This window comes from Macaca fascicularis, chromosome 11, assembly GCF_037993035.2.
Source record: "Macaca fascicularis isolate 582-1 chromosome 11, T2T-MFA8v1.1".
In the NCBI taxonomy this organism is placed as follows: domain Eukaryota; kingdom Metazoa; phylum Chordata; class Mammalia; order Primates; family Cercopithecidae; genus Macaca; species Macaca fascicularis.
In genome coordinates this window covers 72901535-72962482 of record NC_088385.1, presented here as the reverse complement: position 1 = coordinate 72962482, position 60948 = coordinate 72901535, and the positions used below count along the sequence as shown (strand labels likewise).

The following is a 60948-nucleotide window of genomic DNA, read 5'->3' as shown; positions in this document are numbered from 1 at the left end:
TTTGCAGAGGTTGGTCGCTTGAGGACCAGCCTACATTACTGCTCTTTCTCTGGTTGGCCCCTACTTGCCTTTCAGGATTAAATATTACTTCATTCAGAAAGCCTAGTTTATAGAAAGTGCCCAATAAATATATATTATTATTTTAAAAAATGGTAAAAACACATCCTCGGTGTGATTATTGAAAGAGTGGATGAATGAGATGGGTATTTGTTGAGTGGATGGGTGACTGGGACATGGGTTCTATCACTAGCAACTCTCCAGGTGAGAGGACTTAAAAAGTTTGTTGAGAACAATCTGAGAAAAGTTTCACTTCAGATGACGCCGGGAATGTAAACCATTTTCTCTTCCATCCTAACTCGGAGCCATCCCCGCTTTCTCCGCCCAGCTGGAATTTTTGAGGCGAGAAAATCGACTCGCTCGGGATTCGCCCGCCGACGCCGCTCGACTTGTTGGGGCTGGGCTCTTCTTCGCGGAAGAGGATAGGAGGCGGTTGCGGTTGCTCGGCCAGGGCGGGTAGGGGTGCTGTTGCCGTCATGGCTGACCCCGACTCCCGGTACCCTTGCTCCTCGATCGAGGACGACTTCAACTATGGCAGCAGCGTGGCCTCCGCCAGCGTGCACATCCGAATGGGTACGTTGTCCCCTCTCCAGTGCCTCCCAGCCGCTTGTCCGCAATGCTCGGTCTTTAGAAGCCGACTTCCGGCTTTAGAGGGACAGCGGCCGTCTCCCGGGACTCAGGAGAAAGAGGGCTGAGCTCCCTGCCCTCTTTCTCCGGGAACCGGAGGACTGGCGCCCTCCTCCGGGAGTCGGGAGAGGCGCTCCCTCCCCTCCTAGCGGGTGTAGGAGGGCCCAGGCCCAGAAGACTTGCAGCTCCCCTCTGTGCGCCTCGGATCCCCAGCGGGCGCCGCGGTGTAGGAGGGGACGGATGGAAACCGCCGCAGCCTTAATTTGGCATCTTGAAGTGAAAAGAAACGTGATGGAAATGAGTCAGTTGATCACTGTGACGTAACACGAGTGGAATCAGCGGCCTAATGCTTTTGTTCTGTGGGGTGCCGCGTTACATGTTTATATTTACCGTCCTATGCTAGGCTGTAGGCTCCCTGACGGCACTATTTCCTGTCCGCAGGGCCCAGAATGCAACAGGTCTTTCTGAGTATTATTGAGGAAGTTGCTGAACACAGAAGCTTCCTAAGTCAGTATCAATGTTTTAAGTTATTACGTAGTAGCCAATGGGCAGAAATTTTTGAATTTAAAATCCTTAGCTTCATCTACGTGGAAGCCATTGTCTGCTCTAGTTTGGCCATTTGATCACCGAAACTGCCCCAGACTTTCAGCCTGTCTAGGCAGCTGGAACTTGTTCTGGAAAAGGAAAGATGAAGATAGTTCTGATGTGCTAAGAATCTTGGTGCCTAGAACTTGTTCTGGAAAAGGAAGGATGAAGATAGTTCTGATGCACCAAGAATCTTGGTGCCTAGCATTTATATTTTTGGAATTGAATTTTGAAATTATTTTGGCAAGTGAATTCAGCTTTTTTAAAAAAAATTGTGGTAAAATACAGGTAACATAAAATTTACCATCTTAACTATTTTTAAGTGTACAGTTCAGTAGTGTTAAGTTATTCACATGGTTGTGCACTGTTAAAAGAAAAGCTTTAGACACATTAAATCTAACGGAGTTTAAGCACAGAATGATTTGTGAATTGGGCAGGTCCCGGAACCAGAATAGGTTCAGAGTGACCAGTGCTGCCCCTTGGTGGGAGAAAATTTATGGAGAGAGAAAGTAAAGTGATGTACAGAAAATGGAAGTGAGGTACAGAAACAGTTGATTGGTTACAGCCTGGCTTTTGCCCTATTTGAACATGGTTTGAACACTTGGCCGTCTTTGGTTGGCTGAAACTCAGTGATTGGTTCAAGCGTAGGTTACAGCTTGTTTACACATTCAGTTAGGTTATAGTTCACTATATACCGAGAACCCCTAGGCCGAACTTAAAGGGATAACTTTAGACTAAACTTATACACCATCGAATATCCAGAACTTTTTAATCTTGCAAAACTGAAACTCTGTACCTATTAACTCTCCATTGCTTCCTTCCCCTAGTCCCTGGAACCACCATTTCACTTTCTCCCTTTGTAAATTTGGCTTCTCTGATACGATCAGTATTTGTTTTTTTGTGATTGGCTTATTTCAATTATCATAATGTCTTCAAATACATCCATGTTGTGGCATATGTTAGAATTTCCTTTTTTTTTTTTTGAGACAGGGTCTCACTTTGCCACCCAGGCTGGAGTGCAGTGGCGAGATCACTGCTCACTGCAGCCTCTACCTTCTGGGCTCAGGTGATCCTCCCACTTCAGTCTCCCAAGTAGTTGGCATTACTAACGCAGGTCACCATGCCTGGCTAATTGTTTTGTATTTTTGGTAGAGGCGGGTTTCTCCATGTTGGCCAGGCCAATCTTGAACTCCTGGACTCAAGCGATCCTCCCACCTCAGCCTCACAAAGTGCTGGGATTACAGGCATGAGCCACTGCACCTGGCTGCACAATTTTCTTTTTAAGACAATAATATTACTTTGTATGTATATACCAAAGTTTGTTTATTCATCCATTGATGGATATTTGTGTTGCTTCTACCTCTTGACTGTTTTGAATAGTGTTGTCGTGAATATAGGTGTGCACATACCTCTTCAAGACTCTGCTTTAATTCTTTTGAATATATACCCAGAAGTGGAATCGCTGGATTGTGTGGTAGTTCTATTTTTAATTATTTAAGGAACTGCCATACTGTTTTTGATGGGGGCTACATCATTTTACATTCTCAGCAACAGTGCACAAGGGTTCACCTTTTTCTACATCTTTGCCAACACATTCTGTTCTTTTCTTTCTTTTTTAAAATGAAAGTAGCCATCAGATGAGTGTGAGGTGATATGTCCCTTTGGTTTTGATTTGCATTTCTCTAATGATTTAATGATGTTGCACATTTTAAAAATATGCTTGTGGGGCATTTATGCATTTTCCTTAGAGAAATGTTATTCAAGTCCTTTGCCCAATAAATTTTTTTAAAGCAATTTTAGGTTCATAGCAAAATTTAGCAGAAGGAACAGAGTTCTTATGTACCCTTTCTGCTTTTCCCCAAGCCTCCTGCACTAATAACATTCTGTACCAGAGTGGTACGTTTGAAATTTAAGACTTCTGTTTATCAAAGAACACAACAGAGTGAAAAGGCCTATAAAATGGGTGAAAATATTTGCAAATCATATATCCTATAAGGGGCCAATATCCAGAATACATAAGGAAATCCTACCATTCAATAACAAAAAACAACCTGATTTTAAAGTGAAGAAAGTGAAGAGAATAAGATAGACTACATACTGGGAGAAAATATTTGCAAAAGAAATATCTAATAAAGGACTGTTACCCAAAATATACAAAATAACTCTTAAAACTCAACAATAAGAAGACAAATAGCCTGATTAAAATACAGGCAAAAGACTTGAACACATACCCTACTAAAGAAGATTCACAAGGTTGGGTGCAGTGGCTCACACCTGTAATCCTAACACCTTGGGAGGCCAAGATGGGAGAATCACCTGAGCGTGGGAGGTTGAGGCTGCAGCAAGCTGTGATTGTGCCACTGCACTCCAGCCTAGGCAACAGAGTGAGACCGTGTCTCCAAAAAAAAAAAAAAAAAAAAGGATCATATATACCAGGATTTATTCTTGGAGCTGTGTTGTATTCCATTGGTCTATATGTCTCTGTCTTTATGCTATTACCACACTGTTTTGATTACTGTGGCTTATGTAATAATAAGTTTTGAAATCAGGAATGTGAGATCTCCAGCTTTGTTGTTCTTTTTAAATATTGTTTTGGCAATTTGGGACATTCCATATAAATTTTAGAATGGACTTTCTATTTCTGTGAAAGATGCCATTGGGATTTTGATAAGGATTGCATTAAATCTACCCAAAGTAGGTTACTTCAGGGTAGGACAGGGATAGAATATGGCAGCCACTGCAGCAAATTAAATGACTAGAGGTGGTATCAGGTGTGTGAATAGAAGGCATTCATTAGAGAGGCCTTGGTGACTCAAGGGACTGCCATTAAGGAAACATTTGAACCATTAACATAACATTTAATACATAAAAATATTTTTTGGACAACTCCTTTCTAATGTATGTAAAGACAGTGAGGTAAATAAAAGTTTTGGAAGTCACAGTTACTGTTCTTAAGGCATTAGTTAGGTTGGCCACTAGCCAAACTAATCTATGCTAGCAGCTTAATTAAATTCTAAAGTACCAAGTTTGGAGGGTGTTTGGGGAAGGAATCAAGAGTGTGTTGTTGAAGACAAAATAAAATAAAGAGATAAATTAAACACTTTGTTTGGGAATAACAAAATTGCCACTTGGGGTATACATACAGATCGGGGTGGTCTGAGGAACAAAGAGAAGGTTGGGGATTTTATTAGAAAGAACAATATTACGTATTGCTTTGCAAGAACCTTCATTGGCACTAGAGAAGCATTTGGGAACTGGCAAACTATTTTGATAGTCACAGCAGGTTGTTTCCGCAGCTGCTAGGTAAAACTGTGCTATTCACCCTGAATGAGTTTTCCCTCAGCTCCTCAGCTCTGATTTAGTTGGGTATGACATATAATCACTTTTACAGTGTGAACTGGAATAATCTAGGAGAGCTATAAGAGGAAGTGAAATCCCAGTGGAGGACTGAGTTTGCATACAGTAGTCCCTCTTTATGTGTGGCAGATACATTCCATATTGTGTTAATACAATAGCTATTAATAAGATAGAACAAATATAACAATATACTATAATAAAAGTTATATGAAGTGGTGTCTCTCTCTCTCTCAAGATATCTTATTGTAGGTGATATTTCCAGACTGTAGTTGACCATGGGTAACTGAAACCTTGATAAGCAAAACTGCAGATTAGAGAGATCTACTGTTTGTGAAGGGAATTCACGGGGTGGAGATGGGGGAGACAGAATTTGTGATGAGGCATGGAAAGGTGAGAATGACATGCCATACGGTATAGTGAGAAGAATGGCCTTTTTTTTAGTGATGTTGGGGAATAGTACAGTGTGGTAGAAAGAGCCCTGGATTTAAGGGTCTGAAAATTAAACACAGTCCTGGTTGACAGCAATGTAGAGAGGCAGGTTACTTTGCCTTTCTGATTCTTAGATTCCTTATCTGTAAAAGAGGCATAATTGCTGCTCTTCCAACTATACCAAGTGGTTTTAAGGGTCAGGCAATTATTTCATTTTAAATACTCCTCCAGTGTTGGCCTCCCAAAGTGCTGTGATTACAGGCATGAGCTAATGCACTTGGCCTATAGACTGTTTTAAGGAAAGAATTAATTTTATTCTTGATTTGCTTCTACATCCCTCACGTCAGTATAACAGAGCTGATTGCAATACCAGATACTCAGCATTTGTTCACCATAAATATTTAAATTATGCAGGAGCATTTTATTTAGGAGTTCTTATCACTAGGTTGGTAACTTAAGCTGACTACACCGGTACTAAATAAGTGGTTCTCATTTGTCTTTGGTGCGTTACTACTTAAAAGGTTAAAAATGCTCTGCCAAAATAAATAAATAAATAAATAAAGCGGCTCGGTGCAGTGGCTCACGCCTATAATTCTAGCACTTTGGGAGGCTAAGGCTAGCAGATTGCCTGAGCTCAGGAGTTCGAGACTAGCCTACGCAACACGGTGAAACCCTGTCTCTACTAAAATACAAAAAATTGTGTGGTGGCGTGTGCCTGTCATCCCAGCTACTCAGAAGGCTGAGACAGGAGAATCACTTGAACCTGGGAGGCGGAGGTTGCAGTGAGCCCAGATCACACCACTGCACTCCACCCTGGGCGACAGAGCGAGTCCCTGACTCAAAAAAACAAAAAACAAACAAACAAAAACTAGCTGCTTGTAATGTGTATATTTTCTTTTTTTTTTAAATTTATTTATTATTATTATACTTTAAGTTGTAGGGTACATGTGCATAACGTGCAGGTTTGTTACATATGTATACTTGTGCCATGTTGCTGTGCTGCACCCATAATAATGTGTATATTTTCTGAAAGATACTTTTTGAATAATATACATCTAAAATGTCAAGGTTCACTGGTGGAAAACAACAAATTATGAGGCTACAAAAAAATTTTATGAGAAGACCCCTCTGGGAAGTGAGGAGGCCTCTGCCTGGCCGCCGACCTCTCTGGGAAGTGCGGCGCCCATCTGCCTGGCTGCTGTCCTGTCTGGGAAGTGAAGAGTTCCTCTGCCTGGCCGCCCAACTGACTGGGATGTGAGGAGCGCCTCTGCCCGGTCGCCGGCCTGTCTGGGAAGTGAGCGCCTTTGCCCAGCCCCGGCATCATCTGGGAAGTGATGAGCGCCTCTGCCCGGCCGCCGCCTTGTCTGGGAAGTGAGGAGTCCCTCCCTCCGGCGGCGGCCCTGTCTGGGAAGTGAGGAGTTCCTCTGCCTGGCCGCCCAGCTGACTGGGATGTGAGGAGCGCCTCTGCCTAGCTGCTGCCCCCTCTGCCCGGCCACCGCCCTGTCTGGGAAGCGAGGAGCGCCTCTACCCGACTGCCACCGGTCTGGGAAGTGATGAGCGCCTCTGCCCGGCCACCGCCCTGTCTGGGAAGCGAGGAGCGCCTCTACCCGGCTGCCACCGGTATGGGAAGTGATGAGCGCCTCTGCCCGGCCACCGCCCTGTCTGGGAAGCGAGGAGCGCCTCTACCCGGCTGCCACCTGTATGGGAAGTGATGAGCCCCTCTGCCCGGCCACTGCCCCGTCTGGGAAGTGATGAGTGCCTCTGCCCGGCTGCCACCGGTCTGGGAAGTGATGAGCGCCTCTACCCGGCTGCCACCGGTATGGGAAGTGATGAGCGCCTCTGCCCCAGCCACCGCCCCGTCTGGAAAGTGATGAGTGCCTCTGCCCGGCCACCGCCTTGTCTGGGAAGTGATGAGCGCCTCTGCCCGGCCACTGCCCGTCTGGGAAGTGAGGTGCTGCCTCTGCTTGGCTGCCGCCCCGTCTGGCAAGTGATGAGCGCCTCTGCCCGGCCACCGCCCGTCTGGGAAGTGAGGAGTTCCTCTGCCTGGCCACCCAATTGACTGGGATGTGAGGTGGGCCTCTGCCCGGCTGTCACCCTGTCTGGGAAGTGATGAGCACCTCTGCCCGGCTGCTGTGCAACCCAAGTGTGAGGTGACAGCCTTGTGTGTGATCTTTTTGCCTCCCCAAGTTTGCATTTTCGACATTAAAGTTTACTTTTTAATTAAAAAAAAAATGATGTGAGAATGAATTTCTGAGTATAGTCTCGAGCACTTTTACAGTGCTGATTAAACTAGTATATATAGTGTATTGTAATATATATATGATATAGTCTGTTAAGCTAGTTTATTCTGCAGTAGTCTTTCATAGTTTCATAGTATGTATATACCATAATTTATGTAACCATCCCCACTTGATGGTTGTTACCCTTTTTTTTATTCCTTCAAATAGTGCCTCAGGGAACATCCTTCTATATCTTTGTAAATTTCTCCATTATGACTTTACTATAAATTTTTGGAAGTGAAATGAGGCAAAAGAGTATGTGCATTTTAAATTTGATTGATCAGTTCTCTAGAGAGATTGTACCTTCAGCAAACAATATATGGGGATACCTTCTGCACCCTCACCCACACTGAATATCATCAGACTTTTTCATCTCTGGCAATCTCGTAGATCAAGGATGGTGAACATTGTCTACAAAGGGCCAAATAAGAAATATATTCAGCTTTCTGGGCCATAAGATCTCTGTTCCAGCTCAACTCTGCCATTGTGCAAAAGCAGTTGTAGAGGATACATAAGTGAGTGAGTGCGATTGTGTCCCAGTAAAACTTCAGTTACAAACCCAGGTAATGGGCTGGCTTTGGCCCATGGGCCGTACTTTGCTGACTCTTCTGGTAGGTAAAAATGTAATCATGTGTTAATTTCCATTTCTTTTAGCTATGTGAGTGAAGGTGAGCATTTTCCTTTGTTTACAAAACTTGACTAGGCTTTGTCTTAGATGTTAGGGATCTAGTGGTGACCAGACAGACAGTGTCTCAGACCTCCAGAGTTGTCATTTGGATGAGGCAGTAGGAAAGACAGACCCTAAAGAGGTAAGCAAATAACCCCCTAGCGCTGAAGAAAAGAAACAGGTGTGAGTAGAAACTAGCGTTTAGGGTGGCAGCTATTTTAGTTAAGGAATGGCCAGAGGAAGAACTCTTAAGGGAGATGGCAGGTGGATTATATGAGAAGGAGCTAGCCAGGCAGATTAGCTATCTATTGCTTTGTAACAAATTGCCCCCAAATTTAGTAGCTTAACATAGCAAGTATTTATTACACAATTTCTGAGTGTCAAGAATTTGGGAGGGTCTTACCCAGGTAGTTCTGACTAAGGGTCTCTCATGAGGCTCCAGTCAAGATGATTGGCCAGGACTGCAGTCACATGAAGGCTTGACTGGGCTAGAGGATCTGCTTTTGGGAAATTTCATTCCCATAGCTATTGACTGGAGGCGTCAGTTCCTTGCCACATGAACCTCTCCTACAGGGCTGCTTGAGTGTCCTCATGACATGGCAGCTGACTTCCTCCGGAGCAAGCAATCCAGGGGAGAGCAAGGAGGAAGCCTCAGTGACTTTTATGACCTAGTCATGGAATCATACAAATCATTACATCTTCCTTATTCTATTAATCAGAAGCAAGTCACTAAGTCCAGTCCATTCTCAAGGGGAGGGGATTTAGGTTCCACCTTTTGAAGCTAGTGCCAAATAATCTGTAGCCATATTTTAAACTACCACAGTCTTCCCTCTGGTCACAAATTACTTATCTGTCTTCCATATGCAAATTAAGATCCTGCATAATACCCCAGTATAGCATCATCTCAAAGTCCAGAATCTCATCATCTAAATTAACCCCAGGTGTTGATGAAGCTCACTAGGTGTAGCTCCCTAGGTGTAGTTCCTTAAGTACAGCTCCCCTCAAATATTTTTAAACTAAAAAGACAAATGATCTGTACTGCCATACTCAACATCCAGTGGTGGATAATATGAGGTGGTATTTTTGCCAATGTAATTCTTCAGAAAACTTTGTAGGTGTCTTGTGATTCTTAACTGGGTTTCATTCCATTCAATAATAAAAGCCACACCCAAAAATGTCTTAGCATGAACTTTGGCTGAGACTGCTCAGTGAAAACTTCCTTAAGTTTCTCAAAAGCCCTATTGTCCTATTGTTTGAAGGTGTTTTTTTTTTTGTTTTGTTTTGTTTTTTTTTGTTTTTTGTTTTTTTGAGACAGTCTTGCTGTGTCACCAGGCTGCAGTGCAGTGGTGTGATCTCGGCTCACTGCAACCTCCGACTCCTTCCGTCTCCCTGGTTCAAGCGATTCTCCTGCCTTAGCCTCCTGAGTAGCTGGGATTACAGGCACATGCCACCACGCCCAGCTAATTTTTGTATTTTTAGTAGAGACAGGGTTCCACCATGTTGACCAGGATGGTCTTGTACTCCTGACCTTGTGATCCACCTGCCTTGGCCTCCCAAAGTGCTGGGATTACAGGTGTGAGCCACCGCGCCTGGCCTGAATGTTTTTTTTTGTTGTTGTTGTTGTTGTTTTTTTTTTTTTTTGAGGCACAGTTTTGGATATTTGTGAGGTCTTAACTAAGGATTTTACAATTATGCTCTTTATGTATTTTTTTGATGTCCCTGAGTCAGAAGGCTTTCATCTTTTTTTTGAGACGGAGTCTTGCTCTGTTGCCCAGGCTGGAGTGCAGAGTGCAGTGGTGCAATCTCTTTGGCTCACTGCAAGCTCCGCCTCCCAGGTTGATGCCATTTTCCTGCCTCAGCCTCCTGAGTAGCTGGGACTACAGGCGCCCGCCACCATGCTCAGCTAATTTTTGTATTTTTAGTAGAGATGGGGTTTCACTGTGTTAGCCAGGATGGTCTTGATCTCCTGACCTCATGTTGCGCCCGCCTCGGCCTCCCAAAGTGCTGGGATTAGAGGCGTGAGCCACGGCGCCTGGCCCATCTTTTTGTTTTAACAGTTCTTCCTTTAGCTGTGTATCTCTTCTCTTACATTTTAGTATAAGCAACAAGAAGCCAGCAGGTACCTTCAACACTCTAGAAGTCTCCTTAGTTTGATCACCCACTTGATTAAGCACATTTTCTACTTTTGATGTTAACATAGCTAACACTGTTGCTCAACTTTTCCTGAATATATAATAAGCATTCTCTTTCCTCCAGTTTGCACAAAATTTTACCCACTTTCCTTTAAGCCGTCACCTGCAGCAGCCTCAAACGCATTAACTTTCTACAAACAGTTTCTTCAAGGCTCTTTTAGCCTTCATCTCACCGATCTGCCAGCTTCCATCTATTACCTGATTCCAAAGGCTGTCTCCCATATTTTAGGTGTTTGGTATGGCAGCACCCCACTTCCAAGTACCAAGATATATATTAATTCTGTTTGTGTCACAAATTACCCTAAACCTTAGTGCTTTAAAATAATAAACATCATCTTAGTTTCTGAGAGTTAATAATCTGGGTGGTTTTAGTTTAGAGTTTGTCCTAGGTTGTGGTCAAGATACTGGCTAGTGCTGGTCGTCTGGAGGCTTGACTGGGGATGAAGGATGTGCTTCCAGACAGGCTACTCACAGGGCTATTTATAGGAGTCCCTGGTTTCTCACTGGCTGTTGGCAGGAGACCTTACTTTCCTCTCACATGTGTTTTTCCATAGGGCTCCATGAGTTTGCTCACAACATAGCTGGCCTTCCCTGAGTATGGATTCTTAATGGGGTGCTATTGACCCCATTAGGTGAGAGTTGGTTCTTTAGAGGGATCTGAAGATCTAAAAAAACTTAAGATTTTATAATGGCATATATCCTTCCAAAGGGTGATGGTACAACAGATATATAATAAATTTGTGGCATTAAAATTTTATTGAGGGGGCTATTAGGAAAAAATACCTGGAAGGCTACTTACGTGGGGAATAATGAAAACAAGGTTGAGAAACACTGTCCCAGAGGTAATGATCTAAGAAACAGCAGGAGGAAGCCGTAATGCCTTTTATGACTCGGTCTTAGAAGTAGCACCCTGCCACTTTCGCATCATTCTTTTTGTTAGGACTCACTTGAAGGGAGTGTCAGAGAACTGTGACTTATCTTAAACCACCACTTCATGTAAAGAAGGATAAGGGCATTCTGAGTAGAGGAAACAGCAAGTGCAAAGGCCCCAAAGCAGGAAGGTAACTAATGTGGGTAAAGCTTGGTGAGGAAGAGGGAGAGTGCTGAGATGAGATTGGAAAGGTTCTACATCATGTAGGATCTTGTAGGTCCTATAAAATCTTTTGTATTTTATTTTAAGTGAAACGATTATTTAAGTATTTAAGCAGAGTCACATGATATGGTTTACTTTACAAAGATATCAGTTTGACAGAGTATGTGGAGAAACAGGGGGACAAGAGTGAAAGCATGGGGACCAATTAGAAGGTTCCTCCAGTGGTCCAGTTGAGAGATTAGGCACACTTTGACTAGGGAGGTAACAGAGGAGACCAAAAGAGGCAGATACATTGCACTTTCAAAGGTAGAACTGCGGTAGTTGATGATAGATTGGGAACAGGGAGGGGGTAATCAAAGATGACTTCTATGTTTTTGGCTTTGAGGATGTTGGTGCTGGTTGTTGATGAGAAGACTGGGTGAACAGCAAATATGGATAAATGAAGAGCTCCAATTTTGGCCATGTTAAGTTTGAGATGTCAAATAGCAGGGAAGAAATGAGGACTCAACAAAAATTGGAAAATTTGAGTAATATTCTTTTCATGTTGAATCTTTTATATTTTCCTGAAAGCTGTATATGCATGTCCTTTGCTGCTACTTATATTATTCACAATGGGTGTCAATACTGCTTTTGCCTGGGATTTGGCTTATGATACTAGAGTATAGAAAAAGTTGTGGTCTGCAATATCTGCTTAAGGATAATTTTTTAGTGTGAACTTAAAGGCTTAGCACAAGTTTCTTTAAAATGTTTTGAATTGCAATAGTAATACATATTGCTAGTATCTAAAAAACACAGATTAGTAAAGAACTGAATATGCAAATTATCCTTAGTAATACTGCGCAGGGTATACGAGCACTTGGATGTATATTATTCTAGTCTTTTATTATGTATGCACTTGAGTACATACACAGATATACAAATAAACATTAGATCTTAATGTGCACATTGTTTTGAACTGTAAAACAGTTTTACAAAATGGTAAGAAATAACACTGATTTTCAGTGCTTGAGAATACATATCATATGGATTGGCTTTGAGTTACATGAGGTACCTAATAGGGTATGAGAAGTAAAGAATACATTCCAGGGCCAGTCATGGTGGCTCATGCCTATAATCCCAACACTTTGGGAGGCCAAAGTGGGTGGATCACTTGAGCCCAGGGGTTCAAGACCACCCTGGGAACGTGGTGAAACCCCATCTCTACAAAAAATACAAAAAAATTAGCTGGGCGTAGTGGCATGTGCCTGTAGTACTAGCTACTGGGCAGGCTGAGTTTAGGAGAATTGCTTGAGCCCTGGAGACTGGAGCTGCAGCGAATCATCACACCACTGCTCTTAAGCCTAGGCGACAGAGTGAGACCCTGTCTCTCTCTCTTTCTCTACAGTGAGACCCTGTCTCTCTCTCTCTCTCTACAGAGTGAGACCCTGTCTCTCTCTCTCTCTCTCTCTCACACACACACACACACACACACCCCATCCTGGTGTGGTGGTGTGGGCCTGTATTCCCAGCTACTTGGGAGGCTGAGGCTAGAGGATGGTTTGAGTCCAGGACATGGAGGCTATAGTGTAAAGAATACAATTTTTTTTTTTCTCATAGTCCAGAAAAATCCCTTGCAGGTGTAATGGCTTGACCTTTGGTTTAATAATTAAATTTGAAGAAAGATAGCCCAAATAATATTGTCCATGCCAGTAGAATATTCTTTACCCTGCTTTTATGAAAAAGATAGAAATGACTTCCCAAAGCATTCAGACATGAGGGCCTTTTTAAGAAAGTAAGTCGTAGATCTGTTGTGGAGTTGAGAACTGTTTATCTCTAAGCCAAAATACAATGGACACTCAGTGTTCTTGTGAATCATTGGTTAAATTATATGCCCAGTAAAATTTGTTTTAAGACGTTAGGAAAACTCATTCTAGATTTTGGAAAGAGTGCCAGAGGGAAAAATTAAGATTTAATATTTGGGCATTTTGATGATTAAATACTTAGTATTCATGAAAATTCCCTTATTCTTGTGAAAGATTCATTTTTATTTATTTTTTTTTAACTTGATATTTGGCTGACATGCCATCAAAGGACTTCACCCTTCCTTGGAAAGCCAGGTCTTTAGTAGGAATGTATTTCAAAAGGAACATCCACCATCTAATGCTCATCTACCCAGCATTGCCATGATAGGCAAGAGACAACATCACATTTTCTTTTGTTGGGTAAAAGTCATTCAACATGATTTTTATTGCCTGCCTAATCATAGTTCTCTAAGTAGTGGTACCATTATTCTGTTTCATTTCAGAATAATACTTTTTCTCTTCCCTGACTAGTAAAATTCACCCTTCATTAATTTAGTAAAAATTTATTTAAAAGCAAATAAAATGTAATGACTGTTTATTCAGTGCCATCCACTAGGCTGAGTGGTGGGAGTAAGGAAATGAATTAGGCTTGTTCCCGGTTATTAGGGAGCTTTCGGTCTTTACAGTGTAAGGGGGGTGAAGGACAAGTAGATTTATCAATTATAAAGTGATTAGTGGTATGTTTAGGGTTCCCCAGGAACATGAAGGAGAAACATCTAATTCAGAATGGGGAACTGAGAAAGGCTGGATCTTGAAAGACGATTTGTAGTTAGCCAGAAGTGTGAAGAGAGAAGGTGGGAACTGTTATTAATGTTTTATTTCTGAAGATAGTAGTGAGTTCTTGGAAGTTCATTGTATTATTTGTTTCACTGTGTATCAGAAGACTTTAATAATAAGCATTTAATCATTAAGCCTTAGAGGTGATTTCTGGGTATTGATAACAAAATATTATGAAAGTAAGGATTTTCTATTGTATAGAAACTAGAGGCAGGGGTGCTATAAATGAGAAATAATAATAGATGAGTGAAAGTAAGTTTATATATTACTTGCCTTTTCAGGATAAGTTTCATTTGGGGGAAACATTTTTACTATTTTTGAAATTAAGACATAAAATAACTTAGGTTTATATGCTTTCTATTTCTCCTTTTTAGATTCAAAATATAATCATTCTTTAAAAATGTTCTGCTTTTAGTCTTTTGCTATGTTGTATCCTGCTGTGTACGACTAGGCATTTAATACATTTTTCATTTTGATGAAATCATTTACATTCTGGCCCACTAATTTTTTTAGGCTCATGCTTTTTGTAGGGAGCTTTAGATATCTCATACAATTTTAAAATTATTTTGGAAGCTTTGTATTCTTGTCTAGTTTTAGTTATATATTACATTATTAGGATGAAAATTAGGAAAGAATACATGTAAGAAACAATTTTTTAAAGAGGAAATTTGATTTTACCGTTCTATGATAAATGCTTAAGAAAATAGTAATGTATTTTGTTTTCTCTTTTAGCCTTTCTAAGAAAAGTCTACAGCATTCTTTCTCTGCAAGTTCTCTTAACTACAGTGACTTCAACAGTTTTTTTATACTTTGAGTCTATACGGACATTTGTACATGAGAGGTAATGTAATGAGATGATAATGAATCATTTTCAGACATTGCATATGATCAAAGGCATATTATAAACAAAATCCACTTTTTTTTGTATTAACTTTTGAGGTTAAAATGTAAAAAAGGTTCATTAACTCTTATAAGCCTGATTAGTTTTTTTTTGATGAAGAAAAATATTCCACAACATGGTATTTACCTCTGAACTTTTTAGCTTCAGTTTCTTAGGGTTAAACCCTCATCCCCTGGAATAGTATTAAGAATTTTTTCTGCATGCCATTTTTAAAAATCTTAATTTTAAAAAACTTTATTAGACTATATTCCCTGTGCTCAAAGCCTAAGACAGTATTTGAAAAATAAATGTGCATTCATTTTGCTTTTGGCTCAAGACTAGGATAATTTCACCAAGAAGTTTTCAAAAGAGCTCCGCATGATTCATCCCTAATCTTTAATCAGGGATGAATCATAATTATTTCCATGATACAGTTTATTAAAGGAAAGGGGAACTAATGAATATTTTCATAGAAGTAGAGAATTTCTGTCGTCCCTTCTCCCCACCAAAGGGGGATCTTGAACTATTAGTTTACTATTTGAGGTATAATTCTTAAATTTAAATTACAGCCATATGGCAAATACCCTAAAAAAGTAGTTATTATTTAATTTCTTTATTGTATAATATTAGTGTACTAATTGCAAACATTATTCAAATATTATAGAAGTTTATACGGTAAAAAGGAAAAGTTTCCCTCATTCATTTTGGGCTCTTTTCTTTGTCCTGAGGCTCCTTTCTACCTTGTACTCCTCAAATTTTCCAGATATAAAATAATTTGATAGTTTGGTGTGGATCATTCCAGATTTTTTTTACCTGTACTTTCATAAACATATACAATAGATAAATTTTATTAAATTGGATAATACTGCTCATGCTATTTTTTTTAAGTTGAAACACTTAATATTATGTCTTTCAGTCCTGCCTTAATTTTGCTGTTTGCCCTCGGATCTCTGGGTTTGATTTTTGCATTGACTTTAAACAGACATAAGTATCCCCTTAACCTGTACCTACTTTTTGGATTTGTGAGTACTTTGACTTTCTCTATTCCCTTAACAATTATTCCTGAGTTTTAAATAAATGCATTTATAATACATATATAACAATGGCAGAACAAAATTAATGAGTTTTTTTAGAGTACTTTAGGAAATTACTTGTAATTGTATAGTCTTTTAAAACCTTTAACAGTTTATTAGTTTCAAAAGTTTTTCTATTAATATTACTATGTAGTGGAAAAAATGCTGAATTGGAATCAGATGACCTGGCTTTGCTGCTATCTGATTATGTGACACTTGGCAAGGCATTTAGCCTTTCTGTGCCTAACTTTTTTCATATGTAAAATGAGAATATTAAAGTAGATAAATCCCTGTGATACCTTCTACCGCTAATATTCTGTTATTTTCTTGGAAAAAAATTATGTTGTGGTTTTAATTTAATAAAATTTAAGTTCTTTATTATTAACTCTTCTGTGTTATTATCTTACCACTCTGGTCTTTTAAGGAACCATTTTGCTCAAATGATGTGCTTTAGTAACTTCTTTCAAAATTATAGTTGGGAGAACCCAACTTTAAGTCATGTGTGTTGAGATATTTGTGAAAATTAAAACCCAAACTACCACTTATGAAAATTCAGTTTAGAATATGACCAGAATAAGGGGCTAAGCCTCAAGTTATGTGTTTAAAAAATTATTTTGCCTCTTCTCATCCAGTATGACTAGATTCTAACCTTAAAAATTTACTTCAAAGCATTCCAAACTAATACTAAGAATACTTGGGTGGGCGCAGTGGCTCATGCCTGTAATCCCAGCACTCTGGAAGGCTGAGGTGGGCAGATTGCTGGAGTCCAGGAGTCTGAGACCAGCCTGGACAATGTAGTGAGACCCCATGTCTACAAAAAAATACAAAAATTAGCTGGGCATGATGGTGTACACCTGTAGTCCCAGCTACTCAGGAGGCTGAGGTGGGAGGATCACTTGAACGGGGTGGGGGAGGTGGAGGCTGCAGTGAGCTGAGATCATGTGACTGAACTCCAGCCTGGGTGACAGAGTGAGACCCCATCTCAAACAAACAAAGAATACTTGTAGTCAGATAGGAGTGGGAAAAGCTATTGATTAGATTAAAATGCTTTAAACTAAAACGTTTGTGAATTCTGGTGAGTTTGTGTTAAAATGATAAAGAAAAGCTGATGACTTTGAAAGTTTCAGTAATAGGAAAGATTATTCTTTTAAATCTTAAGCTCTTTTGTTTGCAAGATTGTCAGTCCTAACTCAAGTTATCGCAAGTAACAAGGAGTTTAAGGATGTAAGAACTTGAGAACCCACCAACCCAAATCCTCTTCAAGAAGATTAACTGGAGAACTGGAGGAAGGTTCCAGAAATGATGATATCATAGGCAATTCAGTGACAAGAGTTTGTGTTCTCCTCTCCCTCGTTTTATTACATCTCTTCTCTACCTCAGTTGTCCTTATACATTGTTTTCCCTTTTTCTGTCTTTAATTTTTATATGACCCATCGTTTGCCCCCATAGAGTCATTTAACTTTAGCTCCCACTGCCATTGCTTTAATCTCTGAGTTCAGATTCCTGGGTCAGAAAGAATCTGGTCCAGGCGTGGTGGCTCACGCCTGTGTGATCCCCACACTTTGGGAGGCCGGGGCAGGCGTATTGCTTGAGTCCAGTAGTTCGAGACCAGCCCAGGCAACATAGTGAGACCTTGTCTCTGCAAAAAATAGAAAAATAAGCCAGATGTTATGGCACATGCTTGTAGTCCCACTACTCTGGAGGCTGAGGCAGGAGGATCACTTAAACCAGGAGGTGGAGGTTGCAGCGTGTTGAGATTGTACCACTGCCCTCCAACCTCAGTGACAGAGTGAGATCCTGTCTTAAAAAGAAAGAAGGGGGGCAGGAGGGAGGGAGGAAGAAAGGAAAAGGAAGAAAGGAGAGAGAAAGAATCTGATTGGTACACTTGGTTGTTGGCACAGGTCACATTGTAGGCTGTTAGTCAGTATATGGGTTGCCAGGCCTTGGGTCAGAGCCAACTCCTGGCCTAGTCAGCTATGTCTCAAGAGAGAGGAAGTATAAAAAAAATAAGGCCATGTAGAATTCCTCTTCACATCTACATGTAGCCTCCTCTCAGAAAGACTGATTTCTATGTGGGAAGATGGTATGGGTCAACTTTTGCCCAGCAGGGAGAGGTCCCACTAGAAAAGCATCAACCAAATGCTTATAGGCAAGATAGTCACTGATTATTAAATCTGTTCATCATGCCCATAGCTAAAAATGGTTTAACAAATAAGTGTGTAAAATACATTTCCTCAAATTACTCAGGGACCTTTAACATTAGGGTTTTTTTTGGTCCTGATCCACCAAGGTAAGAAAGGAGGTGAAGCTTATCTTGCCCTAGTAGGAGTGCGTGTGTGTGTATGCATGCACATAGATAGATAGATAGACAGGCAGACAGATAGATAGTCCTTGACTTAGAATCATTCAACTTAAGATTTTTCAGTTTTATGATGGTGTCAAAGCAATATGCAACCACGAGGTTTCAGACTTTAAGCATTTGTGATTCTTTAACCAAAAACACTCTGAGCTACATTTTTGACTTAACGATATTTTCAACTCACAGTGGGGTGTATTGGCATGTAACCCCATTGTAACTTGAGGAGCACGTGTGTATATGTTTTAAAGGGGCGTTATCATGTTTTCCTAGGTCTTATCTTTACTCCTATTTATACCATCCTGTTTCCTTCAGATACTTGAATGTGTATGGGATGATTTCTTTCTTAAAATCTTGTCACAAATAGTAAGAATATAGTATAATCATGTTGCCCCCCCCCCCCCCAAAATTTCTTTTCTTTTCTTTTCTTTTTTTTTTGAGACAAGGTCTCTCTCTGTCACCCAGGCTGGAGTGCAGTGACGCAAACTTGGCTCACTGCAACCTCAGCCTCCTGGGGTTAAGCGATCCTCCCACCTCCCAGCCTCCTAAGTAGCTGGGACTACAGGCACATGTCACCATCCTTGGCTAATTTTTTTTGTACTTTTAGTAGAGACGGGGTTTTGCTGTGTCACCTAGGCTGGTCTCAAACTCCTGGACTCAAGCAATCCACCTGCCTCGGCCTCCCACAGTACTGGGATTACAGGTGTGAGCCAGCACGCCCAGCCCAGAAAAAAATTTCTATCATCTTGATACCATTTTGCTGGCACTACTAAAAGCATTAAAACGTAACAGCAGTTCCATTGCCTCCACGTCTATGTACAATTTCTAATACCATTTTTGCTCGGGTGCTGATGGTTTCTTGATATCAGGTAGGGTGGATGCTTCTACCAGGAGTATGATTATATAGCCACTGCCTTTATTTCTAGCTTTGCCTTTGTAATATGGTCTATCAGATGGTTGATAAGATCTATCTAGAGTAAGGATATAAGACAAAATAAAGATACTGTAATTAAGGGAAAACAGAGGCTAGAGGACAAGGCTTGGAATCCCCAGGTCTTATATTTAGGATATTAGTTCAGCTACTTCTGACATGGCTTAAACAGTGACAAAATAACAATGGCTTAAACAAGATAGTTTATTTCTCTTCATGTAAAAATTTGAATGACAATTTAGTGAAGGTGACAAGGGCCCACGCTTCTGCTACGGTCCAGGCATTCCTAGAGTGGTATAAGACAGATCACATGGTATAAGATAGATCACTCCTATAGCCACAAAGCATCCAGTTATTAATACAAGCAAATGAGAAGAGGAAGGGGAGAGCAAGTCTTTCTTTATTTTTAGAACACAATCCAGAAGTTGTATACCTATCTTAGTCACATTAAATTGGCTAGAGTATCCTTATGTAGTCAGACCTAACTGCAAAGGAGACTGGAAAAATGCAGTTTAATCTGAACTGCCATGTGTCCAGGTAAAAATTCTGTTATTAGGGAAGAAAGAATGAATATTGGGACACACTTTCAAGACTCCCACACCAAAGTACTACCTAAATATTTTATTCTTCCTATGTTTGTGTGAGGTATTGAGGTTTTATAAATGTGCACATAATTTGCAATTGTATTTTTATTTATATTACACAGTAAGAAAAATAGAATGTTCTATATTTACAGTCTTCCTGTTACAAATATGCGATTAGGACTTAAAGAGTCATAGTATCACAATTAGAATGTAAATGTTCTCACTCAATATATTGAGGTCTCATTTTCATTATGGTGGGTTTACTAACTGTCCCATATACTTCACAGGGCTGCTTTGAAGCTAAAATGAGATCATTCATAAGGGAACACATTAAGCTGCTAGAAATTAGAAAATGTACATGAGATAGTATACCTTTTACTGTCATTAATTTAAGTTTCTTTTCATTAGACGCTGTTGGAAGCTCTGACTGTGGCAGTTGTTGGTAAGCTGTAATTGCATTTCTATATGTTATAATAACTTTTCAGTGTAGATAAATCTTTCAGGTAAAAAGTTATTTGGGGCTAAAGTTTAACATGGAATATCATATTTCAGAAATATAGCATAGGATGAAGAATTCCTAAAGTATAAGCAAAAGTCAGATATTTATCCTTTACATATTTCAGCTGAGCTTAGAAGAAGTGGAAAAGAAAAATAAAAGGAATGGAGAGCAGTATTTCATTTGTTTACCCATTTAGAAAAATAAGACAACTATAGCTAATTTTTTCCATAATTTAAACGTATCCTCAAGTAACTGAGAACATGTGTTTTGAGCCACATACTTTCATCATATGTATGAGCTTAACTCCTTTAACTGGCCTGTGCCGAACTGTGCTTTAATATTATATCCTCATATTTTATCAAGTGGCACTACAAGAAACAGTGGTAATTTCTGCTCTGTATTTCATTTTAAATATGTGTTTGAAGGCCGTGTCTGTTATAATTACTTGATGTACCCTATATAATGCCTCAAGGAAAAAATTTCAGTAAATTAAGAATAGAAATTCTCAGTGTCTCAAAATGGTTAACCTTGAGTACCAAAAAGGTCAGAGTTAATTATTACTCTCCATAACAGCAAGTTGTTTATCCTTATAGTTAATGTATTTAACTCTTCCTATTTTGTCATTAGTTTTTTAACCTTTCTATGCCAGTTTTGTTTAAGCTATATGTTTCTGTAATCTCTTGTTAAAAGAATCTATATAAATAGTAATAAATAATAAATAGGATTGAGCTTCTTAACATAGAAAGAAAGTATTCAAATCCATCTCTCCCTTCTCCAGCCCCTATTATGTATAAAGAATGTAGGAGAGAGATTCATTTCAGGATTATTGGAACTGGGGGTAGAAAAACATAGATGAGGTAATCTGAGAACATTATTTTCCTCAGTAATTGCAATGTCTTTTCAACCTAATCGTATACTTAAGTTACTGACAAGAAGCAAAATGGATTTCATGTCTTATCTTTTCCATGTTCACCTTCCTAATCCTGTAACGGCATAAACAGAGAAATTCCAATTGTGTAGCATTTAAAGATGGAAAGAACATGAATAATCACTCTCCGAAAATTAAAAATTACTTAAATGGCTTTGGGTTCAAAGCAGTTAACCTCCAATAGGTTATAACTGCAATTTATTAAAATGTTAAGGAGCTTTATTACAATAGCCATAATCGACTGGATGGTTATTCTAAAATTACAGAAAGGAATTTGGCATATATTCAGTAAACCCCAAAATAACATACTCCAAGATAATACACATTTGGATATGCAGTTAGTGGTTGGTTTCTGTCCTCTACAGGGTAAGTGAATGGTAGGCAACCCCAGCCAGCCCTAGTATTTTTCTTTCCCAGTTTCCTTGATTTGGGCTGATAAACCAAGTATAACTAACCAGATGATTGCTGGAACTGCTGCTACTGTCCAGGAATTCCCAGCCAGGCAGGAGACCCAGAATCATCCCTATTGATATTTAAACTATAATGGACAATTACCACAGATGGTGGTAAACTGTGACTGAGACAGAGATGGGTGAGAATCACTCTGCCATACCCCTAAAACTCCAAACTGGCTACAGGCGTAATAGCTCTCCAGTAATTTCATTAACTTGATAACAGTGTGACTTCCAATTTTGTGTGAATGAATTTTTTAGAGACTGTTAATTGCATTATGGGTGTGGTTTCACTGTACCTTGTAGTCAAGGATGGATAAGAAATCTTTTCTAATTGTTTTTATTGGCATAAAGTACAGGAGAAAATGAAGCATTTCTGTAAAATGCTAGAAAAAGCTGTTTTGTATTGAGCATTTTTATATGCATGTTAATCAGTGTTTTAATTTTACAGTTACTTTCTATGATGTATATATTATTCTGCAAGCTTTCATACTGACTACTACAGTATTTTTTGGTTTGACTGTGTATACTCTACAATCTAAGAGGGATTTCAGCAAATTTGGCGCTGGGTAAGTTGTATATATTCTTGGATATAATAGATAAATGTCTTTAATTATTATAGGTGGTTTTGAGGAATGTGCTACACTGTTATCTTTGGGTACTGTCTTTTAAAATGGAGGGTAATAAGAGATCATCTCTTTGAGTACTAGGGCCAGGCCCTACTCCCAGAACATACAAAGAAATGGAAAGTTGCTTTGACTTATTTGTTTCTCTCCTACAGTGAAAGGGAAGTGAATTAAAAAAAAATAAAATCAGCTTTCCAGAGAGTTTAAGCTTGTTTGCTTTATTAACATTATGGAATTTACTGAAATTATTTCGGTCTTTGTCTTAGCATAAATGTTACCACCATCCACGTCTTTGTGGAAAAAGCACTGTAATTAGTACAGGTATTGAAAGGGTCTGCATGAACTTTAAAACCTTTTGATCCATCTAGATTATCCTGTATCCTTCCTCAAACAAATATACGGAATGATCCTTTTTATATGAGGATTATGGTACTGCATTGCCCTCACCTGGTAGGAATGCATACTCTTTTCTAAGCTCACAGTGGCTTCCTGTTGGCACATAGTCACCCAACCATTTTCTTTTTCCTGTTACAACACTATTTACAAAAGTCTGCTCTTGCTAAACTTTCTTTCCTCCCCCACCCCTTTTATTCTGGTAATCCAGAACACCAGAAGTCTCTATTGAGATCAAATATAGTTGGTCAGCCAACACTGACAATTGCGCAAGCTGCTTAAATAGTTTTATTGGAATGGAGTTTGATTTAGGGAGAGGTAACATTTTTTATTTTCTTTTCCTTCTTTGAAAGGATGTTTCATATGTATTTGTGTGGCATATATCATGAAAGATTTGTTCTACTTCCTCTTCCCAACCCAGTCTCTAACGGTTCCCTCCCTTTCATTCATTCCAGTATCATCTCTCTAAATCCTTTTCTGGTAAACCTGCCTTATATTTCAGCCTCTTCATAATAAATTTACATTGATTGATAAAAATGATATTACAATGATCATATATAGATCTGAGACCAGATATTTCTGAAGTGCATCTGTCTGTGTCTGCAGTTTCTGATAATTCTTATATTTTCTTTCTTTGTGTGTTCAGTTATTTTTGACTATGTAATTGTCCTTGAAAAATTGTTTGTTGAATTTCTTTGAAGCCTTGGTTGAAGGTGCATTTTTCCATACAGTATTTGGGTTTTCCCCTGGCATCTGGGAAAACTATTGGATTGGGTCCACTTGAAACTAAATTCATGGCTTACGATGTTTTCCCAACCACACAGGTGTTATTCAGTTAGACTAAAAATCAGCAAAGGGATAGCTTGTGGTGACAATTTTCCAGGGATGGTTCTTCTCTGCCCCCACCCCCCAATTTACTCCTGCTTAGTGCATTGATGACTTTTCTTGTCGTTGGGCAAATTCAGCTACAGTACTATGATTACTTCTTTGGGTTTCCACTTTTACCTAGATTTTGACTTGATAATTCCATTCTACCTTGACAGTTATTTGATGTTTTTAAGAAGGTATTCTTTGTTTTCTCTTTTATGCATCATTTCAGTAGTTTTTTGGGGTGGGACAGGGGCAGTAATTAGTCTGAAATAGTTCTTGTTTGCTGTAATATTGGAAACAGAACCCTTTCAAAATTGCCTCCTACCTATATTACTACAACCAGCTTCTCTATTCTCTAGTCTTACCAGTTTCCAGCCTCTTTTCCACCAAGCAGCTGGGTGGTAGGAAAATGGAAACTTGATCACAGTATACCTATTTAAAACTTTAACACTTCACTACTGCTCTTGGTATACAGCCCTGTTCTCCATTGAATCACATCTACTGCTATCAGTTACTGGATACTGCCATGTAATGACTCTCTAGCAAAATCCTAATAATAATTATACTTTGGTCAGTATACCATAGGTTCAGCTACTTAAGAGTAGCACTTTATTGCATTTTAAATAAAACTTAATGGCACTACTTACTGTGACGCCTCAAAGCCAAAGTGGTTGTGGAAGTTAAGTGCCAAAATGGCCATAAAGACTTAGGGAAAAGATTTTCTGAGAAAATATGTTCTTCAAAAAGTTTATAGGCTGTTCCTTCTGACTTATTTATGGGACACTGTAGGAACTGAAGAAATGTGTTAAATGTATGGAGGTATGGTAGTATCAGGCAATGGTGGCAGTACTTCATAGATTGACTTAAAGCAGTGATGTTTTTACACCATCATTTTCCTGTGGTAATTCTGCCACAAAAGGAATTAAATCTCAGAACTATACGTGATAACTATGGCAACTGGTTATTGGTGTGCTAGACTTGCCTTGTGCCAGCTTGTAAGAGGCATCTTGCAAGTCAGTTGTTAAACTGCTGGAAGCTTAAAATAGGCCATGAAGGATGTATGTACACCACAGAAATTAAGAAGCACTACAAATCAGGGCCCATTTTCTTTCTTAGAAAGTAAGTTTACTGGCACATCACTGTTTGTAAGTTATTTTTTATTCTGTGCTTCTTGTTGAGAGAGAAGAGGGTAGGATTCGTCAGTCCTCTAGATGGAGTTGTTAGAATAGCAACATCAGTACTATATCCATGGCATATCTTATCTATATTCTCAGAAAATTTGTTCTCTCTGATGTTTAAATATTTAATGAGATGTGAGTCAAAAGTAGAGTGAAGTAACAACTTAGGCAGAATATTTGTAGGATATGACTTTCAAATCTTTACCTGTTACAGTATCTACAGAGAATGCTGTCATAAACTGACAAGTCTTAGGCTGAATCTCTTACCAGAAACTTAATAGAGCCTGTGACCCTAAATAACCCTTTTAGTGTGTGTACATTTAGGTCGCTGGGTGGGGCATGCTGCTTAACCAGGGAGCCTAAGTGTGTCAGATTTCAACTTGGATGTTGCAGTGGAGAAAATATATCTGTTTTAATATGCATTGTCAGTAGTGTCTGATCAGGCTTAAATGTAGGATCTTGTCCAGTTAGTGAATAAGAGTAAATTAATGTCCAAAGACCTCTGGCAGCCCTATCCTAATGTCTTATTAGAAGCCTACAAGAATGGGAGAGGATTTTTCATGGGTCTCTTGTGTTTCTGAATGTCTTGGGAATGATGTGCTGACTGCCCTTTGTTCCAGACAAGGGTTTTTTTGTTCCAATAGTGAACAGCCTAGGAAGATGGTGCTCGCTAGAGCAGAGGGCAAGCATGTTTACTTTCCATTATAAAAAAGACTTGCTTCCCTAAATTCAAGGCTCCTGTCTTGTAACACAACCCACTGTGTGTGTAGGTGTCACGTGGCCCTCTTAGTATCACCTGGGCCCTGTCATAAAAATGATGATACTACTGTTATTACTGTAAACTGTTCTTTATCTCAGACCTAGGAGCTTGATGCATCCATGAAACTGTGCCAGGCTAACTTGTTAGCCTGCAAGTAGGGTAATACCTTGGATGCTTCAAGTTCTTAATATCACCTTCCCCATGCCCCATGGTACAGGAGCTTTGGAGTTTCCCTAGGGTTTAAGAATGAAAAAGCAAATCCTAAGTCCCTTTCAGTCCTGAAGGATCTATATTGTGAGGTAGCATGATACCTCATTCTCACTTAGGTATGCCACATGTATCTTGAGAAATTTTAGGGCCATTTCAGAGAGACAGCTGAGGACTAGATTCTCATCATGCCTTCAGTTCACCAAATAGCATTACAATAAATAACTGTTATTGTGAGAGAACTTATTTTGTATGAGTTCAGTCCTTTTGCATTTATTATTATTATTATTTTTTAATGGTATCTTGGTAAATGTTCTTTGTGCACTAGACAAGAATGTGTATTTTGCTGCTGCTGCTGTTGGATGACTTGATAAATGTCAATTAGGTAAAGTTGGTTAATAATGTTGTCTTCTATTTGCTTACTAATTTTCTGCCTACTTGTTTTATCAATTAATGAGAGGGATACTGAAATTTCCAGTGACAAGTAAGGATTGGTCTTTTTCTCACGTAAATTCTATAATTTTGCATCATATTATTTACATTTAGGATTGTTACGTACTGTCGGTGAGCTGACCCCTTTATCATTATGAAGTGACCTTCTTTAGCTCTAGTAATATCATTGCCCTAAAGTCTACTTTGTTATTAATATAGCAACCCCAGCTTTCTTCTTAATTTGTGTTAGCATGTTAGCATCATATATCTTTTTCTATCCTGTTATTTTTAATGTATTTGTGTCTTTATATTTAAAAGGTTTTTTTTTAGAAGTCATAGTTGGATCTTGGTTTTTAAAAATCCAATCTGACCATCTCTACTTTTAGTTAGTGTATTTAGTCCATTTACATTTATTGTGATTATTAAGGTGGTTGTGTTTATCTTGTTTATTGGCTTATTAGCTATAGTTCTTTTAATTAGAGGTTGCTCTAGGTTTTATAATATATGACCTTAAATTACTAGTCTATCCTCAAATAATATACCATTTCATGTATACTTGTATCTCCTTTTCCCTACCTTTGTGCCGTTGTTGCCATAACTTTTAGTTCTACATGTTATAAACTCCATAATATATTATTTTTGCACTAAAAATTATATTATCTTTTAAAGGGATTTTAAAAATAGAAGTCCTTTTATGTTCACCAATGTATTTGCCATTTCTACTCTTCTTCATCTCTTCATGTATCTAAATTTTCACCTAATATCATTTGACTGAGGGACTTCTTTTTAAAATTTCTTAGCATCTGTTGGTCATCTTTTGTGTCTGAAAAAAACCTTTGTCTTTATTTTTGAAAGTTATTTTTGCTGGGTATAAGATTCTAGGTTTTGGGTTTTTTTTTTCTTCCTTTCAGTATTTTAAAGATGTCATTCCACTGTCCTCTGACTTATGTAGTTTCTGACAAGAAGTCTACCATCTTTCTTATATTTATTCCTCTGTATATGTTTCCCCCACACATACATAGCTACTTTTATCATTTTTTCTTTATCACTGGTTTGCAGTAATTTGATTACAATATTCCTTGGTGTGGTTCCCTCCCCCTCCACTTTTATTCTGTTTCTTGGATCTGACAATGTAAAGTTTTCATTAAATTTGGAAAAACAAAATTGTTTAAGAGATGGGGTCTTGCTGTTGCCTAGGCTGGACTTGAACTCCTGGGCTCAAGTGATCCCTCCACCTCCTGAGTAGCTGGGATTACAGGCACACACCACTGTGCCCAGCTCAAATCTGGGAAATTTTTGGCAGTTATTTCTTCAAACATTTATCTGTCTCCCCTTCCTTCTCCTTTGCTTGAGATTCCAGTTACATCTATGTTAGACTTCTTGATGTTGTCCCCTAATTCACTGTTTTCCTGGTTTTTTTTTTTGTTTTCTTTTTCTCTCTGTGATTCATTTTGGTTAGTTTCTATTGCTGTTTTCAAATTTAGTAATCTTCTTCAGTGTCTAATCCATGAATTCCAATCAGAGTATTTTTATTTCATATATTGTATTTTTAATCAGTTAAAGTTCAGTTCAATTTATGTCTTTTGAAAAATATAGTATCTTCCATTTCTCTCCTCCTCATGATCATTCTTTCCTCGATCTCCTTGAACGAGCAAGTTATATTTTTAATATCATTCATTGTCTACTCATTCTATCATTGTGTCATTTCTGGATTTGTTTCTATTGATTGTTTCTTCTCCATGTTATGGGTCATATTTCCTTCACTCTTTTACATGCCTTTATAATTTTTTATTGGATGTTGGTCACTGTAAATTTTACATGGTTGGGTGCTGAATTTTGTTGTATTAACTTTAAATATATTTGGCTTTGTTTTCCTAGGACTAGGATGCCGTTAAGTTCCTTGGAAAGTAAACCTTTTGAGGCTCTGTTAGGGAGCTTCAGAACAGCTTTTAGCTTAGGGGCTCATTTGGCCCTAAGGGTACTGCCGAGACAGTATCCTTCAGCATACTACTCAGTGCATGTCTTAAGAGGTCTTTCTACTCCAGCTGGTGTGAATGCAAACTGTTCCCAGTCCTGTGTGAACTATGAGGATTGTTCTCCCTGCTTCTCTATGGTGGTTTTTTCTCCAGCCTTGGTTACTCACATGCATGTATTAATCAGAACGTAGCTACAGACTCTAGGGAAACCCTGTGCATACACCAGAGTGCTCACTTTCGGTGGATAGTTCTCTTCTTTCTGGTATTCTGCCCTGCAAATTCTAGCTACCTTGGATTCCCTGACCTCTGAATTCTTGTCTGCTCAACTCAAGGAGACCACAAGTGTCTGTATGGGTTCTTATCCCTACACGGTGGCCTGGAAACCCTCTGTAGCTGGGGCAAATATAGACTTCACTTTCTTTGTATCCTTTATCTCAGGAATCCCTGTCCTGTGCTGTTTGCTGTCCAGTGTCCAGGAACTGTTGTTTCATATATTTTGTCTGGTTTTATTTAAGGAACGAGGATAAATTTGGCCTCTGTAATTCCCTGTGACCTGAAGCAGCTGATATGTCCCATATTTTATAACAAATGACTGACTTTTTAGATGTCCTTTCTCATATATTTTATACTCTCTATATATAACAATTGAATTGTAACTCATAAAATTATAGCAGTGTCAGATGTGTCCATCAATTAAGTTCTATAATACATAAGAATAAAATGGAAAGTACATTGTGAACTTCAATAGATAGACATGTTCACAGAATAAGTTATTACTTGGTTTAAAAGTGCAATCATATTTTATTTGTTTATATATTTTCTAAAACTTTTTGTAGATCTCTGAATTAAAATACTTGTAATATTTCTGCTTTTATCTATATTTTATGTTCCAAAACTTCACAAATTATACTGTTAACTAGGTTTGTATACCATAAAGACAAATGTTGAATAAGTAGCTGTTCTTTCAATTTCTTTTAAAAAAAGATCCAAAATGGGCATTATATTCATTGTATGTTTACAAATTCTTACATTATAGTTATTCTTCGGCAAAAAATCCAGATAGATACTTTTTTTTTCAGAAAGTGTTGAATGGGTTTACAAAGTTTTTTTGTAAGGAACAATATTGTAAATTACTAAAATTGTATTTTTATAGGCTCTTTGCTCTTTTGTGGATATTGTGCCTGTCAGGATTCTTGAAGGTAAGTTATGTTATAATGGTTAACTTGAAATATAATTCTGGCTATGTCAATATAAATAACCTCAAAAAGCTATAAGAGATACTCTTATGATAGGACACTTAGTTATAATTATCCAGAACATTTGTATAGAGAATGATTATAGAATTATCCCTTTAGAAAATCAGGGTCTTGTTTTGGTCCTTATTATTGACAGAAAGAAAGATGAATGAATAAATGAATTAAATTACATAGAAAGAGGCCCTTGCTTACAACTGCCAAGTTCCAGTGGCACATTTAATTGTGAAAAAAGAAATATATTTTTAAATAATTTATATTTGGAATGCTATTTTTCAAAGTGGGTAATTTAGTTTAATGGAATATATCCCCTCATTCATCCTTCCATCCAACAGAGGCAACTTTGGACCTGCCTTGCCTTTTTCTGCTTTTAACATTTGTATTCAAAGTTGTACACCTTTGTCAAATGTGTAATGTAGCAGTAAATCATTAGAGGAAGTAAGTTAAGTCCTGTTAATACTGTTCTCAAATATCAACATATTTCTTTAATCTCTTCCCTATAGTTATTTTTTTATAGTGAGACAATGGAGTTGGTCTTAGCTGCTGCAGGAGCCCTTCTTTTCTGTGGATTCATCATCTATGACACACACTCACTGATGCATAAACTGTCACCTGAAGAGTACGTATTAGCTGCCATCAGCCTCTACTTGGATATCATCAATCTATTCCTGCACCTGTTACGGTTTCTGGAAGCAGTTAATAAAAAGTAATTAAAAGTATCTCAGCTCAACTGAAGAACAACAACAAAAAAATTAATTAGAAAAAAAGGATTAAAAAAGTAATCGGAAGCAGTATATAGAAACTGTTTCATTAAGTAATAAAGTTTGAAACAATGTTTAAATACTGTTACAATCTTTATTTGTATCATATGTAATTTTGAGAGTTTTAAAATCTTACTGTTCTTTATGATACCTCATTTCTAAATCCTTGATTTAGGATCTCAGTTAAGAGCTATCAAAAATTCTATTAAAAATGCTTTTCTGGCTGTGCACAGTGGCTCATGCCTTTAATCCCACCACTTTGTGAGACGAAGGCAGGTGGATCACGAGGTCAAGAGGTTGAGACCATCCTGGCCAACATGGTGAAACCCCATCTCTACTAAAAATACAAAAATTAGCTGGGTGTGGTGGCACGTGCCTGTAGTCCCAGCTACTCAAGACGCTGAGGCCAGAGAATCGCTTGAACCTCGGAGATGGAGATGGAGGTTGCGTTGAGCCAAGATCATGCCACTGCACTCCAGCCTGGCGACAAAGTGAGACTCAGTCTCAAAAAAAAAAAAAAAAAAAAGTTTTTCTTCCTAAATTAGCCATGCATAGCTGTTTGTTTGCAATTCAAAAGTAATTTTATGAGTATATAAGAATATCAGTTTACCTTTGTCTAGTGATTTTATCTAAATTTTCCCTGAATTATTAAGTAATATTGATTTGTCTGATTCTAGAGTAGTAGAGTCTTTACCATTATAAACTGTAAATCTCTCTTTGCTTGGCAATTTTCATCTAATTTAAAAGGAAAAAAATATAAAAGATAAATTCCACAGAGAATTATTCAGTATTATATTAAAATTGTATTAAAATGTTAATGACTTTTTATTTTAAATTGTACTAAAATTAAAAGTCTGCCTGAAAGTCAGATATTATGACAAAATTTGACATTAATTGTTTTTTAAAGTATAGATTTCATTTGAAATTATACAATGCTAATGTGGTTAGAGGACACCAAAGTTACTGGGTCATCAGCCATTAAGTATATCTATTTCAAAATAAAAATACTTGGGAAATATTGTCTCATGGTTTCATTTGTGTTGGTCCACACAGTGTGTCAGGTCCGTGTACCAGTAACCAATGAAACTTTGTCAAATTCCGTCACTGTACTATTTTGTTAGGCTGCCATAACAAAGTACTACAGCTTGGGTGGCTTCAACAAGAAATTTATTTTCCCACAGTTCTGGAGGCTAAAAGTCCAAGATCAAGGTGTTAGAAGGCTTGGTTTCCTTTGAGGCCTTTCTCTTTGATTTGTAGATGGCCATCTTCTCCCTGTCTTTAAATGGCCTTCCCTCTGTACTTGTCTGTGCCCAAATTTCTCCTTCTTAGGAGGATACCAGTCATACTGGATTAGGACCCACACTGAGGACCACATTTTTCCTTAATTATCTCTTTAAAAACCTATCTCCAAATACAGTCACATTCTGAAGTGCTGGGATTAGGATTTCTTCATGTGAATTTTGGGGGGACTACAACTCAGCCCATAACACCCCCTAAGTATTTCCCAGCTATTAAGGTTGAAATAAACTTGTAGTATCAATTTAACCTTGCATGATTTGTAGATGTAAATTTGACTTTATTATCATTAATTGTTGAATTATCAAGTGCATGATGCAGTGCAATCAAGTTTAACATAGCGTGGTGGGTAAAAGCATCTACATTAGAATCTTTGCAATCCAACCAGATGCTTAAGTGACACTTGGCAAATTATTTATCCTTCCTTAGGTCTTTTGCCTCATCTTCATAATGGGAATAATAATAATGGCTAGCTTATTGGGCTATTACAAGGATTAAATGAGATAGATATATAAACTAAGTGCTTAATGTCAGCTGATCGTATTAATACTATTTTCAGTTCAAAGGTGGAATGGACTGATTTGTGACTAAAGATTCTGTATAAGCAAAAGTAGATGTGATATTTTAAAAATGTAAAACAATGCCATTATTTTCACTAAATTATTTTTATTTAGAAAATATAGTTTCCATAAAAATGTTAACATAATAAATTTATCCTTTCTAAATGACTTAAATTTTCAAAAAAAATTGTTTTAATTTCTGATATGATCAATATAATAAGCGTGTAAAGGAATCCCAAGACCAAGAAGTTTAAAATCCTTTGGTATAAAAATACTACATTGTATAAATGAACCATTGGTTTATTCCTGTGTTTTGTCAATGAATTTTATGTGGTATGTAAGTCTGTGTATATGTCCCACTGTGTATAGGTATGAGTTCTTCTAGGTAGGGAATATACCTAGACCATTTTAAAGCATTGCATTAAGTAAAGGTGAAAATACGCAGACTCCAGAAATATTAATAGTAAGAAAGTGGAATTAGGGCTGGGCATGGTGGCTTACACTTGTAATCCCAGCACTTTGGGAGACCGAGGCGGGCAGATCACCTGAGGTTGGGAGTTCAAGATCAGCCTGGCTAACATGGTGAAACCCCATCTCTACTAAATATACAAAATTAGCTGGGCCTAGTGGCACACGCCTGTAATCCCAGCTACTCAGGAGGCTGAGCCAGAAGAATCGCTTAAACCCGGGAGGCAGAGGTTGCAGTGAGCCGAGATTGCACCACTGCACTCCAGCCTGGTGACAGAGTGAGATTCTGTCTCAAAAAAAATAAAAAAATAAAAAGAAATGAAGTGGAATTAGCAGGACTTGGACACAGCAACAGGTAACTCAAGTGTGCAAGGGCCAAAGGAAGAACAGATAAGAGGAGAAAAATGAGGAAACAGCAGTATCTGAGAACTTTTGTATTTCTTGAATGTAATTTGGGAAAAGAGATGCAGTAGGCCGTATACACCTGCCTTGATTTCTTCTCAGACCTAGCTTCAGTCTACTTGATGTGTTTCTAGGGATTAGTGGTCAACAGCCAGCTGCAGGCCTTTTTTTTGGAGCAGCTAGGAACTTAGATACTTTTTCCTTTTTCCTTTCATCTTTCTAGAGCTTTGTCTTGAAATCCCCATCATCTAGGGAATGGGCAACATGGGGTCACTCTCTGAATCCCAGAAGTCTTCCTGTTCCTTACTAAGTGATTGTGCAGATCAGAGATTCCATGGGAGAGGCCTGACTGCAGGGGCCCCACTGACTGTTCTGCATCATGTAGCATGCCTGTTGGATGAGAAAATCAGTCTGCTTCCTGTAAGGTATTCAGGGCCACCCACTGTGCCTCTAGTTCTATATATAGGCTTCTTCTAGCTCTGTGATGAGCCATTGTAACGTTTAGTTGGACCCTTAAGCCTTATTTGTCCATTAAGGGATAAAGTTTCCTAAAAACAGTAGTTTCCTTCATCTTTGCAAATTCAGCATAGTGCCTGTCGAGTGCATATTCAAAGGCATGAATGAAGGAATGAATTAGACTTTTAAATATACTAAGGCCACTTAAAACTCTTCTAGAATGGTTTTATATAACTGGTGAGGGGACATAAGTAAAAAGGAGTAAAAGGGTGTTTTAGCTGTTTAAAGCACTTGTAATGCTAAATCATGGCATGGTATTTTAACAACATGACATTTTCATAATAGGTAAATTATTTTTTCTGGTGCCAAGTGCCTATTCAAAAGTCTTGTCCTGGTATGTTAAACAAGATACAGTAAATATGGACTATCAGAATGTGAGCTTTCTCTAAAATGCAATGTGCACATATATTTTTGGGTGAGGTAGCTAACTTCTCATTTGAAAGATGAGGTACAGTATATGGTTAACTTGTAAAACAAAAATTCACTTGCTTTATAAGAACGAAATCTCATTTAAAGAAACCAGGTTTCTTAGGCATGCTTCCTTTTTTTTGTATCAAATGTTCTAAGTTTTTTTCAGCCTCTTTAACCTTGCTATATTCTGAATTCAGTAATTTCCATACTATGCATGGTTTCACAAAGGACACAAAATTAAAGAAAAAAGGTACCCATAGATTGCCTCAGAACCCTTTTTTCTAGCAACCAATAGGAATTTACCAGGCCATCATCAAAGACATGTTTTTTGGGTATATGTCGTAAATCTCTAGAAACATTGCTTACAAATAGTACTGTGCTGCTATACGTTTGAAACTGTAATGTAAAAAGGGTACCATCTGTTGAACTCTTACAGTATCAATTAGGTTGTATTATGTTCACTTTAGGGACAAGGAAATTCAGGCCCTTATGACATTAGTTACTCACCCATATCGTTCACAAGTATTGGAAGCAAGAATACAATACAGACCTATATAGTTCCAAAGCCTATGCCATTAGAAATAGTTGTAAAGTAAGTGTTCTTCGTGAGCTAAGACAATCGTCCTAGGTTTAGCATTCTGTCTTGATACGTAAGTGATCAGACAGGTAAACATTGGTAGAACTGAAATCCTTTGATCATTTTACCCTTTAAATTCTTCTCTGGGGTGGGAAAAGGTTGTTTTCTGTTTTTGGTAACAGCTTTGAGTATGACTGACATGCAATAAGTTGCACATATTTAAAGTGTGCAGTTTGATACGGTTTGACATATGTGTACATCTGTGAGGCCATCACCCGAGATGAGAAAATTCACAGGCTGCAAATAAAAATGATCTCAATACGGCCTCTGGAAGAACACCTGATCTAGGCTGAGTTGATCTAAGGAAATATATGAGTATCCTGTAAACGGTGAGGTCAGATCTAAAGGTCGGCTCGGAGCTCGCTATCTGACCAGCAGGGTCCCCTGGTCAGGTTCACTTCATGGGTTAGTTTCGGGGCTCCCCTGCCCACGTCCGGAAAGCGGACCTACCTGGAGCCTAACCTTGACTGGCACACGCTTCCGCATTCTCCAAATCCGACTTCTACATACACCTGTATGGGACGGACCGAGTTTCTAGGTCCGCGATCACACCAAAGAAGGAAGCTCCTCAGCGCCAGGATTCCAAAATCCCGCCTCTCAAGGCTTCCTGAGATATTTTGTCTCCCGGCATGCACTGCGTCCGGCCCGGGTGTCCTCTGCCCGGAAGACGGAAGTGCAAAGACTTCCGGTCGGCGTGATCCTGAGGCGTGTGTGTTGGTTTTTCAGGTGAGTTCGGTGCGTCACCGGTCCAGTGAGACAGGGGACTTGGGACTTGATTCCGCCACCCCTGGAGAATTTCGTTTCTTGACACTTCGTGGGCTATACTTGAGCTCCGGTCCGGCGATGCAGGCCTTGGTTGAGGGCGAAGGTTCCCCGTGCTCTTCTTGGTGGGGGCCCTCCGGCTTCCGAGTGCATTGGGTAAAGTGGAGCCCTCTCCCCTGTTGTTTGCTACCGCTCAAGTTAACTTCGGCCCTCAAGGTTGTTTACCGCCCCCTTTCCTAGCCCCTCGCAAGGGTTGAGTTATGTAGACAAGGGAGCGGAATGAGTTGGTGATTGCCGGCGTTCAAAAAATGTTAGTCATTCGTTCAACAAGTATGCAAAATTCTGTGCACTGGGAAAAAGACCTTTCCCTCTACCTTCCTGGAGTCTGCAGTCTGGGGAGAGGGCGGGGGGTGTGACAGAAAACAGTAGTTTCAGGTTGTAACACCTATTAAGCAGGGAAGGGAGCTTACGGAGGTCAGAGGAGTCCTTTCTGAGGTATCGAATGAAGGAGCAAGCCTTGAGAAGAGCAGTTGCCAGACATAGGGACAGCAAACGTGAAGGCACAGACTTAGAGATAGTTTGGACTCTTTTCAGACGTAGTTGGAGCCTGCGGGGATGGGGATGGAGAATGAAATGAAATAGAGTTGAAGGAGGCAGGGGACAGATAACACATAACCTTGTAGATCTTGAATATATATGAGGGAGGTCTTTAAAGAACTCGAAGAAAGGCAGTGAATGCTCTTTTAAAAGATCACACTGAGCACCTTGTGGAGGATTTAGGGCCCAACTGAGTGGAAAGAAAACAAGAGTAGGAATAGGTAAGTTTAGAGTCGTTAAGTTGGCTTGAGAGGATGGATAATGAAGATGAGGTGAAGTGTTAAAAAAATCGTTTTGTAGTTTGTAAGCTGTTGCGTAAATGTAAGGTGATGACGCTCTTGCATTCTGGGGAAATTAAATTTCTGTATTTTGTAAAGAAATTCAAGGTGCTTTCAGAATTGGTTTGATTTGTAGTTTGCTTATGACTACAAGTTTGATATCTTAATTGTTATTTAGTGACTGTATGTACCATGTTGATCTTCATATAAGTTGCATGTTGTCATAAAAAGTGAACAGATTGAAGAGTTTTACTTTTCACTTGTTTTGTAAAGATACCTGTTGGCCTGGTTTTCTAAGGATTTGCCTTTTTTCTTTTTTATATTAAAGATTTGCTTTTGAATGTATATTTTTGTTAACTTCAGGTAAAACATGGCTAAAAGCTTACGGAGTAAGTGGAAAAGAAAGATGCGTGCTGAAAAGAGAAAAAAGAATGCCCCAAAGGAGCTCAGCAGGCTTAAAAGTATTCTCAAACTAGAAGGTGATGTTTTAATGAAAGATGTTCAAGAGATAGCAACTGTGGTGGTACCCAAACGCAAACGTTGCCAAGAGAAAATGCAATGTGAGGTAAAAGATGAAAAAGGTGAGTGTGCTGCTGCTTTTTCTTTCTTTCTCTATTTTTTTTTTTTTTTTTTTTTTTGAGGCAGGGTCTCCTCCCTCTGTCACCTAGGCTAGAGTGCAGTGGTGTGATTATAGCTTCCTGCAGCCTTGAATTCCTGAGCTGAAGCAGATTCTTCCCACCTCAGCCTTCCAAAGCACTGGGTTACAGGCATGAGCCACAGTGCCCAGCCCCTCTGCTTCATTAAAAAAAAAAAAAAAAAAAAAATCTATCAAGTCTGTTCGTGTATATAGGTATGTTTTGGATTATTTAGAGTGGGTCTTTGGTGCTTATACAGTAGCCTCCATGTCTCAGGAATAAATAGTTCTACAGGAGTAGACAAATCTAGACACACTCTGGTTGGAAGGGTACACAGTTCACTCAGGGCCTAGGCAGCATAGGTCTTCATTTTATTCTTTGTAAGATCTAATTCCCATTCTATGAGTCCTATTCCCTTATACTATTTTCCTGAAAATCACTGGGTTTCAGTATTTCATTTTGACAGATTTTAGGAAACTTTGTGTCTTAATCATGAAGTGATTAAGACTTAATGCTGCTTTTTGCACATTTAATGCACCAATTTGGCAGCAAACTAAATTAAGCATTTGCAATACCCAGACTTTAAAATAGAAATACATTTATTTGATGTCTTATGCCCAAGGAAGAGAACAGTATTCTCAATCTCGCAAACTTAGGGATTTTTTTTCCCTTTAAAAATCACTGTTTTTAACTTTTTCTTCTTCCCATTTCATCCTTCTCCCACTCCATATGAATAAAAATTACAAAAAGCATTTAACTTCAACTTCTGTGAGAAAAAGGGGCCAACCAACAGAAATATCCTCATCTTTCCACTACCCAAGTCTATAAGAATTCAGATGTATAGGCTGTTTTCCCTTTTTTATTAATGTTCTCTCCAAAGCCAGTTTCTCCACTTGTGTTCTGAATCCTCTCCCCCATTACATTCTCAGGGGTTGTACTCATGGCATCTGCCTTATCAGTCTCCTCCACTGGGTCATTGCCAACAGGATAGATGTGTTCTGGGATGTTCAATGTCAAAAGAAAGAAAGAAAAATTTCTCCCTTGACCTCAAGTTCTCTCAATCTGCTGCTTTATTTCAGCTGTCCTTGAAACTTTTTGAAACACTTGCCATAACTTGCTGTTTTCATTTCCTCACACACACGTCACCCCTCCCTATTGGTTCTTTTTGGTTGTTAAGACAAAATCCACATAACATAAAATTATGCATTTTAAAGTGTACAGTTCAGTGGTATTTAGTACATTCATGTGGTTGTGCAGCCATCACCTCTAGTTCCAAAACACGTTCCTCACCCCAAAATAAAACTTAACACCCATTAAGGAGTCTGTCTCTCCTCCTCCTACCCCCAGCCTCTGGCAACCACTAATGTGCTCTTTTCGTGTGTGGATTTACCTGTTTTGAATATTTCTTACAAATGGAATCATATAATACCTTTGTGCCTGGCTTATTTCCCTGAGTGTGGTGCTTTTGAAGGTCACCCACATTGTAGCATATATCACTACTTCCTTTCTTTTTAAGGCTAAATAATAGTCTGTTGCATGTACCATGTTTCATATCTGTTCAGCAGTTGCTGGATATTTAGATTTATTTCCCTTTATGGGTGTTGTGAATATGCTGCTGTGAACATTCAGGTGCACAAGGTTTTGTTTGATAAGTGGAATTGCTGGGTCAAATGGTAATTCTTTTTGATATTTTCCACATCAGCCACACTATATTACATTCCCACCTGCAGTGTTTGAGTATTTGAGTTTCTTCACATCCTCACTAATAACTTGTTTTCCATTTTTGGATTATAGTCATCTTAGTGGGTATGAAATAGATTCTCATTGTGATTTTGATTTGAAGTTCCCTAATGACTAATGACGTTGAATGAACTGGTTTTTTTGTTGTTGTTTTGTTTTGTTTTGTTTTGTTTTGTTTTTTGAGATGGAGTCTCACTGTTGCCTAGGCTGGAGTGCAGTGGCATGATCTCAGCTCACCACAACCTCTGCCTCCCGGGTTCAAGCAATTCTCCTGCCTCAGACTCCCAAGTAGCTGGGATTATAGGCATGTGCCACCATGCCCAGCTGAATTTTGCATTTTTAGTAGAGATGGGATTTCACCGTATTGGCCAGGCTGGTCTTGAACTCCTGACCTCAAGTGATCCACCTGCCTCAGCCTCCCAAAGTGCTGGGATTACAGGTGTGAGCTACTGTGTCCGGCTGAACATTTTTTCATATGCTTATTGACCATTTGTGTATCTTTTTGAAGAAAGGTCTACTCAAGTCTTTTGCCTCGTTTTTCAGTTACGTTGTTTGTCTTTTTTTATCGGGTTGTTAAGAGTTCTTTATATGTTCTAGATACCAGATGCCCATCCACTCTTGATTCTTTCGGATTGATCCTGTTTTCTTTTCTCTCCTGTTCTCCTATTTTCTGTTTCTTTTGTTATACCCTCTAATTTCCTTGACTTTGTATTCTGGTTCTTATTATTTGGTTTACTCTTATATTTTTAATTTCTAAAAGTTTTTCTTTTTTTTTTTTTACTGTTCCTTTTTCTTTTTTTTCCTTTTTTTCTTTTTTTTTGTTTTTTTGTTTTTTGAGACAGAGTCTCGCTCTGTCTCCCAGGCTGGAGTGCAGCAGCGCAATCTCAGCTCACTGCAAGCTCCACCTCCCGGGTTCACACCATTCTTCTGCCTCAGCTTCCCAAGTAGCTGGGATTACAAGCGCCCGCCACCTCGCCTGGCTAACTTTTTGTATTTTTAGTAGAGGCAGGGTTTCACCGTGTTAGCCAGGATGGTCTCGATCTCCTGACCTCATGATTCGCCCACCTTGACCTCCCAAAGTGCTGGGATTACAGGCGTGAGCCACCACGCCTGGCCTACTGTTCCTTTTTCATAGCTTTGTGTTCTTTGTGTTTTGTAAATGCCCCTTGAGTCATGAATTCTGTGTTCTAAATGGGCTTATATCTTCTCTGATTTTCCTAAGGGTATTAATTACAGTTTGCTTTTGAAATTTTTATCTATGGTATGTATTGTGTGTCTTTCCTCTTGGAATTCCCTCCCAAGCCATTCCATTCCTTTACTTTTGTCTCTTTCGTTCATATTAGAAGCTTTTCTCAAATGTCTGGTGATCAGTGGTCGTTGTTTGTATTTAAAAGTGCGGCACTACAATGATAATTGGAAGCTGGAGGGAGACAAGGTGTGGGAGAGGTTATATCAACTACTAGATGTATAGAAGAATTGGAATGGCTCCAGGAGGTTTTATTCGGAGACCTCTTATATCAGAATCTGTTAAGTCTTTTTTTTTTTTTTTTTTTTTTAATCATCATCCCCAGAGAGAAATTCTTTTATGTCCTGCTTGGGGAATGTCTGGATGCCCCTATTCTTAGATATTTTAGGAGCTAAAGGTTGGTGGGACTGAGACTGAGGGAGTCTCCACATTTAGTAATCTATGTGTTATCAATTTGGTTCTCATCTCTACCCTCAAGTTCATGTTTTTCCTTATTTCTACTCTTTCAACTGCCTGCCTAATTTCTTTTTTTTTTTTTTTTTTGAGACGGAGTCTCGCTCTGTCGCCCGGGCTGGAGTGCAGTGGCCGGATCTCAGCTCACTGCAAGCTCCGCCTCCCGCGTTTACGCCATTCTCCTGCCTCAGCCTCCCGAATAGCTGGGACTACAGGCGCCCGCCACCTCGCCTGGCTAGTTTTTTGTATTTTTTTTAGTAGAGACGGGGTTTCACCGTGTTAGCCAGGATGGTCTTGATCTCCTGACCTCGTGATCCGCCCGCCTCGGCCTCCCAGAGTGCTGGGATTACAGGCTTGAGCCACCGCGCCCGGCCTGGCTGCCTAATTTCTTAAGCCATAAACCTAGTAGTCATCCTTGATTCCTCTTTCCTTTATTCCCCACATCTAAACCATTAGCAAGTCTTACTGATTGTCCTAAAAATACGTTAGAAATCCGTATCCATTTTTCTCCTGCTTTCACCTTGATTCAGATGGCTGTCATCTCTTGCCTGTACTATTATTGGAGCCTTTTTACTTCTCACTTCCGCTCTTGTTCCCTTCTCATTTATCTTCTACATATCCACCAGTGTGATCTTTTCAGAAGGTAAATCAGATTATATCACTGTCATGCCTAAAAACCTCATTATCTTAATGTGTTCGTACCAGCGCCTACCAGTTCTTTTTTTTTTTTTTGGGAGACAGGATCTCATTTTGTTGCCCAGGTTGGAGTATAGTGGCTGTTCACAGGCGTGACCAAGCCCACAACAGCCTTGAACTCCTGGCCTCAAATGATCCTCCCACCCCAGTCTCCCGAATAGCTGAGACTACAGATGCCTATAGATACTATACCTGGCTGAGGTTTTCTTTCTGTTTGCTTATTCTCCCCTCAACAGAACATCGTAAACTCTGTCAGAGCTAGGAGCTCATATGGACCACTATATCCCCATAAACTAGAACAGCACCTAAAATAATCATTCAACACCTAGTTATTGATTGGCTGTTATATACCAGACACTATTCTAGATACTGTGGAAACAATGATGAATATCTAATACAATGCCAGGTAGTCAAGATAATAGAAGACCTTGTGTATCCTGGTAAAGAGGTCCCAGTGAAGGACTCTGGACGTGTCCTTCACAGTGGAGAAGGTTCTAGGTGTACCACAGCATGCTTGCACTGAGCTTCCTGCCAAGTCTCCTATCAGTAGAGCTGGATCTCTGAGTGTTACCTAGCTAGGAAAAGTATGCCAGCCCCAGGATGTGTCCAGGTCTTTCTTCTCTGTTGAGTGCCTGTCTCTCCCATTACAACCCTGCTGCTGACTACTCCATCGAGTTCATTAGAAGTTCGTTCTCAGTTCATTTTAATTTAGTTCAGGTTCATAAGAAATGGCCAGACATTCCTAATCAGTTCATTACATCTAAGGTCTATCCCTTAGAAGTGTAGGTGGGCTTACTGGCTTAACTCAAGGAATCACTTAATATGAGAAATGTTCTTGTAACTCACATGTGCTCAGAATCATATATCTACTAATGTACTAACTCAGAAGCATGCATCCTAAATGTTTCCTATTTCACATTATTATTCTAAGGAAGATCATGCCAACATTCTTTAGAAAGTTTTTTCTTCTCTATTTTCGGTCTACCTTCAGTTCTAGTGTTCTGATGTTCTCAGTGCATTAATATGCTCAGTGCATTAATATGTATGCTAATACACAGGGTGGTTTTTTTTCATACATGATGTTAACAGTTTTTCCATCTTTTTATGCAGATGACATGAAAATGGAGACTGATATTAAGAGAAACAAAAAGACTCTTCTAGACCAGCATGGACAGTACCCAATATGGATGAACCAAAGGCAAAGAAAAAGGCTGAAGGCAAAGCGAGAGAAAGGAAAGGGGAAAAGCAAAGCAAAAGCAGTGAAAGTGGCAAAGGGTTTGGCCTGGTAGACTCTTAAAACCTTGGAAAATGCCACACGGGATAGATGATGGATTAGAATGTACACACATGTATACTTTGATTTCAGCTGCCACCAAATGAAAACTATTTGTTTTCCTATTTTAACTTGGCCTTTTTTCTGCAGTTCAAACCCAGCATAACTCCTCAAGTTTGTTTTGGGAACTTAAATAAAATATTTTCTTTGATACATCCAAGCTCTACTGATACTTTAATTGGATGCTACCCAATATCCAGTTACAATCAGGCCTCAAAGTTCTGTCAGGTATTAATGTGGTTAGACGTTCTTACAAGTGGTAATTATAGTCAGTAGAGATAAAACAGATGATGTACTGACAAATTTTTGTGAACTTAGATTTAAAGAAAGCTGTTGTATAATCATACCATTTAAAAATACAACATTAGGCCCGGGCACGGTGGCTCACACCTGTAATCCCAGCACTTTGGGAGGCCGAGGCAGGCGGATCACCAGGTCAGTTCAAGACCAGCCTGGCTAATATGGTGAAACCCCCATCTCTACTAAAAATACAAAATCATTTGAGCATGGTGGCGCGCACCTGTAGTCCCAGCTACTCAGGAGGCTGAGGCAGGAGAATCGCTTGAACCCAGGAGGTGGAGGTTGCAGTGAGCCGAGATTGCCCCACTGCACTCCACCCTGGGCAACGGAGCAGGACTCTGTCTCAAAAAAAAAAAAATACATTAATGGATCTTATAAAGTACTTGTGTGGAGCTTTGATTCCACAGAATAAAAGATATTTTGTGTGTAGATCTTCAAGTTTGATTTTTTTTTCTTTCATATATGCTTAAGGTTTTTTAGCCCTAGAGAAGACCAGATTCTTCAATTAAATGTTTTCTTGTCTTAATTTTAGGTAGAATATTAACATATACAAGTCAGTATGATTTTTAGGAAATTAGAACATTTCAGGTTTTTCATGGAAACTGATTTAATGTTCTTTAGTGTTCATGTGTAGCCTAATATAGTATCATGCAGCATTTCCCAGAGTGTGTTCTTCAGAATCAGTTTCTCTGGATGCTTGGTTAAAAAATAAATTGTGTTCATATCAATTTGGGAAATGCTACATACTTGATGATTTACAAAAGATTTTAATTTAGGATTAGAATAATCCTACAGGGTTCCAGCGGTAAAGAAACCTGTTTAACTTCTACTGTTTGAAACTAGTTTTCTGAGAAATGATTTTTAGTTAAATCTAAGTTTGCTAAATTCACTTTTATTTAAATTTACTTTTAGTTAAGCAATCTAAACTTAGCATTCCCTCTGAATTTCACTATAATCAGATTAACCATCTCATATGTTAACTGGAACACTGAGTGCCTAGTATGTGCCAGGGACTTTCCAGATGCTTGGGACAGATTGAATAAGATAAGATTTCTGCTCTCATAGGGCTGGGAGCTGTGTATCTGTTTAGAAGAGGATGTTAACTTCCCAGGAGAACTCAAGTAAAATGTGCGATATATTAGAATAAGGCTACTTGGTCATGAGGTCACAAACTTTTGTGTCAGGCACACTGCTAAATTGGGCACAATACAGAGATAAAGAGGACATGACCCAAATATTTCAGAAAATTTAAACTTCTAAAATTTGATGCCAGTAAACTCTTGGAATTATTTAAATATAGTAGGCTTTTCTCATTTTTCTCAATAGTTGACTGAAAAGTTGGTAGATAACTTTAAATGCTTAAAATTTCTTAACAGCTAAGATATGAATTGAAAGACAGATGTCATTCATGACTTTTGTTGCCTTTTGGTGTAGGTATGAATTACAATAGCATTTGTGAGGGAAAAGTGGATATGTACATTTTTATTCATAAAATAAATTGCAAACATCCAGTTAAGCCACTGACAATATGAGCCTATAAATACACTAGCTGAATTATTTACGTTTTTTTTTTTTGGGGTTGGGGTCTCACTCTGTCACCCAGGTTGGAGTGATTGGCACAAGCGTGGCTCCGCTGCAACCTCCACCTCCCAGGCTGAAGTGATTTTCCCACCTCAGCCTCACCAGTAGCTGGGACTACAGGTGGGTGCCACCACGCCCAGCTAATTTTTGTATTTTTGTAGACACAGGGTTTCACCATGTCGCCCAGGCTGGTCTCAAACTCTTGGACTCAAGTAATCCACCGGACCCAGCCTCCCAAAGTGCTGGAATTACACGCATGAGCCACCACACCCAGCCTAATGTAGACATTTTTTATGATTTTTAAAAAAGGGGGCCGGCACCAAATTCCAGCACTTTGGGAGGCCGAGGCAGGTGGATCACCTGAGGTCAGGAGTTTGAGACCAGAGGTGAAACCCTGTCTCTACTAAAAATACAAAGTTAGCTGGGCATGGTGGCAGGTGCCTATAATCCCAGCTACTTGGGAGGCTGAGGCAGGAGAATCACTTGAATCTGGGAGGCGGGGGCTGCAGTGAGTCAAGACCACACCATTGCTCTCCAGCCTGGGCAAGAGAGCGAAACTCCATCTCAAAAATAAAGTCTACATCAGTGATATTACACACTTGGCACTTATTTACATTTTGGCAGCATTGTCAGATAGAGACCAGTGCTAGGGTTATGTTCATGGTTTCTGTGACTGATAATCTCTAACTTGATTCTACTGATAGTAGCTTTGAGCTTTCATCCAGAGCCTCTCTGATGTTAGGATTTTCACTTCAGTGTGTCCAGTCATGAAGTTTGTCCACTCAGAATTTAACTTAAAAGTTAACAAAATGAAAAATCAAGGTACCATTACCAAAAAACATGCTTGGGAATCATGTTCTCAAGTGTCATATGGCCTCTGGAAAGGTGACTGCTGAAGAGAAGTTTACTGACACAGTGTTGTGAGTAGCCTCTAAGGCACTGAGTTCCTGAAGATTGCCAGCAAGATTCTCCCCACCTCCAAATATTGGCAGGAAATTTAGACTAGCATTTCAAAATTAGTGCAGGGGTATGGTCACATCTTTGTCACTTTATTTTTAAAGATTACAAATCGAGAAGTATAGCATAGTCCTTTTATCTTTTAAATAATTAGCTTATCTTTTTGAAATTTGTCATCTTTTTGCCTGACATTTTCCAGAGAATTGCTGTAAAGCCACAAGATGGAGCTCAAGGTAAGCACCAAATCATTTTGGAATTAGATTGAGTGAGCTAAATCACATTAGGAATTGAATGTAACACTTTTTGTGTTTTAAGAAATTAAGTCTGAAATCAAAATATTATTTAAAGATGATCAAACCTGCTTCAAGTATTAACTCATTTAATCTGCCCAGCAATCTCATGAGTTTGGTACTAATGTTATCTGAGTTTGGTACTAATGTAATCTCTGTTTACACATGGGGAAACTGAGGCACACAGGCCATATAACTAAAACTGAAATCTGGGATTCAAATTTAGGCAGTGTGGCTCTAGAGCCTATACTCTTACAATGCCATTCTGCCTCTCAAGGATGTGCAAATTCTTGCTAAGAGAGAAAGGTGATTTTAGGATAGAATACCTATTTTTGGGTCAACCTATGATAGACTGGGTTCATGTGGGCTCAGGATCAGATAAAGAGCACGTTTAAGTAGAATAATGATGTACAGAACCTCCTCAAGTCTCTAGACCTAAGGCAGACTGGATATCCCCAGGTGACGCTTCATTAGGAATGGGCTGACCAGTCCAAAAGGGGAAGGTGTAGGCCATGATCATTAGTTGCCTAAGGTACTAATCAGAGAAGAAACGCAAACTGCAGTTGAACCTCTAAGGTAGAATCAAGTAATGGTTTTGACCACATCCTGTCTTCTACGTCACATTAGTGTAGATATCTCTTCCCACTATGTAATTCATATGCTACATCAAATAAGGATTCTGCAGTATATATTTGCTTATTAGGAAATTTGGATATTTTCAAAATTTGGATCCATGTGTCTGGGATATGGCTTAAGAGCTGGAGAAGAAAAATAGCTATAAATGACTTGAATCAAGTATCTGAAATGGACTGGTGGTGATGGTGAGGGCAGCAATGTGTAGTTTAGGGAAGTGCTGACCACAACATAAAATTGGTAGGAATCTAAGGTATTGCCACATTTATAAATACTACAATAGAAATGCAGATGCTAAGCTGTTGGCTAACCTTACTAGTTAAGTGACTAACTTCTGATGCCATCTGGCCGAGTGATTCAAGTTTGTGCTAGACACAAAATATATGTCTTTTTCCCTCTATTTGCCTGCATATATTAATAGAAACACTGCTGCAGTAGACACATACCAATTTTACAAGGAAATGTTTAGGGGTGAGGTGGGACTGTTAAGTACTTACATCAGGTCAAAGGTCACTCTGCTGTCCCCGGAGGACTGTCAGGTAGCCAGGAGGCCCAGGGCCACTCTTGGGCCTGCTTACAAAAAGAACCCTAAATTTTCCACAGTTAAATGCCAAGGTTCTTTTGCAGTTATTTTAGAGCAGGGGAAAAAATATAATGTGTTGCCAAATAAGGTTAATTTGGTAGGCAAGCAGTAAAAATAACCCAACAGCCAACATTTAGAGAATGCGTACTCTCTTAAATGCTTTACGTATATTATTTAATCCTTAAAACACTGTGGGATCAATACTCTAATTACCCCTATTTTCAGATAAGAAAACAGTTTGAAAGGTTAACAAATTTACCAAAAGTCATGCAACTGTTAAGTAGTGAGCAAGGCCGCTTGTCCCAGAGTATAGAATGAATACCTATGATGGAAAGCTACAGAGACAGACTTTTATTTGATTTAAGGAAGCACCTTCTAACCAAGATTTTGGGAACTGAAATGGGCACCTTGGGAGCCTTGGGGTGTCAGGCTAAGGTGGACAGGCATTTGGTTGGAATGTAGCAAGATGGATTCAAACATCGTTCAGTTATCCCTCAGAATCTATTGGGGATTGGTGCCAGGACCTTTGCAGATACCAAAATCCACAGATGCTTGAATCGCTTACATAAACTGGTGAAATATTTGCATATAACCCATGCCCATCCTCCCATATACAGTCATACGTCACTTAATGACTGGGATGTGTTCTGAGAAGTGTGTCATTAGGTAATATCGTTAATCATTGTGTGAACATCATAGACTGTACTTACACAAATCTAAATGGTATAGCCTACTACACTTAGGCTATGTGATATTGCCTATTGCTCCTAGGCTACAAATCTGTCAGTTACTACAATGAGTACTGTTGGCAGTTGTATCACAATGGGAAGTATTTATATATCTAAACATAGAAAAGGTACAGTAAAGTACAGTGTAAAAGATAAAAAATGGTACACCTATATAGGGCACTTAGGAATAGTGCTTGCAGGACTGGTGCTTGGGATGAGTCAGTGAGTGAGCCATGAGTGAATGTGAAGGCCTCAGACATGACTGTATACTGCTGTAGACTTTTTTTTTTTTTGAGACGGAGTTTCGCTCTTGTTGCCTAGGCTGGAGTACAATGGTGCGATCTCAGCTCACCTCAACCTCCACCTCCTGGATTCAAGTGATTCTCCTGCCTCAACCTCCCGAGTAGCTGGGATTACAGGCATGTACCACCACGCCCAGCTAATTTTGTATTTTTAGTAGAGATGAGGTTTCTCCATGTTGGTCAGGCTAGACTCGAACTCCTGACCTCAGGTGATCCACCTGCCTCAGCCTCCCAAAGTGCTGGGATTACAGTGTGAGCCACTGCACTTGGCCTGCTGTAGACTTTATACACACTGTGCGCTTAGGCTACACTAAACTTACAAAAAATTTTCTTCAATAATAAATTAGCTTCCTGTAACTTTTTTACTTTATAAACGTTTTAATTTTTTAAACTGTATAACCCTTTTGTCATAACACTTAGCTTAAAGCATAAATACATTGTACAGCTGCACACAAATATTTTATATTTTTATAAGCTTTTTTCTATTTCCACAGTTTTTAAGTTTTTAAACTTCTTTTCTTTCTTTTTAAGCTTTTTTGTTAAAAACTAAGACACAAACACATTAGTCTCCATCTACACTGTCTCCCACCTCCACAGCTTGTCCCACTGCAAGGTCTTCACGGGCAATAACAGGCATGGAGCTGCCATCTCCTATGAGATCAACACCTTCTTGTGCAATACCTCCTGAAGGACCTGCCTGAGGCTGTTTACAGTCAACTTTTTCTTTAAGTAGAATGAGTACACTCTAAAATAAAAAGTATAGTAAAGCCATAAACCATAGTCATTATTATCAAGTATTATGAACTATACATAATTGTATGTGCTATATACCTTTATATGACTGATAGCACAGTAGGTTTGTTTACACCAGCATCACCACAGACATGTGAGTAATGCGTTGCACTGTGATGTTAAGATGGCTACAGTGTCACTGGGCCATAGGAATTTTTCAGCTACACTGTAATCTTAATGGGGCCACTGTCTATATTGACTGAAATGTCATCATGCAATGCATGACTACTTTAAATCATCTCTAGATTACTTATAGTAATACAATGAAAATGCTATGTAAATAGTTGTTATACTGTATTATTTAGGGAATAATGATAAGAAAAAAATCTGTACATGTTCAGTATAGATGCAGCTGTAGTTTTCTTTTGAATATTTTTTATCTCAGGACAAAGCCACAAATGCAGAATTCACAGATACAGAGGGCCAACTGTTCTTGGAATTTGGGTTGAAAGCTGTTAAAGTTCTTTTCAGCCAAAAAAAAAAATGCCTCGTAATAAATTGTCATCTTTGAAATGTACCATGCTTGTTTTGCTCTACATAGTTTTTTGGCACTACATAACTATAGACTTAAGTATCTTTTGGTGGAAATAAAATATGAAATCTCTTTAATTTTGTTAATGTTAGGTCTGGTATTCATTCCATTAAGTTCCACTTTAAAGTATGGAAAAATGTTATAAACATCTGCTTTAAACAATGAATGGTACTGCAATAGTCCTGTAAAAAAAATGAATGGAGTAAAGTCCTTCGAATTTTCATTTAAAGAATGGCATAGCTTTATAATACATTGAGTTTTTAATATGCAGAATGTATTTAATATCCTAAAACGGTGAATTGTCTTGGCATTATGCTATCTTATGAAACACTTTCTTACTCTCACATTGTGTCTTTATAGTTTTCAATATCAGCAAAACCTTTAAATAGTCTTAGTTGGGTGTTGTGTATCATTGTACAGTAACTGCTAGTACATATGGTATTTCTGATCCATGTAATAAAGTACATTTGTCATGTATCTTGTGATCTGCATACCTTTCAGCTGTTACTTCATAAATCTGTTCCATCAGAGATCTGCTTTGTATAGCAATGGTTGAAGCTGCTTTTAATAAACTAGTATTTTGTGTCTTTTATATGTAATCAACAGGGAGTATTACAGACTTGTGCCTCTGTGGAGAAACATTCCACTAAACTAGTTTTCTCTTGACAATAATGGAAAAAAAATTGCATGGGAAAAGCACAGATGTTCAAGAACATATGTTGTTTGCTCCTAAAAGTCAGCTGAAGATCTTTTGTATTATTCCGGATATATATTTTTAATGCTTTAGAGAAGAAACGGTTTGAGATATGTAATCGGGAGAAGACAGTTACAAACTTTATTGAGAGACCAACATTGGGTGCTATTTGTTAAAATTCTAAGATGCCTCTCCTAGCTCACACAAAGAGATGTTCTTGAGCAGAGTTGTAGGCAGTTGGCCAAGGATTGGTCATTCCCACATGCTTCCTTCCTCAGACATACACACTCTGCTTCAGTTTCAGTCTTTGTTCTGTCCCAAACTTCAAGTTAGCAGTGTCTTCACAAAAGCAGGTATTTAATAATTCAAGTAAAAAGTGATTGCCTTTACACCCCTTTGCCCCTTGAGTTACTGGATGTTGTCTTCCTTGAGCTGTAGAAATTTGCTCAATGAGTCAGATCTCCACAGACTAGGCAATTGATTATTGATGAATGCATAGGAAAGTATTACTGGAAAATGCTTAAGGGAGCTGTATGCCTTAGGTGGGGTTGGTATGAACATCCTTTATAAGCCTATGAATCTTTAAGAAGAGTTGCCATACAGAGAATGGGAACCAGCTGTTCCAAATCTCCACTGAGGAAACGGGTTTTAACTTAGCAGAAAGGATTTGGGTTAAATGTAAAGAAGAACTTCCTGAATGTGAGTGTTATTTAAAGCCAGGTATGAATTGAAAAGAGGTCATTTGAGTTGTCTCTGGAGGACAAATGGAGCACAAGAGAAAGAAATGAAAGGGGCAGGGAGAGAGATTAATGCCCATTTAATTGAGATGGCTTAAATGTAATTCTGCCCAATGGCTCCGAGGCCTTTATTCTTTCTCATACCCACACCTCAGGTTATGATGTTTGCAAGGTCAGAACTGAAGAGTCTGCTTTAGTCATTAGAACCAAAGTGCTACAGGACCCCTGGGTCTGGAGTTCCTTTCCATGTAATTCTTACTTGAAATGCTGAGGTGTGGCCAATGGATGAGGAAATGGATCTATGCTTAATTTTCCACCCTTGTCAGTGTACACACTCACAGTGCCAGGGAGGGATTTGACATTCAGCCATTTCTGGAAAGGCAAGTGGCTGGTAGGCTGAGACCACTTGGGCTTGGGATGAGCGAAGGGCTGAGGAGGGATGGCTGCCAAGCCATTGCTGGATGTGTGTCAACTGGCCATTTTGAACAGGAAATTTCTAGAGGTTGAAGATCAGACTTGGCACTTGGAATTCCAGGAAGTAGAGACTGAGAGGACAGGAAAAATAGACCCTTTGCTTTTCCTTTTCTCCTACCTGTCACTGTGTCCTGCCCTTCTCCCATTTGGTGCTCTCCTTTCAGGAATTGTCATAAATTCTTTTCTTTGGATCCCTTTACTTTTAGCCTTTCTTCTTTACTCTGTTTTTCTTACGGGTTTTTGAAACTTTTTTAAAAAATAAAGATTGATTGATTTTTTTGAGACAGGGGCTCACTCCATCACCCAGACTGGAGTACAGTGGCACAATCACAACCCTCTACAGTCTTGACCTCCCAGGCTCAAGTGATCCTCTCACCTCAGCCTCCTGAGTAGCTGGGACCACAGGGGCATGACATCATACCTGGCTAATTTTTTTCATTTCTTTGTAGAGACAGATTCTTGCTATGTTGCCCAAGGTGCTTGGGCTCAAGTGATCCTCCTGCTATGGCCTCCCAAAGCACTGGAATTACAGACAGAAGCCACTGCAAAATAAAAGATTTAAGGCTGCAAGTCAAACATAAAAAAACCCCCCAAATTTAGTTATAAGTGCTTTTTGTTTATAAATGACTCCTAGCATTTTTCTTTGTGACCCAATGACAATAATAAAAACAGGTTTCATGCTTGTGTGCTGTTTCTCTTTATCACTTTTTCTCTTCTTCTTCATTTCCCTCTTTTTTTTTTTTCTTTCTGCATTGGCCTCTTCAGTGTGAGTATTAACTTTAATTTCCTCCTTGGGCTCAAGTCACTACCCTTCTTGCATTTTCTCTCTATCTCCCTCCCACTCATTCCTCCCATCTACCTCAGTCTTTCCACTCATTATGTTTTTCTTACTCTTCCTTTTCACCCTTATCTCCTAATAACTGGATGCAATGTGAATAGAAAAAATACTTTACAACAGGAGTAGGTGCTATGGTTTGAGTGAGTCCCTTAGAATTCATGTGTTGGAAATTTTGTCCCCATTGTGCAAGTGTTGGGATGTAGGGCATTGAAAAGGTGATTAGGTCATTAGTGGGATTAATGCTGTTCTCAAGGGGCTGAGTTAATTCTCGAGTGAGTGAGTTCTCCTCCTGAGACTGGATTAGTTACTGCAAAAGCAGGTTGTTATAAAGCTAGCCCGCCTCTGTGTACATAGGCTTGCTTGCCCATCCTCTTTTCTGCCATGCTATGGAGCAGCATGAGGCCCTCACCAGATGCATTAACCTGATCTTGGACTTTGCAGTCTCCAGAACTGTGAGCTAAGTAAACCCCTTTCCTTTATAAATTATCTAGTCTCAGGTATTCTGTTATAGCAACAGAAAATAGACTAAGATAGTACGCAAATGAACTGGCCCTTTGTTTTTGTAAAACTAAAGTTTTATTGGCACAAAGCCATGTCCACTTGTTCATGAATTGTCTATGAATAATTTGTGCTACAAAGGCAGAACTGAATAGTTGGGACAGAGATTCTTCTATAATCAGCAAAGCCTAAATTAAAGTTTGTTCTTTTAAGAAAAAGTTTGTAGACTCCTGCTTTAAAATATTTTCTATAGCAAGAAGTACCACTACTGAAAAGAAAAATAAAAAGTAAAAAAATAAAATATTTTCTGTTTATTAAATGAAGGCTTTTGTTCTCTATTTGAAAATTCAGGTGAGTTGGATCTGGTTTTATGTTTCCACCCTGTTGCATTTTATATTTGGAGGATCCCTCCAAATTTCTTATTGGAAGGCAGTTGTATTTAAATAAAAAAAAAAAAAGTCAAGCTTACCCTCACTCTGTATGAAAGCAAGGCAGGTGGTACCAAAAGGTTGTCTGTGTGTTTAGGTGTGTTGCCCATCTGCCACCTCAACTGGGCTTCTTTTAGTCTTTGGACAAAAAAAAAAAAAAAAAAAAAAGATGTCCCATTGTAGAGCTTTTTTTCACAAATCTCATAACTCACTTTTCCTTTAAATCTACAAACAATTTTTGAAAATGTTAAATGCCGGAGAAAGAACTCTGTTTTAATTTAATATGGCACCTAGAATACTGGCACATGTGAAGGCATTCCAATAGTTTGATTTGGTGGGTGGTCTAGCTGAAAATATTTTACACAAATACACTTACAGGTTGGTTTCATTAATATGAAATTAATATGGACTAAAATAGTCATAGCATTTAGGGCTGGCAAACGTTTTAGAGATCATCTATTTTAACTTGTGCTTCTTAACTGATGAGGAAACTGAGGCCAATTTCCCCAAGAGGTTAGTAGTTCATGGCAGAGACCAGGAGCCCAGGAGTCTTTGTATTCACAGACCAATGTTTTTCAGAACCATAAATAGGTGACAACTAACCACACAAATAATAACATTTGGACTAATGTCAAAATTAATTGTATTCTTTTCTATAAAAAGAGGGGCTGCTAAATAAAGCTATGGTGTATGACTAGTGATCTTTTCTGTAGGTCTATTTCTGCTGTAGCTAATAACCAATCTTTTCCCATTGGTGACTGTGCCTCTTTTTTCCACAAGTAGTATAACATCTTTTAATTGAAACAAAACAAAACAACAATAACAAACTTCCCCTCTCCCCCTATGCCCTCCATCAAAGGCCAGATTTTTTTTGTTGTTTTTGCCTCTACTCTTTCCCTTCTAATTCATCTTGTGTGGTTGTCAACTTCTTTTTCTTTCCATAACTTTTATTATTTTTTTCTCATAAAAGTAACACATGTATGTTGTAGAAAATTTTAAAACCCAAGAAAGTATAAATAAATCATTCATAATCCAACCACCCAGAGAACGTGTAGCTGTGTGTATATTTTCATAATTGTCTTAACACTGTATAATTTTATATTCTGATTTCTTAACTTTATATCATGGAGATTTTTTCCCATGCCACTGGAAATTTTTTAAGAATGTTGTTTGAAAAGTTCCCTCATTCTGTCTTGCAATAAACTATACATTATTTTATTTGTCTACTTTTGGACATTTAATTTTTTTCTGAAAAAACTTTTTTTTTTTTTTGCTATTAAAATACTTCTCTGTAATATTAATGACCTTACGTGTAAGTCTAATCCTTATCTGATTATATTCTTGAGGAAGGGTTCTAGAAGAGTATGAACTTTCCTTTAAAAGACTCCTTATCTGTGTTGCCAAACTGCTCTCCTGAAAGGCTGAAACAATTCGTAATCCTTCCAGGTGTGTGTGAGTGCTTGTCTGGGGCACCCTTGAAGGGTTGTAAAAAATAAGCCTTTTAAAACTTCCCTTTCAGTAGGTCATTCTCCTGCTAGGAAACTTCCCATGGCGGCAAGACCAAATCAAAGCTGCTTAGCATATTCTCTTCCATTTCTTCACTTCCAGTTGATTTCACAACCACTGCAACCTGGCATCTGTCCCCAACTGTCTGCCTGGAGGCATCAAGCAAACAGCCCCAGACTGGACAAAGTGTCAGGAAATGAGGGTTCAAATCCCAGCCCTACCACTACTAGTATATGACCTTGGGCAAGTAACTTAATTTCTTTGAGCTTGTATCCTCAGCTTTACAATGGAAATAATCAGACAGATCTTCATTTGTGAGGCTCCTGTGAGACAATATAGATAAGAAATGTGTTTAATCTGTGGAGCACTTTAGAAAGGTTATGGGGGGATGTTGTTATTGAGACTCCTCTTGGGGGTTATATGATAGTTATTAGTGTTGTCCAACAAGTATTTCTTTCTTTTTTGAGTCAGGGTCTCATTCCATCACCCAGGCTGGAGTGCAGTGGTGTGATCATGGCCCACTGCAGCCTCAACCTCCTGAGCTCAAGCGCTCCTCCCACCTCAGTCTCCTGAGTAGTTGGGACCACAAGCACATGCCACTGTGCCCAGCTAATTTATTTGTTTTTTGTAGAGATGCAGTCTTGCTTTATTGCCCAGACTCGTCTCGAACTCCTGGCTCAAGAGATCTGCCTCTCTTGGTCTCCAAAAGTGCTGGGATTACAGGTTATTTCTGATTCCTTTTAGGCCCATGGTAGAATTCCACTTCCCCGACCCCTTCATTTGAGTGTGGCTAAGTGACAGACTTTGGCTTCATGCACTATGAGTGGTAGTGGCGTGTGCACTTAAGATGTTGAAGCTTATGGGTGCTGAGCCTTCCTTAGCTGCTCTTTTGTCCTGTCTCCCGTAAGGGAGAACAATGCTGCAGATGGTCATTGCTCCATGAGCCTGGGTCCAGGAGGAGCATCAGGGTACAGGGGAACCCCCCAGTCAACCAGTGATGGAAATGTATCTCGAGCAAGAGTTAGAGCTTGTTTATGTAAAGCCCAAATTACGGAGTTGTTTCTTATTGCATTCTAACCTAGTAGTAGGAGCCTCGCCTCCGTTCTTTTTTCTCTGTAGCATTTGATATTAGTGAAATTCTTGAAACCCTCTTTTCCTTTGACTTGGTGTCATCAGCACTCTTGGTGTTCTCCTCCATCCCTAATGACTCCTCTGTCTCCATTGTGCTCTCTTCCTTCATTTTCCACTTCCATATGGATGTGAGACGAGCTTCTGGCCTCATCATCTCCTTTTGCTACACGCTTAACTTTGCCAACTTTGTTTACTCTCACAGCTTTAAATATCATGTTTCTTTAACCCTGTATGTTTGAAAAAAGTGTCTCATTTGAGGATCACTGGTCCACCCTTCTTTTATGCCTTGAGGACAGGGACTCTAGACTCAAGTCTAGAGTGATCTCTAGCTAGACAGTGGGCTGGCTTCTTCACTTACCCAGCTGTGAGAGACTTGTGCACTTTGCCTCTGTTTCTGCATCTGTAACATGGGATAATGAATGGGTAGTGGTTGTAAGGAATAAATAAGAAAATGCGGCCGGGCACAGTGGCTCACACCTGTAATCCCAACACTTTGGGAGGCCGAGGCGGGTGGATCACGAGGTCAGGAGATCGAGACCATCCTGGCTAACACGGTGAAACCCTGTCTCTACTAAAAATACAAACAAATTATCTGGGCGTGGTGGTGGGCACCTGTAGTTCCAGCTACTTGGGAGGCTGAGGCAGGAGAAGGGCGTGAACCCAGGAGGTGGAGGTTGCAGTAAGCCGAGATCATGCCACTGCACTCCAGCTTGGGCAACAGTGCGAGACTCTGTCTCAAAACAACAACAACAACAAAACAACAAAAACAAGCAAACAAACAAAAAACAAGAAAACGCACATAGAATACTTCCAGGGCCTTGCACACAGTAATCTTACTGTAAATAATGGTAGTGGTTGTGCTATTGGTTTCTTTTTATCTCCTTCCTTCTCTCCCCACATTCTACCTCCATCTTCTGGTAAGACAGGCTTAGAAATAGAAAGCCCATAATAAATATCTGCTGTAGGTCTAACGTTATATTGATGTCTAATATCAGGAGTGACAAATTGGTACCGTTGCCCTGGAGAGACTTTGTACAGTGTTCTGCTTTGATTTTTTGATTAGATTATTGCCTTTAGATGAGTCAGACACTTCTAAATTCTCAGTAATCTTCAATCCCTTTTGTTTGACACATACTGACTGGCCCTGGGAGGAAACGGCCTTAGGTAAACCTGTGCCACCCATGCTCTGTGTAATCTCTTTTCCTCACACATTTCATGGCTGTCACTGCCAGGGCATCTTGGCTTCTACTGCTTTTTCCTGAGAGAAAACAGTAGATATTTTATTGTGGTAAAATATACAAACATAAAAATTTATCTTTTTAATGATTTCTAAGTGTGCAATTCAGTGGCATTAAGTACTTTCACAGCGTGGTGCAGTCATCACCACTGTCACTACTGTTTTCAGAATTTTTTATCATTTGAAACAGAAACTGTGCCCATTAAACAATAACCCCCCATTCTCCCCTCCCTCCACCCCTAGTCTCCATTATTCTGCTTGCTGTCTCTGAATTTGACTACTCTAAATACCTCACATAAAGGGAATCATGGAATATTTGTCCTTGTGTGTCTGACTTCTTTCACTCAGCATCATGTTTTCAAGGTTCTCTATTATCTATGTTGTAGCATGCATCAGTACTTCATTCCTTTTTAAGGTCAAGGAATATCTCATTGTATGTATATATCACATTTTGTGTATCAGATTGTCTGTCAACGGGCACTTGGATTATTCCTCTGAGATGATATTGAGACCCACAGTGCCAGCTCACTCAGATTTCCCATTCTGAGAACTCTTTTTCTGTTGGTCTACCTCAATGTCATATAGCAAGTCACAAAAATATAAAGGGCTGGAAGCAGGAAGGAGCAAAGGGAGATTCACAGGCTATATGAATGTGATAATGATAAATTTTTACTTCTTTTGTAAAAAAAAGAATGATTAAAAAAATGCTCTTGGTAAACAATTATAATCATGACATAGCATTCACATTTTTGGTAGCAGATTTCAGGTGTTTTCAATACTTTTCAACTGACACAAATAGCATTTTTCATTTGGAGAGTTGGTGGTGGGAGATGCGCAGAGACCCTCAAAGCTTTACTTATGCTGACTTGTGACATCTATTATTATTACTACTATTATTACTATTATTTTGAGATGGAGTCTTGCTCTGTCGCCCAAGCTGGGGTGCAGTGGTGCGATCTTGGTTCGCTGCAACCTCCGGATCCTGGGTTCAAGCAATTCTCCTGCCTCAGCCTCCTGAGTAGCTGGGACCACTGGCATGTGGCACAAAGCCCGGCTATTTTTTTTTTTTGTATTTTTAGTAGAGATGGGGTTTTCCCCTGTTGCTCAGGCTGATCTCAAACTCCTGACTTAAGGTGATCTGCCCACCTCGGCCTTCCAAAGTGCTGGGATTACAGGCGTAAGCCACCGCGCCCAGTCATGACATCTATTATTTTGTTTGATGATTTAACTTCTGAATTTTGGGGGGTTGTATATTTCATAACTTTGGCACTATATTTTAAGTTTCTCCAGGGAGGAGACCATTCTGTGGTTTGATACGTCCTACGTTAAAATCAGATAAAGAACATACATTTCTTAAAGGACCTGATACATATTTGGAAGTCCTTAAAATCTTTCCTTTTACTTTCTGTTTCTTCCAGCATTACCCAACACAACATCATGCAGATAGCAGTCATCCCATAGTTTACTACTTAACAAATTGGTTAGTCTATTGATTCCAGCTTTCCAAAGGGCCTATTCTTTTAAAATATTTGACACTAGAATATTTGAAATATTTATCTTCCCTATAACTACTGACATTCTAATTATGATATATTCGGTCCTGATCTTGAGCTATCACACAAAGTTATCAATTTCTAACTAACCTGCATTATGAAAAGATTTCAGGGGCAGAAGATGAAATTTTTTCCTGCCAAATTTTATCTTTCTCTGTAGCCTGTGGTAATTTGCATTGCTGGTTTACATAGTACAATATTTTAGTGTGTGCTTATTATAGTATCTTAACTCCCTGAGATTTACCAAGGACAAATGTGATTTTAATATTATATTGTATTTCATTTCACAGGTTTGTTTCATAACCTCAATAGTTATTTCTAGTTGTGATTCTGTTTCCTTTCTAAATGTGTTAATAAAATGCTTGCATTAAGATTGGCTTGACTCCAGAATCTGATATGGTCATGCTTCAAGTAAGTGATAAAACTCGTGACAATGTAGCACTTGGAGATGTTTGAATGCATCCTAACTATACAAGTGGGGAAATTCTTAGGTCCTTACAGAGTTAAATTAAGGTCAGACCTGGTTTCCGACACGAAGTTCAGATGTATTGGCAGATCCCCATGCTTGCATTTATTATACTGTAATTTGGGGCTTAAAGAGTTATATCCAGTCCATCCCCAACATCTGGATAGTGTTTATAACGATCACATTTGATCCTAATGTAATTTTGTTGGGGAATTCACTAGAATTCCTCTGTTGGCTACATTACAACTGAACATGAGATCTGCTAAAATATTACTAAAAAACTAGTGAATATCCATAGAGAATACAAAAATAGATAGATTTCGTCTCCCCTCCCCTTCCCTTCCCCGGCCACTAGCCACTAGCCCATCATACTCACCTATCGGGGCTTCCTTGTTTCCATTGATAGAATCGGGGTGATGCTTTAACAGCAGCTAACATTTGTCAAGGGTTTTGAATCCTGAAAAGCATCATCTTTCAAGGATGATTACTGCACATGTGCAACCACAATGGCAGTGTCATAGACTCAACTGATGTAGATGACATGGGCTTGATGGCAATTTTTCCTTTCATTTTCACTTTCATTTAGATGCTATTCCATAGAGTTAGGAAAACATTATTTGGGAAAGTAGAGCCAAAGGATTGGTTTTAACCACCCTTCCCCCATCAATGGAAGCCCCAAATGAATCAAACTGAACCTTTGAAGGCTGTAAAGGGAGCCTTTAATTATGTGAGATTGACAAGGGAGACATTTGGGAAGTTTGGCAATGCAGTTTGAGGGCCTCCCAGCCCTGCCAGCGGGAAGATTATTAACATATTTCATGTAATTTGTGCATTGCTATGTACCCTTCCCATGAAATAATTTTAACATTCAAAAAGAGACAGCTGGGAAGAGGAAAAGACAGATAGGGAAGGACAGAGACTGTAAGAGTCTTTAGAGAGGGAAAATTATTTCATTAAATCTAAAGAGCATATGCTTTTCTGATGTATACCATATGCAAGTCTATGCAAATTATTTAATAGCAGTGCACGCAGAGTAATTTCCATTTCCTCCCAAGCTTGTGACGGGACTATTCCTTTTAATCAGATTAGATGACATTCTCTGCAAACTTTTGGAGGTTTCAACTTAATTTGCCATGCTAAGCAGTTAGGGTAATTTGAAATAAAGCAATCAGTGGGCAGAAAAGAATGAAGCCAAACCTCATTTCTGTCTTTGAGATGAGGGGCTGGCCGGCTGTGTGAGCCCCACAGGACTTCTTTCTCCTCTTCTCTCTTGCTCCTCAGCACCTAAGACCTCAGCAGACTTTCCAATGGCCAGTTGTGTTGTTTTGATGGCACCTAATCAGGTCTGTTTCCCATCCATGGGGCTCGCGTGCGATGCTGCATGCCATTGGGCCTCCACTGACTGTCACAATTTATGGTGCTGCCTCAAGTAATGATGGAAAAATGAATTCACACTCCTTAAAAACTTTTTCACCTTGGAGGTCATGGACACCTAAAGAGGTCTTTGAAATGGTCTGAAGGGGCCCTGCAAATATTCCATTCTAGAGGTTCTGGGGAAAGGGAGCAATAGTCATCTAGTACCATGGATGGGCAAGAGTTATCAAGGAAAGTTCTGGCAGGAAAGAATTCACATGGGACGCATGCCTGAAGGGACAGCAACAGATCAAGCGCGGCTGTGCTGCAGTAGTGCCAGCCCTTGGCAAAACTGTTAAGCTTGTTTTGGGGCATTGCTCACAGTTCTGCAGGCTCTGTTTGTTGCACAATCCCAGAGGGTCCATTGTCTTGTAGTCACAGGGCAATCTATGTGTTAATACCAAAGTTTTCCAGCAGATGGCAGTAAAGGGTCTTCAGGAAGGAGTGACTTCTAAAATCTCATCAGGTTACAGTTTGGACTAGACTAGAGGCTGGTTGGCCTTCCCTTTCATGGTTCTCTGTTTTATGGGTGGCGGTGTTTGAGGAAAGGGAAGATTTTAATTGCTTAAACTAATTCCCTGCAAAGTGTTAGCAGATGAGGTTTAAATATCATCTATATTAGGGCTGCTAGGGATTTACTAGCCACCAAGATATAAAAGAGAGAACTTTAATGGTGAAATTTCATGCACTGAGACAAAGAGAAAAATTTGCTTTTTCCTTTCTTTCCTTTTTTTCTTCACACCCACCTTCCTTCCAAGGCAATGCCTCAGCCGGGATCTTGGTTTTGAGGCACCGAGGTCGGCTCCCAGGATCTGTCCCTGTAGTACAAGGAGGCACTTCTTATCAAAGATTTGCTTATCAACTTTGAATGTAAACAGGCTACAATCAATTAACTCTTTAAAAATTACTAAAGACAGGCTGGGCGCCCAGCACTTTGAGAGGCCAAGGTGGGCGAATCACCTGAGGTCAAGAGTTCGAGGCCAGGCTGACCAATATGAAGAAATACCATCTTTACTAAAAATACAAAAAATTAGCCAGGCACGGTGGCATGCGCCTGTAATCCCAGCTACTGTCTAAGAGGCTGAGACAGGAGAATCGCTTGAACCTGGGGGGCAGAGGTTGCAGTGAGCCGAGATGGCGCCATTGCACTCCAGTCTGGGCAACAAGAGTGAGATTCCGTCT

The 60948-nt window shown here is 39.1% G+C and overlaps 2 protein-coding genes across 4 annotated transcripts; both read left to right on the top strand.

Annotated features, from left to right (window-relative positions):
- The first annotated feature begins 458 nt into the window (after positions 1 to 458).
- On the top strand, positions 459 to 31079 carry TMBIM4 (transmembrane BAX inhibitor motif containing 4). 2 transcript variants are annotated; one of them, XM_005571461.4, is made up of 7 exons: positions 459 to 630; positions 14637 to 14745; positions 15701 to 15806; positions 20137 to 20170; positions 22059 to 22176; positions 29203 to 29248; positions 29806 to 31079. In XM_005571461.4, exons 1-7 carry the CDS (start codon positions 534 to 536, stop codon positions 30010 to 30012), a joined length of 717 nt encoding a protein of 238 aa, XP_005571518.3. In that variant the 5' UTR covers positions 459 to 533; the 3' UTR covers positions 30013 to 31079. The 2 variants fall into 2 exon arrangements, with proteins under 2 accessions (XP_005571518.3, XP_073863460.1); XM_074007359.1 differs by lacking the exons at positions 14637 to 14745; positions 15701 to 15806.
- Positions 31080 to 35033: 3954 nt separating this feature from the next.
- LLPH (LLP homolog, long-term synaptic facilitation factor) lies at positions 35034 to 42820 on the top strand. Of its 2 annotated transcripts, none has more exons than XM_005571460.5 (3): positions 35034 to 35079; positions 36354 to 36571; positions 41871 to 42820. In XM_005571460.5, the coding sequence occupies exons 2-3, from the start codon at positions 36361 to 36363 to the stop codon at positions 42047 to 42049; spliced, it is 390 nt and encodes a 129-aa protein (XP_005571517.2). In that variant the 5' UTR covers positions 35034 to 35079; positions 36354 to 36360; the 3' UTR covers positions 42050 to 42820. The 2 variants fall into 2 exon arrangements, with proteins under 2 accessions (XP_005571517.2, XP_045221504.2); XM_045365569.3 differs by having other exon boundaries at positions 35034 to 35240.
- Positions 42821 to 60948: the final 18128 nt, after the last annotated feature.

Coding starts and splice junctions, on each gene's coding strand:
- TMBIM4 (XM_005571461.4), top strand. CDS start 534: ATGGCTGACCCCGACTCCCGGTACCCTTGCTCCTCGATCGAGGACGAC. Junction 15,807..20,136: donor TGTACCTACTTTTTGGATTT/GTGAGTACTTTG, acceptor TCTTTTCATTAG/ACGCTGTTGGAAGCTCTGAC. Junction 20,171..22,058: donor TCTGACTGTGGCAGTTGTTG/GTAAGCTGTAAT, acceptor TTAATTTTACAG/TTACTTTCTATGATGTATAT.
- LLPH (XM_005571460.5), top strand. CDS start 36,361: ATGGCTAAAAGCTTACGGAGTAAGTGGAAAAGAAAGATGCGTGCTGAA. Junction 36,572..41,870: donor TGAGGTAAAAGATGAAAAAG/GTGAGTGTGCTG, acceptor CTTTTTATGCAG/ATGACATGAAAATGGAGACT.